This window comes from Salmo salar, chromosome 08 (assembly GCF_965601325.2).
Source record: "Salmo salar chromosome 08, fSalSal1, whole genome shotgun sequence".
NCBI lineage: Eukaryota > Metazoa > Chordata > Actinopteri > Salmoniformes > Salmonidae > Salmo > Salmo salar.
Window position 1 is genome coordinate 16,957,706 of NC_138298.1, and position 72,089 is coordinate 17,029,794.

The following is a 72,089-nucleotide window of genomic DNA, read 5'->3' on the forward strand; positions in this document are numbered from 1 at the left end:
AAGGAAAACTCAGCTCCATCATTCACTGAAACAGATGGCTCATTCATTACATTATTTTGCTAACTACTTGAATGATTTTTTTCATTGGCAAGATTAGCAAACTTAGGCATGACATGCCAGCAACAAACGCCGACGCTACACATCCAAGTATAACTGACCAAATTATGAAAGACAAGCATTGTAATTTTGAATTCCCTAAAGTGAGTGTGAAAGGGGTGAAAATATTGTTTTCTATCAACAATGACAAGCCCCCGGGGTATGACAACTTGAAGATAAAATGACTGACAATAATAATGGATGATATTGCCACTCCTATTTGCCATGTCTTCAATTTAAGCCTACTAGAAAGTGTGTGCCCTCAGGTCTGGAGGGAAGCAAAAGTCATTCCGCTACCCAAGAAAAATAAAGCCCCCTTTACTGGCTCAAATAGCCGACCAATCAGCCTGTTACCAACCCTTAGTAAACTTTTGGAATTTTTGGGGGGGGCCAGATACAATGCTATTTTACAGTAAACAAATTGACAACAGACTTTCAGCACACTTATAGGGAAGGACATTCAACAAGCATAGCATTTACACAAATTACTGATGATTGGCTGTGAGAAATTTATGATAAAAATATTGTGGGAGCTGTCTTGTTAGACTTCAGTGTGGCTTTTGACATTATCGATCATAGCGGCTGGAAAAACGTATGTGTTATGGCTTTACACCTGCTATATTGTGGATAAAGAGTTATCTGTATCAGAACACAAAGGGTGCTCTTTAATGGAAGCTTCTACAACATAAACTAGGTAGAATCAGGAATTCCCTAGGGCAGCTGTTTCGGCCCCTTACTCTTCTATATTTACTAATGACATGCCACGTGTGGATACAAAAGTGGGGAGAAGTCTGTCCATAATAAAGCGCTGCTCTGCCTTAGCACTATCAACAAGGCAAGTCCACCTGGACTACTGTTCAGCCGTATGGTCAGGTGCCACAGAAGGACTTAGGAAAGTTACAATTGGCTCAGAACAGGGCAGCACGGCTGGCCCTTAAATGTACACAGAGAGCTAGCATTAGGTAACTGATGCAAGCAGTAGAATTAGATTTAAAAAAACAGATATACACCTTATGGAATAGTGAGGACTGTGAAGAGACACACACACAGGTACAGACATACGCACACGCTAGCACATACACACACATACATTGTAATATTGTTGTATGGTGGTATTATACATTTTGTATTGTAGATATGTAGCGGTGTAATAATGTTATATGATGTACTGTTTTAGCTTTTGCTTTATGTGTGATGTAAGTGCCTTAATGTGTTTGGACCCCAGGAAGTGCAGCAGCTAATGGGGATCCCTAATAAATACATATGTAGAGTTCTCTACCATGTTTGTAAAGTCTACTTTCTAACCTCTTCCTGCAGGAGGTTGGCTGGAGGCTAACAGAGGAGACTGGGCAGCCATATTGGATTCCCAGATCCAGACGGATGCAGCCAAGGGCCCAGGGGTCAACATCACTGAGCAGGTCAGGAACAGAGGCGACATAGTGGAGGTCAGTGGATGGGACAGCATCCTCAACTCTGGGCTGGGGAACAACACTGTTAACTACAACCAGAAACAGACAGTCGAACACAAAACAACAACCAAACTTAGTCTCCATGACAACAGACTGGCTGAGACCAGGGCGAGGCTTAGATTTGGTCCGCGGGGACGGGGCGGTGTCCGTAAGACAACAGACACAGACTCGGCTAGCGATGCTCCGTCCTGCTCCTATAGTTATGATTCAGAGAGACTGATGGAGCCTCAGGTTAACCCCCTAACAGATGCTGCCTTCAGCCTGCCTTCTATAGGATCTATCAACTGGAACATGGACCCTGAGACAACACAGACACTCCCTGGCCTTCATCCTCCTCACACTCTCCTAATGTTAAACCAGACCTCAGACAATGCCAGTGCCTCAACACTAAATGGCTACACAAACCTATTGACAAATGACAGTAGTAGTAGTAACACTATCAGTCGGTCCGGTGGCAAAGAGAAGCGCTTCCCGTGTTCATTCTGTGGGAAAACTTTCAGTTTTCCTAAACAGGTGGAGATCCACCAGAGGATGCACACAGCAGAGACATCATTCAGCTGCCACCTGTGCCAGGCCTGTTTTTCACACTTGTCCAGCCTAAAGAGGCACCAGAGGGTCCACACAGGGGAGAAACCCTTTGGTTGCCACCTGTGCAAGGCCAGTTTTTCACACTCATCCAACCTGAAGAGGCACCAGAGAGTCCACACAAGGGAGAAATCCTAGAGCTGCCCCAGTGTGAGAATAGGTTCTCGCACCAGCTGAAGATGCACCTGAAGATCCACACAAAAGAGCCCGTTCGCCTGTACCCACTGCGGGAAGAGGTTCTCAGAGAGGAGCTACCTCAGGATACACCAGCAGAAAATGCACACGGCCCATGTATAGTGTGTAGTGACATGTAATGTAGTACTAGTTAGTTTGTAGTCAATTCTGTTTGTTTAGGATGTAGTAGGGAACTGGATGAGGTGAATTGAGGTAAGAATGAGTATGATAAGGTAGAATAGATGATAAGGTGATGGTTGGTGTGATGGTGTCTCTAAAAATGCTTCACTGATGTAAAGTGAACCTTGTCCTGTTTGATGCTGGTGTTTTATAATGAGGAAATTATGGTGCCTTAATTCATGTTTACTTGACATGAAGATGTGTGTAATGTTGAACCTGTCACATGTTTTGTACAATTAAAGTACTGTACTTCACTGTGTGAGTGTAAGACCATTTTGTTGAAATTAAATACAACATTGACTCTGTGCTGACTGACTTGGTTATTTTTGTGTCATTGCAGGGACTGAGTTTTCCTTATCTCAGTCAAACCAAAACATTCTACTTCATTTTTTAATCAACACATGGACATTTTTTATAATAAACTCCAAGGCTACTTGAATCACGGTGTTAGAGATGGGCTTGACTTTGGTTATTTTTACTATCATGTCATGTTTCTGTGTACAGCAGAGAGTTTCTTATATAAACCTTTATGCTTTTCTGTTCAATTTGTATTTACAGTCTGCAGTCCATGAGGACCTGCTGATATCCGGTGTTACTGGCGGGAGAGACTGGACCTCTGAAGCGGCTTGTCACAAACCCTGGCCCCGGATCAGGACACTGGATCAGGAGCCGTCGCTCTTCCTTCGCGAGTCGGAACCAGGACCCAACCACGAGGGACAGAGACCCCACCACAACACAGAACACAACCAGTGGACAGGTGGACTCAACTCCCTCAGTCCTGGTGGTCATCAGAGAGACAGAGGCTCCAGTCAGGGATCCAGTCAGCAATTGAGGCACTTGTCTTCACAGTCTCAGTGCAGGGATGAAGCAGGGCCTGGGGCTGATAGAGATAGACCCTCCTGTTCCTATGATACAAACACCACAGTATCCATGATGAACAGAGCAGGTCACCCTGGGCTTCAGCCTTCACAGAGAGTGGTGGGAGACCCGCCTAGTGGGAGTCTAACAGGAAGTCTTTCTCCTTCAAGATCTCCTCTAATGCCTGGTGACTGGGTTCATAGAAAGCCTGGGTCTGGGTCTAGCCTTTCTCAGCTGCCTCATAGTTATACCACCAATACAGACAGGGTCAGGATGGGCTTTCACCATGAGAGGTACCTAGCCTATAACACTGCAGACAATCCCAACAACACCCAAACAATGGCTACAGGTCAAGGAAGGAGCTCAAAGACTAACCACCTGAGGGTGGTGGCTCCTGCTTCTACCTCCTCTGGTGTCATTGGGTCACAACGTGGGAGGCCGAGTATTAGGACAGACGCCGACAAGCCGTACGCCTGCCCCACGTGTGGGAAGCGCTTCGCTGAGGCGAACTATGTGAAGAAGCACCAGACCGTTCACACCAAGGAGAGGCCCTTCAAGTGTAAGCTGTGTTACAAGAGCTTCTCCTTCCAGAGTAACCTTATCAAACATAGGAGTGTCCACAACGGGGAGAAATCGTAGCAGTGTGGCCATTCTTTTTAGGTCAATTAGGGTAATGTCTGTACTGAGCTTGAAAGATACTGATCATGGCCTTTTCTCATTTGGATTATCTCAACTTCTGCGTCCTCTGTCTTCCGTCAGCTCTCGCCTCCTTTTGAAAAAGGTAATCGAGGAGAGCGAACGTGGATGAAAATGCGCTTGTTTTAAAATCGACTCACCTTCTCTACTTGTGCGTCATCAGGCAAGTGACGTTTAACAGGGGTGGATCCCAAAATAAATGTGTAAAGTGATAAAAACAAATTTAGTTGTGTGAGACAAGTAGCGTACAGATCTGGGATAACTATAGTTTTAACTATGCTTTGTGGAAAGTAACTATTTGTCAGAGGAAAAAAGTTACTTTGGAGATGACTACAATTATTTGAATATAGATCCCAAAAAATCACTACTTTTTAAAACTATTTTGAATACAGATCTCAGAAAGCAACTCCTTTAAAAAAATATTTAATACAGATCTCAGGAAGTGACTACTTTTCTGAAACTGTTGGATTGGCTGTCTTCGACTAATGGCAAGGTTGTACAGTGCCTAATTAGAAAGTATTCACACCCCTTGACTTTTTCCACATGTGTTGTGTTACAGCCTGAATTTAAAATTGATTTAATTGAGATTTTGTGTCACTGGCCTACATGTCAAAGTGGATTTTATTTTTTACATTTTTACATATTAAAAATGAAAAGCTGAAATTTCTTGTCAATAGGTGTTCAACCCATTTTGTTATGGAAAGCCTAAATAAGTAGAGTAGTAAAAGTTTGGATTGTACCCTTTTTCCATTTTTGCCTAAAATGACACCCAAATCGAACTGCCTGTAGCTCATAACCTGAAGCAAGGACATGCATATTCTTGATACCATTTGAAAGGAAACACTTTGAAGTTTTGTGGAAATGTGAAATTAATGTAGGAGAATATAACATATATCTGGTAAAAGATAATACAAAGAAAATAAACAGGTGTTTTTTTGTATTTTTTTTGTACCATCTTTGAAATGCAAGAGAAAGGCCATAATGTATTATTCCAGCCCAGGTGCAATTTTGATTTTGGCCACTAGATGGCAGCAGTGTATGTGCAAAGTTTTACACTGATCTAATGAACCATTGCATTTCTGTTCAAAATGTTGTATCAAGTCTGCCCAAATGTGCCTAATTTATTAATACATAACTGTGCACTCTCCTCAAACAATAGCATGGTATTCTTTCACTGTAATAGCTACTGTAAATTGGACAGTGCAGTTAGATTAACAAGAATTTAAGCTTTCTGTCCATATCAGATATGTCTATGTCCTGGGAAAATGTCTTGTTATACTAATCACATTAGTGCACATTAGCTCAACTGTCCCACGGGGGGGGTCCTGTAGAGTTAACAAGTCAGAATAAGTTGCATGCAGTATTAGTGTAACATTATTTTTCAATTACTACCTCGTCTCTGTACCCCACACATACAATTATCTGTAAGGTTTCTCAGTCGAGCACTGAGTTTTAAACACTGATTCAACCACAAAGACCAGAGTTTTTCCAATGCCACGCAAAAAAGTGCACCAATTGTTAGATCAAAAATAAATACACATTTTACTGACATTGAAAATCCCTTGAGCATGGTGAAGTTATTAATTCCACTTTGGATGGTGTGTCAATACACCCAGTTGCCGGAGAGGAAGGAAACCACTCAGGGATTTCACCATGAGTCCAATGGTGACTTTAATACAGTTGCAGAATTGAATGGCTGTGATAGGAGAAAATTGTGGATGGAGCAAAAACATTGTAGTTACTACACAATACTAACCTAAATGACAGAGTGAAAAGAAGGAATGCAGCCTGTTTGCAATAAGGCATTAAAGTATAACTGTATCTGGAACTGCATGTTGAAGTTAGAATGAATAGAGCACACACAATCTCCTATACTATTCCAATATACTTGAGTCATTTGATCTACACAATACCTTTCTATCTGAACATTCCGTAAATGTCCATTCTCCTAAATGTCCATTGCCCTTGATCAGGGCTGCCCAACCCTCTTCCTGGAGATTTACTGTCCTGTGAGTTTTCAGTCAAACCTTAATTTAACACACCTGATTCTACTAATTAGCTGATCAACAAGACCTTAACTAGCTGAATCTGATATGCTAAATTAGGGTTGGACTGAAAACCTACAGGACAGTAGATCTCCAGGAAGAGGGTAGGGCAGCCCTGTCCTAGGTGTACATAATCGAGTCATACCAATGATATTTTGTACAGATAAGTATAAATACATTGACGCTCAACTACTGTATGACTCTTTCAACATGCCACTGAAATGTTCAAAAGCTGCAATACATTTTATGATACCTGAAAATACTGCAGAGTAATTCAAACCCATTTGCAAACATTGCAAACGGCAAGTTGAATGCTTCGCAAAAACAACTTCGAACCTCTACGTCCATCTGAAGGTAAGTGTTCTTGTTTCAAGCACAATATACCATCTTTAAATAGATAGTTTACTCAGAATACAAACTAAAATGATTTTCCACCTTCCTTCGCTGTAGTTGATTCAAGAAGGCAGTTTTGGCATAACTAGTTTACTTTCAATGCTAAATATACATATTTTGTTACTGTTAGCATTCTCAGTAATACTCAACATTAAACTGTCATTGTGCCTGTGTAATAAAACAAATTACTTTTGGAGCAACATTTTATTAGAATGTTCCATAATACTTTTGTAAATGGATTTGAATTGCATGGCAGTGAGCTTTGAGTTTTTAGCTACTGTGCCTGAGGAATGGTGACTTCCTTATTCCACTTATGTAATAGCTCCATTATTATGCTATTATAAAGCAATTTCCAAAGGCCTATGTAACAATGTTGCTATTGTAATACCTTACTACACATGTATAAGAACATGATGTCAAGTGTTACTGTATTACCTTATGTCTCACTCATTATGAAAACATATTTGTTAGTCATTTTGAAGTTGCAAAAGTAGTCTACTGTAATGTTGAGGTGATTCCATGTCCCTTGTATTTAGCTATAGGCTATATTAAGATTCATATCTGAGAGTCCTCTAAACCATGTGCTTATGATCATATATTTAGACTAATTCAACTAATTGTTGTAGATTTTTTCTTTTCAAATGATTTTCCTACATTCAAATACCTCCAAATATGATTTGGTTTTCTGAGAGGTATTCAAAATACTTAAAAATATTATTTGGTTTTCTGAGACCTGTATTTGAATGTCAAACAACATAGTTGCCTTTTAGTTGAAACTCTATATAAACTGTATTTGACTACTTCGAATTGGTATTTTCAAATAAACCACAAAATACAACTACTTTCTGCCGATGACTGGTAGCATATTGTTTTTAAACGTGCATTCTTTTCCCCCGACAAAAAAAGTGAATGCAATACACATGACTATCCTCAATGAAAGGTAGCTATCGACGAGGGGAAGACACTGCAGTTCAATTACTAACGTATTGACGTCTCCTCGACCACGTCGGTTTCCCGGTGTTGTGCCGAATATCTCCCCCCTGACAGAATCCCCCCGCGTGAACGCGCACACACTCAAATCTTCTTTGCTGCGACATGCTTTTTGCTAGTTGAGATTTCTGCTCTTCACTCCGTTGTCAGTTTAGCCTACATTTCACCGATCTTAGTAGCAGAAGGCATTTTTCAAGGCAGCTGTCAATGATCACGTTAGGCTTTTATGGCGGTTTGATTGCGGGGGATGCACTAGTAATGTCTGCAAGTTTACGGTTTACCTGTTTGTTTCAAGCGTATTAGTCTATAAATAAATCTCTTTGCCAAAATTCCTCATCTCTCCAATGTCTTATTCGACTAGTGGTTGTTCTGAAATGTTTATTGCTTGCCTACATTTTACTCCCTCCTCTGTTTAATATAACACAAAAAAATGTATTATTCATTTCGGTTGCGTGAAGTTTATTCTACAGAAAGTATTTGACTCTGATTGCCACAGAAAGTATTTGACTCTAGCCACAAAATTAAGGAAATTAGAAGGGGGGGGGGGGGGGGGGATTTCGTCAGCCTTCTAATTTCCTTAATTTTGTGGCTAGAGTCAAATACTTTTTGTAGTACACATCAGACTCAAATACTTATTATAGATCAAACTTCACGTCAGGATAGGCAACCGAAATTAATAATGAATGTATGTGTGTTATATGAAACATCAAATGTTGGCAATAAACATTGCAATAAACATTTCAGAACTATTGCTGAAATATCCTTACACTTTCAAAAATACTAGTGGAATAAGACACGGGAGAGATGACTAATTTTGGCAAAGAGATTTATTTATAGACTAATACAAATCAGTAGCGGATTTAGGTACGGGCGACACCTTGCCCGGGGTGGTGCTGGCGGGCGCGGGCACTGAAGGGGGGGGTTCGCCCAGGGCACCATACAAGCTAGAACCGCCACATACATTTGAAACAAATAGCCAAACCGAAAACTGCAGACAAAAATGCTTTCTGCTGCTAAGATCAGTGAAATGTAGGCTAAACTGACAACGAAGTGAAGAGGAGAAATCTTAACTAGCAAGCAAGTCGCAGCAATGAAGAACGCAAGGGGGGGGGGTTCTTGCAGGGGGGGATTTTCGGCACAACACCGGCCTTCGCAGATTCTGCCATTATACTCCTGAAGTAGCAACCTTTTCTATTTGGAGTGCCAATTTATTTTACAATTTCTGCCAGTTATGATTTTCATATAAACATTTTCGTGGAACAGTTTCATTTAATTTACAATGATTTGGCGATACAAAGAGTATTATAAGTGGTTAATCTACATTCTATCTAAATTAAAATTATACAAATATAAAAGTAACTTTTATTGCCATCGCCAATAATAACCTACATAAAGCCAACACAAAAACATTGCAGCCTGCAAGTAAAACATATCCTGATAAGAATAAATATCCTATAAATCAAACTGGCTAAGCATGGCCTGTCTGCAACGATCTTGAAACATTGTATCAACTATCAATTGGGTCGCCCCAAAACTCGTGCCAGCAAACTTGAAACATTGTATAAAATATTCTGGTCTGAGTTTGCTATGCCAGTGAGTTCGGAACAGACACAGCTATTTGTGCAAGGGATAAGAAGTAATCAGGTATTTTATGACGTTTCCACTAGATCAGAGCATTACATTTTTCCCTTTGATGCCGAGCGGTTATCGAAAGGGAGAGAGATGGAAATATTGTGCAAATACTTTGAGGAACTATTGACATTCTCATCTAATTTTTAAAACAGACTTTGTTTACTTGCTGTTTGAGGTGTTGAAGGTGTTACTTTGAGAAGCTCCAAAGCTTATTAGTGGTGGTGAGTTAAGACAATCAGAAATACTGTCAGACATCCCCAAATGGGCACATTCATAGGCCAATATTTGTGCACAGGCCAGGTAGACTAGTGCTACTTCTATATGCGTAATCAGGTGCGCATCCTTACTTAAAACCTCTTCAGGATTATCCCCTTTTTTTCAATTTTCGCCTAAAATGACATACCCAAATCTAACTGCCTGAAGCAAGGATATGCATATTCTTGGTACCATTTGAAAGGAAACACTTTGAAGTTTATGGAAATGTAAAAGGAATGTAGTAGAATATAACACAATAGATCTGGTAAAAGATAATACAAAGAAAAAAACAACTGTAATTTTGTATTTTTTTGTACCATCATCTTTGAAATGCAAGAGAAAGGCCATAATGTATTATTCCAGCCCAGGTGCAATTTAGATTTTGGCCACTAGATGGCATCAGTGTATTTGCAAAGTTTTAGACTGATCCAATGGACCATTGCATTTCTGTTCAAAATGTTGTATCAAGACTGCCCAAATGTGCCTAATTTGTTTATTAATAACTTTCCTGTTCAAAATTGTGCACTCTCCTCAAACAATAGCATGGTATTCTTTCACTGTAATAGCTAATGTAAATTGGACAGTGCAGTTAGATTAACAAGAATTTAAGCTTTCTGACAATATCAAATATGTCTATGTCCTGGGAAATTTTCTTGTTACTTACAATCTCATGCTAATTGCATTAGCCTACGTTAGCTCAACCGTCCCGTGGAAGGTACAACGATCCCAAAGAAGTTTTAACACTGACAGGAGCGTTTCAAACAAAAGATGATGAATAAATTGACAACTAGTAAATGGAATGAAATAAACAAACAAAAACTTGTATCTCACAGGTGTAGCATAGGTTGTGAGTTCTGCAAAAACTCTGACAATGACAACGGTAAATTACTGTAATAATAATATATTGAATGCATTAACAGAAATGACCATAACCATAAACATTGCAGATTAGAAATTATGAGCATTAACGGTAAATGTAAGCTACTACTAGTCATACTACTGGTGATGTACGCCAGGACAGCGGAGTCAATCACCACCTTCCGGAGACACCTGAAACCCCACCTCTTTAAGGAATACCTAGGATAGGATAAAGTATTGTAAAGTGGTTGTTCCACTGGATATCATAAGGTGAATGCACCAATTTGTAAGTCGCTCTGGATAAGAGCGTCTGCTAAATGACTTAAATGTAATGTAAATGTAAAAATGTATGTAATGGGGGATTGATAGTCAGCAAACAATGCGCACAATGAATACGAAACAATGAATACCCACGAAATGGTGGGAGAGAGCGCATTCTGTAGAGAGACGTGCCTTGTTCATCTGAGCCACAATCACAATATTCTTTTACTGTGGCATCCCCGCAGCCTCCTCAATGAATTAGTCCACTGAGACATGTGCAAATCACACAGGTGTGTCGTGAGCCATGAAACAAAATGTTTTATTTGCGACTGCTCGACAAAAAAAAATTTTTCAATACAGTCCCTTTTTGTCATATAGTAGGCTATTCAATATAACGCACCCAGACCTTAAGAAAGTTGCACAGTATACTCTTAATCTTGTAATAAATCAAATCTAGTGATACATAACTTGACATTTCTTCCATCCATTGTGATATTGTGGGAGCATAACCAACCTTCCAATTAATGGCCATGCTTTTCTTAGCCACTATAAATGCTAGGTTACACAGTTTCTTCTGATAACAGTCTCTAGTATCTACATTTCCAAGCAAACAAAAACAGGGAGAAGGGAGAATCTGTAGACGTGCTGAGAAAAAAGAACATATCCTTTGCCAGAATTCAGCCAGCCTTCACAAGATCATAGCATATGCAAATGTATCCCCTTTTCTTTTTTTACACTTCCAGCAGTGGAACTACGTTTTTGAGAGCATATTTTCAGTTTCACTGGTATAGGATGTTCTATGGATGGTCTTAAACTGCAGTAATTTGTCTGAGATTATATGAACATGACTTGGCATTCAGACATACACTACATGACCAAAAGTATGTGGAAACCTGCTTGCTGAATATCTGATTCCAAAATCATGGGCATTAATATGGAGTTGGTCACCCCTTCACTGCTATAACAGCATCCACTCTTCTGGGAAGGCTTTCCGCTAGATGTTGGAACATTGCTGCAGGGACTTGCTTCCATTCAGCCACAAGAGCATTAGTGAGGTTGGGCGATTAGGCTTGGCTCGCAGTCGGCTATCAAATCAAATCAAATGTTATTGGTCACATACACATGGTTAGCAGATGTTAATGCGAATGTAGCGAAATGCTTGTGTAGTGCAGTAATATCTAACAAGTAATCTAACAGTTCCACAACAACTACTTTTAAACACAAATCTAATTAAAGGGATGGAATAACAATATGTACAAATAAATATATGGATGAGTGATGACCGAGCGGCATTAGCAAGATGGCATAGAATACAGTAATGCAAGATATGTAAACATTATTAAAGTGGCGTTATTAAAGTGACTAGTGATCCATTCATTAAAGTGGCCAATGATTTCGAGTATGTATGTAGGCAGCAGCCTCTCTGTGTCAGTGATGGCTGTTGAGATAGAAGCTGTTTTTCAGTCTCTCTGTCCCAGCTTTGATGCGGACGTCCTGACCTCGCCTTCTGGATAGTAGTGGGGTGAACAGGCAGTGGCTCGGACGGTTGTTGTCCTTGATGATCTTTTTGGCAGTCCTGTAACATTGGGTGCTGTAGGTGTCCTGGAGGGCAGGTAGTTGGCTCCCGGTGATGCATTGTGCAGACCGCACCACCCTCTGGAGAGCCCTGCGGTTGTGGGCGGTGCAGTTGCCGTACCAGGTGGTGATACAGCCCGACAGGATGCTCTCAATTGTGCATCTGTGAAAGTTTGTGAGGGTTTTAGGTGACAAGACAAATTTCTTCAGCCTCCTGAGGTTGAAGAGGCGCTGTTGCGCCTTCTTCACCACGCTGTCTGTGGGGGTTGACCATTTCAGTTTGTCTGTGATGTGTACGCAGAAGAACTTAACTTTCCACCTTCTCCACTGCTGTGCCGTCGATGTGAATATGCTGTTGCTTCCTCTGCTATTTCCTGAAGTCCACGATCATCTCCTTTGTTTTGTTGACGTTGAGTGAGAGGTTATTTTCCTGACACCACACTCCGAGTGCCCTCACCTCCCCCTCCTTGTAGGCTGTCTCATCGTTGTAGGTAATCAAGCCCACTACTGTTGTGTTGTTCGCAAACTTGATGATTGAGTTGGAGGCGTGTATGGCCACGCAGTCATGGGTGAACAGGGAGTACAGGAGGGGGCTGAGCATTCAACCTCGTGGGGCCCCAGTGTTGAGGATCAGTGAAGTGGAGATGTTGTTTCCTACCTTCCACCTGGGGGTGGCCCGTCATAAAGTCCAGGTCCGAATTGCACATGGCGGGGTTGAGACCCAGGGCCTCAAGCGTAATGATGAGCTTGGAGGGTGCTATGGTGTTGAATGCTGAGCTGTAGTCAACGAACAGCATTCTTACATAGGTATTCCTCTTGTCCAGATGGGATATGGCAGTGTGCAGTGTGATGGCGATTGCATAGTCTGTGGACCTATTGGGGCGGTATGCAATTTGAAGTGGGTCCTGGGTGGCAGGTAAGGTGGAGGTGATATGATCCTTGACTAGTCTCTCAAAGCACTTCATGATGACAGAAGTGAGTGCTACGGGGTGATAGTAATTTAGTTCAGTTATATTTGCCTTCTTGGGTACAGGAACAATGGTGACCATCTTGAAGCATGTGGGGACAGAAGACTGGGATAGGTCGAGATTGAATATGTCGGTAAACACACCAGCCAGCTGATCTGCGCATGCTCTGAGGATTCGGCTAGGGATGCCGTCTGAGCCTTGCGAGGGTTAACACGTTTAAATGTCTTACTCACGTCGGCCACAGAGAAGGAGAGGGAATTGCGACTACACTTTGTCCCTATACTGACATTTCGCTTGTTTGATTGCCATGCGGAGGGAATATCTACACTGTTTATATTTGGCCATATTCCTAGTCATCTTTCCATGGTTAAATGCAGTTGTTCTCGCTTTCAGTTTTGCACGAATGCCACCATCTATCTACGGTTTCTGGTTAGGGTATGTTTAATTAGTCACAGTGGGTACAGCATCTCCAATACACTTCCTTATAAACTCACTCACCAAATCAGCATATAAATCGATGTTATTCTCTGAGGCTGCCTGGAATATTTCCCAGTCCAGGTGATCAAAACAATCTTAAAATGATTGGACAGATCAGCGTTGAATAGTTCTAGTCACGGGTACATCCTGTTTGAGTTTCTGCGGAAAGGACGGTAAGAGCAAAATGGAGTCATGGTCAGGTTTGCCGAAGGGAGGGCGGGGGAGGAGGGCCTTGTATGCATTGCAGAAGTTAGAGTAGTAGTGATCCAGTGTATTGCCCGCACAAGTGCTACAATCATTATGCTAATAGAATTTAGGTAGCCTTATTCTCAAATATGCTTTGTTAAAATCCCCAGCTACAATAAATGCAGCCTCAGGATATATGGTTTCCAGTTTGCATCGAGTCCAGTGAAGTTCCTTGAGGGCCGTTGTGGTATCGGCTTGAGGAGGGATATACACGGCTGTGATAATATCCGACGAGAATTCTCTTAGGCGATAATATGGTCGGCTTTTGATTGTAATGAATTCTAGGTCAGGTGAATAAAAGGACTTGAGATCATATCATATCAAATCAAAGATTATTTGTCACGTGCGCCGAATACAACAGGTGTAGGCCTTACAGTGAAATGCTTACTTACAGGCTCTAACCAATAGTGCAAAAAAGGTATTAGGTGAACAATAGGTAAGTAAAGAAATAAAAACAACAGTAAAAAGACAGTGAAAAACAGTAGCGAGGCTATATACAGTAGCGAGGCTGTAAAAGTAGCGAGGCTACATACAGACACCGGTTAGTCAGGCTGATTGAGGTAGTATGTACATGTAGATATGGTTAACGTGACTATGCATATATGATGAACAGAGAGTAGCAGTAGCGTAAAGAGGGGTTGGTTGGTGGCGGGACACAATGCAGATAGCCCGGTTAGCCAATGTGCGGGAGCACTGGTTGGTCGTGCCATTTGAGGTAGTATGTACATATGTACATGAATGTATAGTTAAAGTGACTATGCATAAATGATAAACAGAGCGTAGCAGCAGCGTAAAAGAGGGGTTGGGGGGGCACACAATGCAAATAGTCCGGGTAGCCATTTCATTACTGTTCAGGTGTCTTATGGCTTGGGGGTAAAAACTGTTGAGAAGCTTTTTTGTCCTAGACTTGGCACTCTGGTACCACTTGCCATGCGGTAGTAGAGAGAACAGTCTATGGCTGGGGTCTCTGACAATTTTTAGGGCCTTCCTCTGACACCGCCTGGTGTAGAGGTCCTGGATGGCAGGCAGTTTAGCCCCGGTGATGTACTGGGCCATACGCACTACCCTCTGTTGCAGGGGCGGAAATCCCGGAGGGGACGGGGGGACACGACCCCCCCATCCTGGGAAAAATATGATTTGTCCCCCCCAATATATCACTGAAACATAACTATGTAATTTAAGTAATATTAATAATACGCAATGAAAGCAATTGTGCTGATTATAGACACTTAATAGCGAGTTTTTAAGTATCAAAAGATTGCGACCCCCCCACCCTTTGCCTCACAATGGTTTGATCCACTGCCAGTTCCTTAGCTTGCTAGGTAACAGAGAGGTTGTATCTACTGTCTGAAAGGCACTCAATGCACGTAACTGACGTGAGGTTAATCCAGTCAATCGCGCACACACACACTAGCTGAATATGCAGAGCTAGTGCGCAAATATGAACTATTAAGCTAGCTAGTACCTATTCCATTTATGTGGTGTCGTCAAAGATGGAATCTTTGCTATCGTCAATTTATTCCAAGATCAGCATGCAGATGATGTAAGTTAGTGCTTCAAAGTCCCTGTGATAAGGTTAGCGATAAACTGAAATCCAAACTGAACAGAACTACACTCTCTTCTACCATTGTCTTAAATATATTTAATGGTCTCGTTGCAAAAGCTAAATTGTCGCAAGGGAACTTTTATTTATTTATTTTATTTCACCTTTATTTAACCCGGGTAGCAAAGATTATAGCTAACACCACTGAAACTGAATTGGTGCTCGTTAGCTTTGCAAATTCAGCTATTGTTGGAAGCCAGCCAATACGAAACAAACTATTAAAATTACAAAAGGTTGCAGCATATGTTGTGTAAATGGTGAACTCATACAGCTGTCAACTCTTGTCATTTTAATCCGTTTCACATTTGCTAGCTACCTTTTAGATCGAAGCCCAAATAGAATGATTGAAGATGATAGAAGCCCATCTCCTACTGTAAATAACCTACACACTGTGTGTGTAGCCAGCCAGCCAGCCAGGTAGAAAAATGGCAGAAAAATAAAAGACGGACATCAGAGTATTTTTCAATACACCAAAACGCATAGTAAGAACCCTAGTAGCCTAATATCTCAAAGACTAGTTGATAAAATGTTCATAAGAAATAAATGAAATTCTAATGGAAATGTTTCACAATGATGTCATTAAGCAGAGCAGGCAACAGATGGCACACAGACAGCAGAGTTGGGGACAGATATGCAGGGACAGACTGGCAGAGACAGGGAGTCTCAGGTAAGTTTGTTGAGTCTTTGTTTGGCAACATTATGAAAGGTTCTCAATTTTTTGGACTTGTAAAATAGGAACATAATTGGAAAATGCCATGGATACCCCCACTCTCAACTTAAACTGGTGACTGAACTAAGATTTGTTAAAGGCAATGGTATTGCTGTTGTGATTAGTTGTGTAGTTTTGGGTACCGATAGTTAGGAGTACGGCAAACACCTGATTTCTTTGGTTCCTCAATATACATTTACCATATTACAATGTAGGCTATGTGTTACAGCACTACTTTTTGTGTCCCCCTCAGGAATTGCTCTTGAGAAAATTTCATGTAATTGTCCCCTCCAAAGTTGATATTAGATTTACGCCCCTGCTCTGTTGTGCCTTGCGGTCTGAGACCGAGCAATTGCCATACCAGGAAGTGATGCAACCAGTCAGGATGCTCTCGATGTTGCAGCTGTAGAACCTTTTGAGGATCTCAGGACCCATGCCAAATCTTTTTAGTTTCCTGAGGGGGAATATGCTTTGTCGTGCCCTCTTCATGACTGTCTTGGTGTGTTTTGACCATTCTAGTTTGTTGGTGATGTGGACACCAAGGAACTTGAAGCTCTCAACCTGCTCCACTACAGCCCCGTCGATGAGAATGGGGGCGTACTCGGTCCTCCTTTTCCTGTAGTCCACAATCATCTCCTTAGTCTTGGTTACGTTGAGGGAAAGGTTGTTATTCTGGCACCACCCGGCCAGGTCTCTGATCTCCTCCCTATAGGCTGTCTGATCCTGTATGTTGTTACACCATGAGTCGTTAATCATAAAGCATACTCCCCGCCCTTCTTTATTTCGTTAGAGATGTTTATTTCTGTCGGTGCGACACATAAAGAATCCCGGTGGTTGTACCAACTCCGACAACAGATCCCGAGTTCCATGTTTCCATGAAACAGAGAATGCTACAATCCTGGATGTCTCTCTGGAAAACAACCCGTGCCCTAATTTCGTCTACCTTGTTATCTAGAGACTGGACACTGGCGAGTAATATACTCAGAAGCGGTGGGTGGTGTGCACGCCTTCGAAGTCTGACCAGGAGGTTGCTCCGTCTACCTCTCCTGCGGCGACGTTGTTTTGTGTTGGCCTCTGGAATCAGATCCAATGTCCTGGGTGGTGGTGCGAACAAAGGATCCACTTTGGGAAAGTCGTATTCCTGGTCGTAATGTTGGTAAGTTGATGTTGCTCTGATATCCAATAGTTCTTCCCAGCTGTATGTAATAACACTTAAGATTTTCTGGCTAACAATGTAAGAAATAATACAGAAAAAATGAAATACTGCATAGTTTCCAAAGGACTAGAAGCGAAGCGACCATCTCTGTCGGTGCCATTACAAAGGTGTTCGATGGGGTTGAGGTCAAGGCTCTAACAAACCATTTCTGTATGGACCTTGCTTTGTGCACGGGAGCATTGTCATGCTGAAACAGGAAAGGGCCTTCCCCAAACTGTTGCCACAAAGTTGGAAGCACAGAATCGTTGAGAATCATTGTCATTGTATGCTGTAACATTAAGATTTCCCTTCACTGGAACTAAGGGACCTAGCCCGAACCTTGAAAAACAGCCCCAGACCAATATTCCTTCTCCACCAAACCTTATAGTTGGCACTATGCATTCGAGCAGGTAGTGTTCTCCTGGCATCCACCAAACCCAGATTTGTTCGTCCAGACTGCCAGATGGTGAAGTGTGATTCATCACTCCAGAGAACACGTTTCTACTGCTCCAGAGTCCAATGGCGGTAAGCTTTATACCACTCCAGCCGACGCTTGGCTTGTGTGCGGCTGCTCAGCCATGGAAACCCAATTCATTAAGCTTCCGACCAACAGTTCTTGTACTGAAGTTGCTTCCAGACGCAGTTTGGAACTCGGCAGTGAGTGTTGCAATTGTTACAGGCTATGCGCATCAGCACTCTGCGGCCCCTTTCTGTGAGCTTGTCTGACCTACCACTTCGCAGCTGAGCCGTCGTTACTCCTAGATGTTTCCACTTCACAATAACAGCACTTGCAGTTGATCAAGGCAGCTTTAGCAGGGCAGAAATTTGATGAACTGATTTGTTGGAAAGGTGGCATCCTATGATGGTGCCACGTTGCAAGTCACTGAGCTCTTCTGGAAGGCTGCCTATGTTTGTCTATGGAAATCGCATGGCTGTACGCTTGATTTTATACATCTTTCAGCAACGGGTGTGGCTAAAATAGCCGAATCCACTAATTTAAAGGGGTGTCCACATACGTTTGTATACAGTTGAAGTCGGCAGTTTACATACACTTAGGTTGGAGTCATTAAAACTCATTTTTCAACCACTCCACAAATTTCTTCTTGACAAACTATAGTTTTGGCGAGTCGGTTAGGACATCTACTTTATGCATGACACAGGTCATTTTTCCAACAATTGTTTACAGACAGATTATTTCACTTATAATTCACTGTATCACAATTCAAGTGGGTCAGACGTTTACGTACACTAAGTTGACTGCCTTTAAACAGCTTGGAAAATTCCAGAAAATGATGCCATGGCTTTAGAAGCTCCTATTTAGACTAATTGACATAATTTGAGTCAATTGGAGGTGTACCTGTGGATGTATTTCAAGGCCTACCTTCAAACTCAGTGCCTCTTTGCTTGACATCATGGAAAAATCAAAAGAAATCAGCCAAGACCTCAGAAAAAAAATTGTATACCTCAACAAGTCTGGTTCATCCTTGGGAGCAATTTCCAAACGTCTGAAGGTACCACGTTCATCTGTACAAACAATAGTACGCAAGGATAAACACCATGGGACCACGCAACCGTCATACCGCTCAGGAAGGAGACGCGTTTTGTCTCCTAGAGATGAACGTACTTTGGTGCGAAAAGTGCAAATCAATCCCAGAACAACAGCAAAGGGCCTTGTGAAGATGCTGGAGGATACAGGTACAAAGTATCTATATCCACAGTAAAACGAGTCCTATATCGACATAACCGTGAAAGGTTGCTCAGCAAGGAAGAAGCCACTGCTCCAAAATCGCAGTAGAAATGCCAGACTACGGTTTGCAACTGCACATGGGGATAAAGATCGTGCTTTTTGTAGAAATGTCCTCTGGTCTGATGAAACAAAAATAGAACTGTTTGGCCATAATGACCATTGTTATGTTTGGAGGAAAAAGGGGGAGGCTTGCAACCCGAAGAACACCATCCCAACCGTGAAGCACGGGGGTGGCAGCATCATGTTGTGGGGGTGCTTTGCTGCAGGAGGGACTGGTGCACTTCACAAAATAGATGGCATTATGAGGCAGGGAAATTATGTGGATATATTGAAGCAACATCTCAAGACATCAGTCAGGAAGTTAAAGGTTGGTCGCAAATGGGTCTTCCAAATGACCCCAAGCATACTTCCAAAGTTGTGACAAAATGGCTTAAGGACAACAAAGTCAATGTATTGGAGTGGCCATCACAAAGCCCTGACCTCAATCCCATAGAAAATTTGTGGGCAGAACTGAAAAAGCGTGTGCGAGCAAGGAGGCCTACAAACCTGAATCAGTTACATCAGCTCTGTCAGGACGAATGGGCCAAAATTCACCCAACTTATTGTGGGAAGCTACCCAAAATGTTTGACCCAAGTTAAACAATTTAAAGGCAATGCTACCAAATACTAATTGAGTGTATGTAAACTTCTGACCCACTGGGAATGTGATGAAAGAAATACAATCTGAAATAAATAACTCTCTAATATTATTCTAACATTTCACATTCTTAAAATAAAGTGGTGATCCTAACTGACTTTAGACAAGGAATTTTAACTAAGATTAAATGTCAGGAATTGTGAAAAACTGAGTTTAAATGTATTTAGCTAAGGTGTATGTAAACTTCCGACTTCATCTGTATATAGTCCATTAATCAATATCATGTTGTGTACTGACTGTGCACTATGAAAGTGTAGTCTGTAGAGCTGTTTATACTGTGTCAGTGAGGAAGAGTGGGAAATTAGCTAGAGAAACTGACAGATCAATAACATTACATTACTGAGTAATATCAAAACTCACATTGCGGTGTCAAAAAACGTCTCCAATCATTTGGCCGCTGGGTTCATCGTTTGATTCAGGTCTCGTGTGATTGAGGCAAAAATAATACCTAAAGTTAGTGAGCAAGCTAGCTAACCATAGCCACTTTTTGGCTAGCTCTAATGGGGCATCAACTGGTGAAAACTTGGCAAGTTAATTTACTTCTGTTGAAATGGGACAAAAATCCTACGAAACATTTCCATACACTCAACAGCTGTTAGATACTGCTATCTGACATTTATTTAGAGAATAGAGCTGGGGGGGGGGGGGGGGGGGAAGACGTTCGGAACTGCAGTCAGGTAGAGACCCTGGTGAGGACGATGAGCACGCAGATAGATGAGCTTCCCTGAGACTGTTTGTGCAGAAATTCTTCGGTTGTGCAAACCCACAATTTCATCAGCTGTCCGGGTGGCTTGTCTCAGACCATCCCGCAGGTGAAGAAGTCCAATATGGAGGTCCTGGGCTGGTGTGGTTACACGTGGTCTGCGATTTGTGAGGCCGGTTGGATGTACTGCCAAATTCTCTAAAACAACGTTGGTAGAGAAATTAACATGAAATTCTCTGGCAACAGCTCTGGTGAACATTTCTGCAGTCAGCATGCCAATTTTTTATGTATTTATTTATTTATTTATTTATTTATTTCACCTTTATTTAACCAGGTAGGCAAGTTGAGAACAAGTTCTCATTTACAATTGCGACCTGGCCAAGATAAAGCAAAGCAGTTCGACAACATACAAAAACACAGAGTTACACATGGAGTAAAACAACATACAATCAATGATGCAGTAGAAAAAAATAAGACTATATACAATGTGAGCAAATGATGTGAGATAAGGGAGGTAAAGGCAAAAACATTTTTTTTTTAAATTGCACACTCCCTTAAAACTTGAGACATCTGTGGCATTGTGTTGTGTGACAAAACTGCACATTTTTACAGTGGTCTTTTATTGTCCCCAGAACAAGGTGCACCTGTGTAATGATCATACTGTTTAATCAGCGTCAAATTTGTGGGAGTGGAGTTGCTGGTCAAAGATAAGTCAAAATAAACAAAAATAAAAAGTATGTTTGAATGACACTGAGGGCCAATGCTGTTACATCCAATGCATGTTTGCCTGAGGCTGATGCCGTGCAGGTGCTTGTATATTGTCTACATATGCATATACACACGCTCTCATTCAAATGCACACGTGTAAACACATGTCAATAGTGCCACACATGCACTCAAACATATACAGTTTTGTTGTCGATGATGCCTTTTGTTTTTGCATTGTTGTTGTCTGTTTTCCTTTGTTTTTCCTTTTTTCTCTCTTTTTGTTCATTTTGTTGGTTGTTGGTGTATTGGGGGACGGTGGCTTGGAGTGGGGAATCGAGGGAGAGGTATTTTATTATAATATTTTTTTTCGGGGGGGGGCGTCTCGGATGGTTGAGGGGCAGCTCTCTGGGAACTGTGGGGGAATCTTGGAGGGTTGGCGGTCTGGCGGTTGGGAGCTTGAGTCGGTAGGTCGCCAGGTTCAGCTCTGCGTTTTGACTTGGTGAGAGACCTGTCGACGTGCCCTTGGGCAGGGTGTTGACCCTGGTTGCTTCTGTGGGTCGCTCTGGATGAGGGTCTGTTAGATGACTGAATGTTATGTAAATGTTGAGTGGCTTCATTGCAGGTAGATTGTATGTTGTAATATTCAAAAATAATAATTTACAAATAAATTGGGCACAACATTTGAGAGATCTGTTTTTTTTGTGCATATGGAACATTTTAGGGATATTTTATTTCAGCTCATGAAACATGGGACAAACACTTTACATGTTGCGTTTGTATTTTTGTTCAGTATATAAATAGTATATCAAGAAGTTATGCAAAGTGTTACCTTACATCTTTGCCACTTTAGTTTCAAGTGTACCATTGAGTATTGACAGTACCTAACCTAACCACCTCTTTTCCCCCAATCACGCTCTCAGGTGAAGGACATTTCACTGGAGGCCACAGGAGCTAAATGTGCCCGTTTATTTCAGAAAGGCTTCCCTCAGCTATTCAATTGCTTACATGTACACCCTTATTTATCTCCCATACCAATTATAACCTCCTCTTTCTCGTCAGTCTGCAGATGCAGAGGCTGCAGGTCCTGGAGGATCGTCTCTGGTCAAGTAGGAGAGGACTGAATGGACAACAGTAGTGTCGAAAAGGAAAATTGTCTAAAATTGAAGTGGAGGATACGTGTATGTCGGTTAATTAATAGTTTATTTTCTTGGGATGCATTTGTTGAGTAAGGATGCATATGTGGGAGACCTGTTTGAGGTGTCAAATTGTGAAGTATGCGCTGGGAAAAGTGGAGTCTCAGAGTGACCAGGAGCAGTCTTATTTTGATTGATTGTATTTCTGAAGAAAAGAAGAAGATTGCAGTGGGCCTCAAAAGAATATACGGACAAGAGAAGTATTGTACTTTGAACTCTCAGAGGTGATGACGAATGTTCAGGTTGAATATCTGAAGAGAATTCCTGGTTTGGTTGGTGCCCGGCATTTGACCCACTGGGTGAATGTAGAAAAAGAAGAAAGTCTGTCGGTCCTGTTGTTTTTTGTTAAAGAGAACCTACCTACACATGTCAAGCTTGGTTATGTAAGATACGCTGTAAGAGATTTTGTCCCCAAATCATTGCAGTGAAAAAAAATGAAAGGATTTGGCCATGTTTCAAGTGTGTGCAGACGGACGGAGTATACTGAAGAATTGCGTGTAGAAAGACGACAGTGTTGCAATTGTGGTTGGGATCCGAATCCCCAGTTCCTGCAGTGCCCTGTAAGGGTGAAGGAGATTGAGGTGGCAAAAGTTAGAGCGATCAACAGAATTTCCTATGCGGAGGTGATTTATTAAAAGAGTTGAGCAAACAAGTGACGCTAGTGAAGATATGGTAGTGAATTGATTGAATCAGATGACTCATTCATTGCAAAACCCATTGATATATTGCCAACTACTTTAATCTTTTTTTAATTGGCAAGATTAGCAAATTTAGGCATGACATACCAGCAACAAACACAAGTCCAAGTATATCTGACCAAATTATGAAAGACAAGCATTGTAATTTTGAATTATGTGAAGTGAGTGTGGAAGAGTTGAAAAAATTGTTGTCTATCAACAATGACAAGCCACTGTGGTCTGACAACTTGGATGGAAAATTACTGAGGATAATAGTGGATGATATTTCCACTCCTATTTGCCATATCTTCAATTTAAGCCTACTAGGAAGTGTGTACCCTCAGACCTGGAGGGAATCGTCATTCCGCTACCTAAGAATAATAAAGCCCCCTTTTACTGGCTCAAATAGCCGACCAATCATCCTGTTAGCATCCCAAAGTAAACTTTTGGAGAAAATAATTGTTTGACCAGGTACAATGCTATTTTACAGTAAACCGACTTTCAGCACACTTATAGGGAAGGAAATTCAAAAAGCACAACACTTACACAAATGACTGATGACTGGGTGAGAGAAATTGATTATAAAAGATTGTGGGGGCTGTTTCGTTAGACTTCACTTTTTAACCGCACTATCAACAAGGCAGGTCCTGGAGACCCTAGTTTTGTCACACCTGGACTACCGTTTATTCGTCTGGTCTGGTGCCACAAAGGGGGACTTAAGAAAATTGCAATTGACTCAGAACAGAGCAGCACGTCTGGCCCCTGGATGTACACACAGAGCTAACATTAGTAATATGCATGTAAATCTCTCCTGGCTCAAAGTGGAGGAGAGATTGACTTCATCCCTACATGTATTTGTGAGAGGTATTGACATGTTGACTGCACCGAGCTACTACATAGAACCCAGTGGCGGTCGGTGCCGTTTATGATGAGGGAGGACAATTTTCATGAGCATGGCCTTATTTCTATTACAGCATATTGGATGACTGTCTTTTAAAATTGTTATTATTTATTTTTTTTAACACCCTTTTTTCTCCCCAATTTCGTGGTATCCAATTGGTAGTAGTTACAGTCTTGTCTCATCGCTGCAACTCCCATACGGACTCGGGAGAGGCGAAGGTCAAGAGCCATGCGTCCTCTGAAACACAACCCAACCAAGCCGCACTGCTTCTTGACACAATGCCCATCCAACCCGGAAGCCAGCCGCACCAATGTGTCGGAGGAAACACCGTACACCTGGCGACCTGGTCAGCGAGCACTGCATCCGGACCGCCACAGGAGTCGCTAGTGCGCGATGAGACAAGGATATCCCTGCCGGCCAAACCCTCCCTAACCCAGATGATGCTGGGCCAATTGTGCGTCGCCCCATGGGCCTCCCGGTCGCGGCCGGCTGCGACAGAGCCTGGGCTCGAACCCAGAGTCTCTAGTGTCACAGAGACCACTGCGCCACCCGGGAGGCCCGGATGACTGTCATTCATATTCCATACACCCAGTTCAAAGTACAGTGGTTCCTCCTTTAAAAGTTGCGTCATACTGTGGCATATCCTTGCAGGCTGCTGCAGCCATATTGTATTCCTTTTCACATCTATGCACTCTCCTCCTCTTACCTTTTCCCTTCGTTTGTGGACTTCGATGCACAACACATCAGCTGTACTGTATGTGACCAGGCAAAACAACCTTTCCAAACTATATCATAACCGCTACACACAGCCTACATCGTTGTCACCATATTAGCTAAAGTAACGTCATCGTCAACAAGCTAATGCAGTAAGGTTAAAGTGTATAGTCAGTAAGCAGTTTAGTCAACTAAAATAATTTGTTCTAAACTATTCAACTATTGTTTTTCTCTCTCTTTGAGTCAACTACTCACCACATTTTATGCAGTGCTAGCTAGTTGGAGCTTATGCTTTCAGTAAAAGATTAATACTCTGATCCTTTGATTGGGTGGACAACATGTCAGTTCATGCTGCAAGAGCTCTGATAGGTTATAAGTGTAAGTCTATGGAAGGGGGTGAGAACCATGAGCCTCCTAGGTTTTGTATAGCAGTCAATGTACCCAGAGGAGGATGGAAGATAGCTGTCGTCGGGCTACACCATGGTGCTACCCTACAGAGTGCTGTTGAGGCTAGTGTAGACCTTCATTTCAAAACAGTGTGTTTTAATCAATAACTTGGTGACATGAATATACACTGCTCAAAAAAATAAAGGGAACACTAAAATAACACATCCTAGATCTGAATGAATGAAATAATCTTATTAAATACTTTTTTCTTTACATAGTTGAATGTGCTGACAACAAAATCACACAAAAATAATCAATGGAAATCCAATTTATCAACCCATGGAGGTCTGGATTTGGAGTCACACTCAAAATTAAAGTGGAAAACCACACTACAGGCTGATCCAACTTTCATGTAATGTCCTTAAAACAAGTCAAAATGAGGCTCAGTAGTGTGTGTGGCCTCCACGTGCCTGTATGACCTCCCTACAACGCCTGGGCATGCTCCTGATGAGGTGGCGGATGGTCTCCTGAGGGATCTCCTCCCAGACCTGGACTAAAGCACCCGCCAACTCCTGGACAGTCTGTGGTGCAACGTGGCGCTGGTGGATGGAGCGAGACGTGATGTCCCAGATGTGCTCAATTGGATTCAGGTCTGGGGAACGGGCGGGCCAGTCCATAGCATCAATGCCTTCCTCTTGCAGGAACTGCTGACACACTCCAGCCACATGAGGTCTAGCATTGTCTTGCATTAGGAGGAACCCAGGGCCAACCGCACCAGCATATGGTTTCACAAGGGGTCTGAGGATCTCATCTCGGTACCTAATGGCAGTCAGGCTACCTCTGGTGAGCACATGGAGGACTGTGCGGCTCCCCAAAGTAATGCTACCCCACACCATGACTGACCCACCGCCAAACCGGTCATGCTGGAGGATGTTGCAGGCAGCAGAACGTTCTCCACGGCGTCTCCAGACTCTGTCATGTCTGTCACATGTGCTCAGTGTGAACCTGCTTTCATCTGTGAAGAGCACAGGGCGCCAGTGGCGAATTTGCCAATCTTGGTGTTCTCTGGCAAATGCCAAACGTCCTGCACGGTGTTGGGCTGTAAGCACAACCCCCACCTGTGGACGTTGGGCCCTCATACCACCCTCATGGAGTCTGTTTCTGACCGTTTGAGCAGACACATGCACATTTGTGGCCTGCTGGAGGTCATTTTGCAGGGCTCTGGCGGTGCTCCTCCTGCTCCTCCTTGCACAAAGGCGGAGGTAGCGGTCCTGCTGCTGGGTTGTTGCTCTCCTACGGCCTCCTCCACGTCTCCTGATGTACTGGGCTGTCTCCTGGTAGCGCCTCCATGCTCTGGACACTACGCTGACAGACACAGCAAACCTTCTTGCCACAGCTCGCATTGATGTGCCATCCTGGATGAGCTGCACTACCTGAGCCACTTGTGTGGGTTGTAGACTCCGTCTCATGCTACCACTAGAGTGAAAGCACCTCCAGCATTCAAAAGTGACCAAAACATCAGCCAGGAAGCATAGGAACTGAGAAGTGGTCTGTGGTCGCCACCTGCAGAACCACTCCTTTATTGGGGGTGTCTTGCTAATTGCCTATAATTTCCACCTGTTGTCTATTCCATTTGCACAACAGCATGTGAAATTTATTGTCAATCAGTGTTGCTTCCTAAGTGGACAGTTTGATTTCACAGAAGAGTGATTGACTTGGAGTTACATTGTGTTGTTACCTTTATTTTTTTGAGCAGTGTATTTAGTATAGTTTTATCTAAAAAGGATAACTTTTTAAATGTTTTTCAACTTTTATGAAATTCACAAGGAAGTATGGTCCTCCCCTTCCTCCTCTGAGGAGCCTACATTGATAGAGCCATGACTACATGGAACTCTATTCCACATCAAGTAACTCATGCAAGCAGTAAAATTTGATTTTAAAAACAGATAAACATACACCTTATGGAATAGTGGGGACTGTGAAGCAACACAAACAGGCACACATGCATGCATACCCACGTACACATGGATTTTGTGTTGTAGATATGTGGTAGTAGAGTAGGGGCCTGAGGGCACACACTTAATGTGTTATGAAATCTGTTGTGAATGTATGGGGATCCATAATAAATACAAATGCAAAATGCACCACAGCCCATAGTAAATGTTTACTGGCTGTCAAAATATACCCTGTGTTAAAAATCGGATTTTTTTTTCATCATTGCTACATTTCTAAACTGTACGCTCAAGTGTCAAAGAAATTAGATTTTTTTTTATTCTGCTGCAAAATAGTTTTTGGAAATGAAGGATTTTACATCTGACGACTTGTGCTGGTGCAAGAACGGTTCTTCTGCATGTTCTGTAACAAAGGCTTCACCGCCCACCATCCCAGGCTCCCCTTGAGCGTGTGTAGGGATCAGATATGTTTTATTTGAACAGAAAAGTAGTTTGATTTAGTTTAGGTTATTCATTTTTGGAGGTTTGTATGAATATACCCGTTTCCATCCCGCCCAGTAGTTGGCAGCATGCACACTAAATTCTGCGAACTCAATATACCATGGATTAAGAAAATCACACGAAGAAGAGGTAAGCGGATGTGGACAGTGACCAATAACATTTTCCACTTTGGCGTATTGTAATTTGTATTGTTGTTATTTAGACGTTTAGGAACACACTGGAACTCGACATATCACTACTTTAACTGCACAGCATCACTTAATCTACTTCCCAAATTCGTGTTTGAGAAAGGACTTGGTTGATAGATTTGATCTAGTAAGGCTAGCCTCGATGCTAACGTTAGCTAACAATGGCTAACTGTATGGTTTTTCACACTCAAATAGCCTCCATCATGGAGGTTCTAGCGAATGCAGCCGTGGCAGATATCTGTAAACTCGTAGACGATGACTATGCAGTGTTTCGTTTGGAAATAACTCAAAGCCAGAAAGAAAACAGGGTATTACGGAGGAAACTACAGCTACTGGAACTGAAGGTGTCACGGGAGCGCGCAGAGAGGACCATGCGAGAGCGCGTTCTACCCAGTCGTCCCAAAAGTGTCAACATTCTTGACCGATACAGAGGAATGGCAAGAGGTACATTTAGCTCCGTTCCCCACTGCACATGTGTTCAGATTCTAACTATGTGTACATGACCAATAAAATGTGATTTTATGTGTTACCCAGGATTGGGTCTTGATCAGTTTTTGGATAGTATGCAATAATTCCTCTGATTACTTAGCTATCTTGCGCAAAGAGCCAATGTCATATTCTAACCAGATTCTTGGTTACTGCATTTCCTATTATTTAGTAATTGAAAACAATGTGATGCATGGAACATAATACATTTATCAATAAATAGTATATCAATAAGTTATGCTTAGTGTTACCTTACATCCTTGCCAATTCTACACAGTGTCAAAACTGTCAATAGTGTACAATATAGCGTTGACCATTGACAGTAGCTAACCTAACCGCCTCTTTTCCCCCAATCACTCTCAGGTGAAGGACATCTCACTGGAGGCCACAGGAGCTTTGTGAAGCCAGCAGGACACAATACATGGAGAGATGACCAACCAATCACTGTTGATGAGGGGAGTGGAACCTCAACCCAGCACATTATCATGATAGAGGTTAGTGTAATAGTGTTGCATAAAAACATTAGTTACTTTGTTGCCCCTTTATTTCAGAAAGGCTCCCCTCAGCTATTCACTTGCTTACATGTACATCCTCATTTATCTGCCATAGAGGAGCTTGTGAGACTTCCCTATGGTATTGTTATCCAATTCAACTCATGTACCAATAATAACCTCTGCTCTTCTTGTCTCAGTCTGAAGATGCAGAGGCTGTAGGTCCTGGGGTCAAGCAGGAGATGACCAAAGGAGAGCACCCACGACACAGCAGAGACAACCAGACTGGAGCGCCCCCTGTAGCCACAGAGGATCTCAACACTGCCACCACTCCCCACGCCAGGACCCAACACAGCATCACGGAGGTCAGTGGAATGCCGAACGCCGTCCTCAAGTCAGAGACCTACACAGAGACTTTAACTGTAACACACAGGCTCTTACACACAGGATCTGACCACAGATCAGACCCAGAGAGACTGGGGCTGGGGAAACTGGGCTGTCCTCTTGCTCCTGGCTCAGCGTATTTACTTTGACCCGTTAGAGACCAGCAATGATCTGTGTTGTTCTTACACTACGGAGATGGACCCTGGCAGCATGCCCTTGGCTTTAGAGACATAGTAGACACAGTAGTAGTGTATACTTTGAAGGGTGCCTAGATAAGGAAAGGGAGAGTCTGGTCGTAGAGGAAGTGACTGGGAAAGTCGAGGGCACGTTCCTCCCACACTGAATGCAGATAGTCACAGAGGAGATGGACACTCATAGGGCAGAGATTTCTTAGATTACAGCTTAGAGACAAATCTCGCGACCCACTCCCCTTTACACGAGCTTAGGGATCGCGATCCAGTGTCCGTGTCAATGGGGCCTTCCGATTCACACGGCCGCATCCTTTTCGATCGGTTATTGAACTCAAACCACAGGGCTTGAGACCACTCACAGGGAGGGGGAGCAACATCAGGCAATAGTCAAGAGAAACGGTTCCTCTGCATGTTCTGTAACAAAGGCTTCAGCTGCCTCCAGAAGGTAGAGATCCACCAGAGGTTCCACACAGGGGAGAAATGCTTCAGCGGTACCTATTGTCAGATGCGCTTCGCCCAGGCTGGCCACATGAAGAGGCACCAGAGTGTCCACACAGGGGAGAAACCCTACAGCTGCCCCCAATGTCACATGTGCTTCCCCGAGAGTGGCAACCTGAAGATGCACCGGAAGGTCCACACAGGGGGAATCATTCAAGTGCCACCTATGCCTGGTCAGTTTCACCCATTCGTCCAGCCTGAAGAGGCACCAGAGGGTTCACACAGGGAAGAAATCATACAGCTGAGAAGAGGTTCTCCCCCAGCACCTTCTCAAGATACACCTGGAGAGAGGCCATTCACCTGTATGCACTGTGGGAAGAGGAGCTACCTCAGGATACACCAGCAGAAAAAACATTCCACTCAATAACATAGAAAGTAACCATTAAACTCAATAGCTTTCAACGTTTATATCAAATCCTACATTAAAGACAAAAAATGAATTCATTATTGTCAATAGAAAAGATCTACAGATGCATTTGGAATAACGAGAGTAACAGATTTCATTGTTGAATATTCCTGGGTAGAATGTTGAATCCAGACATTGTGTGATACACTGAGTGTACAAAACATTAAGAACACCTTACTAATATTGATTTACACCCCCTTTGCCCTCAGAACAGCCTCAATTCATCGGCATGGACTCTACAAGGGTCATGTGTTCCACAGGGATGCTGACCCATGTTAACGCCAATGCTTCCCACAGTTGTCAAGTTTGCTGGATGGGTGTTGGACCATTCTTGATACACGTGAGAAACTATTGAGTGTGAAAAACCCACCTGCGTTGCAGTTCTTGACACACTCAAAAAGGTGCACCTGGTACCTTCTACCATGCCCCGTTCAAAGGCACTTAAACTATTCTTCTCTGGCCCATTCAACCTCTGAATGGCACACGTACAAAATCCTTCTTTAACCTCTCTTCCCCTTCATCTACACAGTGGATTTAACAAGTGACATCAATAAGGGATCTTAGCTTTCACCTGGTCAGTCTGTCATGGAAAGAGCAGGTGTCCCTGTTTTGTATATAAGCCTAAAAAGTCTTACATATTGTGTTTATACTGTGTATATGTTGTTCACAAATGCCTATTTCATTACTTCCATTCAACTCCATTGTTTTTTCCCCAAGACACTTGTAATGAGAAAATGAATGCAGTTTATCAAGTTCATGCAGATTTTTTGTTGAGACGTGTATGTGGTTTTCATATGGTGTATTTAAAAACATAATTTTAATTCTAAGACTTTCATTGAGACCCTCTTTAGAATACATCACCTGATCTCACCCTATTCTGAATACACAGAGAACGCTTTATAACAATTAGACTTAATAAATATACCTATGCTCTAACAAACACCTACTGTAACATAGTTTAGTCAGGTTTGTCTGACTTTTGACTTATCATAGCTGACTCATATTTACCAACAACATATTTATGTCCATCATGATGGGCTTAACAACAATGAAGTCATTCTGTAACTACAGTATAGGTAAACACTTCATGTTGAAAGTGTGTTTATTATCTGTGTGTACGTACCTGACGGAGTGTATGTCTGTGTAATCTGTATCACCTGTCTCTTCCAGGAGGAGGAGGGTCCAGAGGTGCTGCTGGTGAAGGAGGAGGGGTGTGAGGAGGGTCTGGGTAACACTGAGGGGACCATGGTCATGGAGGACAACCAGACTACACCTCCTTCTGAACCCACAGAGGAACTAGCTGAGCAGCACAGGACCACACACAGTCTCACTGAGGTGAGCCCACTATGAACTACTGTCTGAATGGTATTAGGTCAGGGTCCACAAAGCCTCTCAGAGTAGGAGTACTGATCTAGGATCAGTTTGCATTTTAGATCATATTGAATAAGACTATTTAGACAGGTGGGAACCTGATCCTCGATCAGCACTCCTACTCTGATACTCTTTGTGGATACGGGCCCAGGTCTTGATTAATTTTGTCTTAAGTGTGGGACCATGCCTTTTGAATTATCAAACCATTTAAGTGTTAAATAATCAAATTAACTAACATGTTTGTATAGTACTCATAGCAGTCCCTCATTGGCCAATCAGAAGATGCTCCATAGCAGGGTGCTCATATCAGATGTTTTGATCCAACATCCTCTCACTCTGTATCTCTTACAGTCAGTAGACATGGAGGATGGGAAGCCTGATCTGCTGCTGGTCAAAGAGGAGACAATAGAAGATGAACCAGAGAGCATTGATCTGCTGAGTGGACTAAAGATGGGGGAGCAAAGTAAAGGAGAAATACATATAGCCTTCATACAGTAATAGATCTTCAATGGGAATAGTGATGCACCTGATTTATTTTCGTATGAAACAATATGAGTACTTCATTTATAAATTAACATCAATACAATTTGTATGAAATACAAATAAACAATATGATGCAACATAAGTCATAAGCTAGGTTTCCATCCAATTGGTGAAAGATTTTAATTAGAATATTATCAAATCTGCATTTTCCCACCAGTGTGTTTCCAACAAAACTGACTTGAGGATAAAAAGCAGTGCGTATTGACGTAGTGCACATAATAGGTACTTATCCCACTTTAGTTTTCATGTACTGAAATTATATATTTTTTTAAAATGCGTTTTCATCACATTTTGAACTCTACTGATAGTTTTGTCACAAAAACTGTTGCGTTATACGCAAATATGCCCACTCTGGTCTTGAGGAGTGCGTTCTAGCCAACAGCTCGCAGATACAGTGCTGGTAAGCCAGCCTACATGATGAGATTATTATGGATAAGAGCGAGATTTTTATTTGTCAAATGGCAGCCAAGCATTGATCATGACACCATAATAATTGAAAGGAGCGTCAAGCTGAACACTGTGCACTTTCACCACCCTGTGAAGTCCATCGTAACTTACTTGTATCTGTAATAAACTGGATGCTTTCCCAAGTGGTAGTGGGAGGACCACAAAACGTCACGTGACTCCCTGTTTATATCAATATTTTAGTATAATTCATTTTACAGACAAAAAGATCCCACCATGTCTAGCATATTTTGTTTTGTCAAATTTTGGAAAGTTTAACGTCAAATTTGCTGTTTCCGTCAGGCCATTTTTTTATCGTACATTTACTTTACTCGCATAAGCTGTTGGATGGAATCCTGGCTATAGACATCACCAGGCCATGTCTATGATATTTTTCTGTTGTCATGTTTAAGTCTGGATTGTAACATTTGCCTATAGGTGTTTGGTTGGAAGCTAACAGAGGCGACTGGGCTGCCATCTTAGATTCCCAGACCCAGAGTGGTGCAGCCATGGGCCCAGGGGATGACATCACTGAGCAGGCCAAGACCAGAGGCAACATTGTGGAAGTCAGTGGATGGGACAGCGTCCTCAACTCTGGGCTGGGGAACAACACTGTTAAGCACAACCAGAAACAGACTGTTGAACACAAAACAACAACCGAGCAAAGTCTCCATGACAACAGACTTGCTGAGACCAGGGCGAGGCATAGATTTGGTCTGCAGGGACTGGGAGGTGTCCATATGCGGCGGGAGAGAACAGACACAGACTCGGCTAGCGATGCTCCGTCCTGCTCCTATAGTTGTGATTCAGAGAGACTGACGCCTCAGGTTAACCCCCTAACAGGTGCTGCCTTCAGCATACCTTCTATAGGATCTATCGACTGGAACATGGACCCAGCGACAACACAGACAGTCCCTGGCCTTCATCCTCCTCACACTCTCCTAATGTTAAACCAGACCTCAGACAATGCCAGTGCCTCAACACTAAATGGCTACACAAGCCCATTGACAAATGACAGTAGTAGTGATGCTATCAGCAGGTCCGGTGGCAAAAATAAGTGCTTCCCGTGTTCATTCTGTGGGAAAGCCTTCAGTTTCCCTAAACAGATGGAGATCCACCAGAGGATGCACACAGGGGAGAAACCTTTCGGCTGCCATCTGTGTGAGAAAAGGTTCTCCCACCAGCACCACCTGAAGAGGCACCTGAAGGTCCACACGGGAGAGAGGCCATTCGCCTGTACCCACTGCGGGAAGAGGTTCTCAGAGAGGAGCAATCTCAGGATACACCAGCAGAAAATGCACTCGGCCCATGTATAGAGTATAGTGACATGTAATGTAGTACTAGGTAGTTTGTTTGTAGTTCATTCTGTTGGTTTTGGATGTATTTATTTATTTTACTAGGCAAGTCAGTTAGGAACAAATGTAGTAGGGAACTGGATGAGGTGAACTGAGGAAAGAATTAGTATGATGAGGCAGAGTAGATATGGTGATGGTGTCTATAAAAATGCTTCACTGATGAAAAGTGACAACAATGACCATTTAGTTTGATACTGGTGTTTTATAGTGCCTTAATTCATGTTTACTTGACATAAAGACGTGTGTAATGTAATGTTGAACTTTTTACGAAGTATTCTAAAATATATTTTTATCAAAGTGAGGGTACCAGATTTACAGAAAAGGTAAAGTGTTACCATAGTGAGAAGTTATTCTACTTGTCATATATTGTTTTGTACAGTAAGTGCGGTACTTCATGTTATGTGAGTGTATGACCATTTTGTTGAAATAAACATTGGACTCTGTGCTGATTGACTTGGTTATTTTTGTATCATTGCAGGGACTGAACTTCCCTTCTCAGTCGAACCAAAACATACTTCATTCTTGAATCAACACAAATGGAATTGTTTTTATAATACACGCCAATCGCTCCATATTGTTAGGTACTTGAATCACAGTGTTAGAAATGGGCTTGACCATGATTGACATTGTATTATGTCATGTTTCTTATATAAACATTTATGCTATTCTGTACAATTTGTGTTTTACAGTCTGCAGTCCATGAGGACCTGCTGATATCCGATGTTGCTGGCAGGAGAGACTGGACCTGTGAAGCGGCTGGTCACAAACCTGGCCCAGGATCACGACCCTGGATCAGGAGCCGTCGCTCTTTCTTCCCGAGTCAGAACCAGGACCCAACCGCAAGGGACAGAGACTCCACCACCACACTGAACAACCTCAGTCCTGGTGGTCATCAGAGAGATGAAGGCTCCAGTCAGGGATCAACTCTGCAGCCTAAAAACATTGTTTTTATGGGCAGAGGCAACTCATTCCATTCTGAGGCTCAAGTATACAAGAAAGTACCTTTCCCAGCATTACTCCTGAACCTGTATAAGCACACATCAGCAACACCTGATCTGGTGCTGTGATTATGTGCATCCCTAAAATGGGAAAGTAATCAGTTAGATATCTGGGCGCAGAACCATAAATACTCCTATAAACCAAACCTAGTCTCATCTGGGACACCCTAGCCTCAACAGGCAGCCAGTTTAGTTCCAGAAAGCAGCTCCTGCCTATGTGAGTACATGGACTCACCTTCAATACTACTCTCATCAGCTTATTCTGGGCTATCTGGAGCTTTAGATAAGTTTAGATAAGCCCCCAAACCAGGAAGTACTAGCGTAGTCAAAATGGCATTGAATGTGGGCAGTGGCTAGCACTTACATGGAGTCCTTATCAAGCAGCTTGGACTTTTTAGCCAAAAACTTAGTCCTGGCATTAACCTTCCCTAGCACTTTATTGGCCATCCTCTCACCTCCCAAACTTCCATCAAGGATGCGTCCCAGGTAGTCACCCCCCACTCTGATTTCAGAGAACCTACTCAATTTAGGTCTGGATCCAAAAATAATTGCCTCAGTTTTCCCTAAGTGCAGAGAGAGCTTATTATCTCCAAGCCATTTGCTAATGTTAGTAAGCTCTGTGCTAAGTATGCTCTCCAACATAGTTTTACTTTTGTGAGACTCCAGAAGTGTAGAGTCATTCGCATAAAGGAAAATAATCTTTCATATCGTTAATATACAGTAGAGGCCCAAGCACGCTCCCCTGCGGAACGCCACAACTCATTCGTTTTGCCTGAGACAGTGAACCATTAACCTCTACTACTTGCTCCCTACCTGATAAATAGGACTTTACCCAGCCTAGAGGGATACTGCTTAACCCTAGTGCTTCCATTTCGGAGATTAGGAGACAGTGGTTAACTGTATCGGTGGCCTTTTGTAGGTCAAGCAGTACCATTCCACAGAGACTTCCCTCATCAATCTCTTTCCTGATGAAGTCAGTCAAGTAAAGTAGACATGAATCAGTGGAGTATGTTTTTCTAAAACCTGACTGAAAATCATACATTAGACTATGTTGACATATTCATAAATTTGCTCATCTACAACTCTCTCCAGGATCTTTTGATGTTACACTGAGGATAGATACAGGCCTATAATTCCCAGGTTCAGACTTTATCCCCTTCTTATACAGAGGTATACTTTTAGCTTGTTTCATATCCCTGGGAAAGATGCCTTGTTCAAGAAAGAGATTAACGATATGCCTAATACAAGGGCCAATTTGCTCAGCAGAATCTATAAGAAACCTTGCAGGAATATTATCCAGGCCTGTGGCTTTGGAGCATTTAAGCTCTGCCAGCATACTGACTATTTTGGCTGTTGCTACCTTTGCAAACAAAAAGAGTTTGGCTGAACCCCAAACTCTGCATAATAATTCTTGACTTGGTTGTTTCCATACTAGCCAGAACTGCTAGCCAGCTTGCCAGTCAGGATGGGCGTTCAACACAAGAGGTGCCTAGCCTATAACACAGCACACAATCCCAACAACACCCAAACAATGGCAAGAGTTCAAGGAGGGAGCTCAAAGACTAACCAGCTGAGGGTGGTGGCTCCTGCTTCTACCTCCTCTGGTGTCATTGGGTCACGACGTGGGAGGCCGAGCATTAGGACAGACACAGACTGCTGCACGTGTTGAAGCGGTTCGTTAGGGCAAACTATTTGAAGGAACACCAGACCGTTCACAACAAGAAGAGGCTCTTCAAGTGCAAACTATGAGCTTCACCTTCTTGACTAACCTTATCAGACATAAGAGTGTCCAGAATGGGCAAAATAGGAGCAGTGTGGCTTGAGATGTGCACAGGGGCTATCTGGGAACCATTCTGTAGCTGACAAATTTAATCCTATAAAACCGTTTTTCCAGGTTTCCTTTTTTCAGGTTCTCTCTCGAAATCACACTTTTTGAAATAGAAAAACAACATTTGATGTTAAGTCCACCTGAGGTCTGGGAAAAATAGAAGATATTTATATTTATTTGGGTGTAGTTACCCTTTAATGCAAGTGTGCACCAGCAAGAGACTATCTTTTGGTTGTGATGTTTCTGTAGCGCTCATGTGATTGCAGAGTTTGCTAAACAAATGGCCACTGGATTGATGCAAATAATCAAGCCAGGTAGTGATAGGCTACATTGTAGTTAACATTTAAATTAGAAGATTTTTGGTAAAGGCTTTCCATCTCCATCAGAAGAAGGTTATCATTAGCATCATTGCTAACCGCTACACAAAGTGTAGACATAGGCACACACACGGGCATTCCTGTTTCAGGAAGTTGTAGGAAAATACGAATTACTGATGCATTTTTTTCATGTCTTATGAACTTTTTAAATATCGTTGAATTACGTTTTAATGTATGGATTATGTGATTCCGTCCGATTTTATAGGGCTCTACATATCATGTGAAGTGTCTTGGTAAGAAGATAACTAACACATACCCCTCATTAATCATTGAACTTTTTTTTCAACAGGCTTGTCTAAATACCTGTTTTTAGAGACAGTAAACCTAGGCTAGAACAAGGACAGTTTAATGTTTACCTTACGGAGGATTAAATAAAGTAATTATATTTTCTACTGTATTCTTGCTGACACACTGTTCTATCTAAAGAGGTCTGGGTTGCGCTTGGAAGATAGTGATCATTAATAGGATAGTTCATGTAATAAACAGTACCGTAATTCAACGAACAGCGCGCATTCGTATTCCATTTAACCACAGCATTTTTAGCTATGACGCCAACCAATAAGATGCCTTCTCTTTAGTGCGAAGTTACGCTAACGTAACCAGGCTTAGTGAACGGATGTGCAGTAACGAGGAACAAATTCCACGTTAGCGTTTTTGTTATTTAGACGTTTATTGACACTGTGGAACTCAAAATATGACACATTTAACCGCGCAGTAGCAGCACATACTTGCCTCAGGAAGTCTTTAATTCGCGTTGGAGACGGAACTTGGTTGATAGTTGATATCTAGCTAGCTAGCTGCTAACAACAATGGCGGACTGTATGGTTTTTCACACTCAAATAGCCTCCATCATGGAGATGCTAGCGAATGCAGCCGTGGCAGAGATCTGTAAACTCGTAGACGACGACTATGCAGTGTTTCGTTTGGAAATAACTCAAAGCCAGAAAGAAAACAGGGGATTGCGGAGGAAACTACAGCTATTGGAACTGAAGGTGGCACGGGAGCGCGCAGAAAGGACAATTAGAGAGCGCGTCCTCGCCAGTCGTCCCAGTAGTGTCAAGATCCTCGACCGCTACAGAGGAATGGCAAGAGGTACATTTAGCATTAAGCTGAGGCTGCGGGGAGTGTCGCCTCTGCACATGTGTTAAGATTTGTTACCCAGAATTGGGTATTGGTCAGTTTTGGGATAGTTTTGTAAAGAAACAGGCAGGGAGTGCAGCACTAACCTTTAACCTTCAGGTCCACTGCCCCGCGGAAATCGATAGTGCTTAAAAAAAAACATGCTCAAGTGGCAGAGTGAGTAGATATCCGCAATTTTAAACCAGGGTCCGCCACACAACTCCCTCACAGGGCGCCTTTCTTGGAGTATGCAGCATTGCTAGTTATTGTTTATGACCCTCTCATGATAAATTACTTTTAGTAAGGTTTTAACTGGTTTTAGTATAGACAGCATGAATTGACTGTCTGGACTCAGCCATGGTACACAGACACACACACCTCTAATCTCCATGTCTCTCTCTGCCACCCCACTGCTCTGTGTGGTTTAATGGAATGTATGCGTGAAGGGCATGGGGCTTGTCACTGTGCATTGATGACATGACACCTGGGTCCTGCTGGTTATTATATGGGATGTCTTCCTTACTCTGAACTGTCACTGTCTGCAGGGTGGGCAAGTGGGGGGATGTGGTATAATGTACAGTACCAGCCAAAAGTTTGGACACACCTACTCATTCCATGGTTCTTCTTTATTTTTTCTATTTTCTACATTTTAGAATAATAGTGAAGACATCAAAACTATAAAATAACACATGGAATCATGTAGTAACCAAAAAAAGTGTTAAACAAATAAAAATATATTTTAGATTCTTAAAAGTAGCCACCCTTTGACAGCTTCGCACACTCTTGGCATTCTCTCAATTAGCTTCACCTGGAATGCTTTTCCAACAGTCTTGAAGGAGTTCCCACATGCTGAGCACTTGTTGGCTACTTTTCCTTCACTCTGCGGTCCAACTCATCCAAACCATCTCAATTGGGTTGAGGTCAGGTGTTTGTGGAGGCCAGGTCATCTGATGCAGCACTCCATCACTCCTTCTTGGTCAAATAGCCCTTACACAGGCTGGAGGTGTGTTCGGTCATTGTCCTGGTGAAAAACAAATGATAGTCCCACTAAGCGTAAACTAGATAGAATGGCGTATCGCTGCAGAATGCTGTGGTAGCCATGCTGGTTAAGTGTGCCTTGAATTCTAAATAAATCACACCATCACCCACACCATCACACCTTCTCCATGCTTCTCGGTGGGAACCACACATGCGGAGATAATCCGTTTACCTACTCTGCATCTCACAAAGACATGGCGTTTGGACCTGAAAATCTCAAATTTGGACCAAAGGACAGATTTCCAATGGTCTAATGTCCATTGCTTGTGTTTCTTGGCCCAAGCAAGTCTCTTCTTATTATTGCTATCCTTTAGAAGTGGTTTCTTTGCAGCAATTCGACCATGAAGGCCTGATTCACGAATTCTCTTCTAAACCGCTATGTTGAGATGTGTCTGTTACTTGAACACAGTAAAGCATTTATTTGGGCTGCAATTTCTGAGGCTGGTAACTCTAATGAACTTATCCTCTGCAGCAGAGGTAACTCTGTGTCTTCCTTTCCTGTGGCGGTCCTCATGAGAGCCAGTTTCATTGTAGTGTTTGATGGTTTTTGCAACTGCACTTGAAACTTTAAAAGTTATTGAAATATTCCGGATTGACTGACCTTCATGTCTTGGTGGACCAAGTAATGGTGGACTGTCGTTACTTTTACCAAGTAGGGCTATCTTCTGTATACCACTCCTACCTTGTCACAACACAACTGATTGGCTCAAACGCATTAAGAAGAAAATAAATTCCACAAATAAACTTAAGGCACACCTGTTAATTGAAATGCATTCCAGGTGACTACCTCCTGAAGCTGGTTGAGAGAATGCCAAGAGTGTGCGAAGCTGTTATCAAGGTGAAGGGTGGCTACTTTGAAGAATCTCTAAAATAAAATTTATTTTGATTTGTTTAACACTTTCTTGGTTACTACATGATTCCATATGTGTTATTTCATAGTTTTGATATCTTCACTATTATTCTACAATGTAGAAAATAGTAAAAATAAAGAGAAACCCTTGAATGAGTAGGTGTGTCCAAACTTTTGACTGGTACTGTAGGCAAGAGGAATAGTGGTGCACATGTTCGCCGGCCAAGTACACGCGCTGTTGTGGATGCAATGTCCAACTCAGATCACTTCTGACACCAGTGTAATGAAACAGGCAGGGAGTGCGGTGTGAACTATCAACCTTCTGGCCCGTAGCCCTGCGGAAATCGACTGTGCCCCAAAAGCATGGTCAAGTGGCAGTCTGTCCACGCTTATAAGTCCAGGGTAGCTACAGTATGCAACAATACTTCCCCTGATTACTGAGCTATCTTGCACAATTTATTTTACCTTTACTTTACCAGGCAGGTCAGTTAAGAACAACTTCTTGCACAAAGAAACAATATCATATTCTATCCAAATTCTTGATTTACTGAATTTCCTATTTTCATACTCAATTAAAATAATGTGATGAATGGAACAATAAATAGTATATCAAGAAGTTATGAGAAGTGTTACCTTACATCCTTGCCAATTGTAGACATTGTACAATATAACCTAACCATCCCCTTTCCCTCAATCACTCTCTTAGGTGAAGGACATCTCGCTGGAGGCCACAGGAGCTTTGTGAAGCCAGCGGGACACAATACATGGAGAGATGACCAACCAATCATTGTTGATGAGGGAAGTGGAACCTCAACCCAGCACGTTATTGTGATAGAGGTTTGTGTCACAGTAAAACATTAAAAGTGACAGTACATCAGATGTGGCCCATTTTATTTCAGGAAGGTTTTCTTCAGCTTTTAATTTGCTTACATTTACATCCTTATTTATCTGCCATAGGGGAGCTTGTGAGACTTCCCTACGGCATTGTTATCAAATTCAACTCGTACCGATAATAACCTCTCTTCTTGTTTTAGTCTGCAGATGCAGAGGCTGCAGGTCCTGGGGTCAAGCTGGAGAGGTCTGAAGGAGAGGAGGACCCACAGCACAGCAGAGACATCCAGTCTGGAGCAGTGGCTGGAGTGGCGCACCCTGTAGTCACGGAAGACCTCGCTGCAGCGCCCCAGACCAGGACCGGACGCAGCATCACGGAGGTCAGTGGAACGCTGAACGCCGTCCTCAAGTCGGAGACTTTAACTGTAACACAAAGGCTCTTACACACAGGATCTGACAACAGGTCAGACCCAGAGAGACTGGGGCAGGAAAGGCTGGGCTGTCCTCCTCCTCCCGACTCAGAGTATTTACTTTATGGTAACCCGAGTTTGAGGAAGGTTCATTCCTATCAGGACTCAGATGACACGTTAGAGACTGGCAATGATCCGTCTTCTTCTTACATTACAGAGATGGGTTTAGAGAGACAGACTGATCTATCTAGAGGGGACTGGAACCGGTACAGTAGTAGTGTATACTCTGAAGGTTGTCTAGATAAGCAAGGGGAGGTTATAGATGAGGTAACTGTGAAAGTGGAGGGCGACGCTCCTCTGACATGGAATGTAGACGAGACTCACTTAGTAGAAGGACACTCACAAGGCAGATATTTCTTAGATTACAGGGAAAGCTTAGAGACAAATCCAAATGTCATGACCCCCTTCCCTTTACAGGCGGTCAGGAATCGCAACCCAGTGTCCACGTCGATGGGGCCTTCTGATTCACACAGCAGTGTCCTTTTCGATCAGGTTTTGAACTCAAACGACAGGGCTAGAGCCCAGGCTCAGGAAGGGGGAGACACATCATGCAGTACTAAAGAGAAACGGTTCCTCTGCATGTTCTCTAATAAAGGCTTCAGCTGCCCCCAGAAGGTGGAGATCCACAAGAGGGTTCACACAGGGGTGAAATATTTCAGCTGTACCCAGTGTCATATGCGCTTTGCACAGTCCGGCAACCTGAAGAGGCACCAGAGGGTCCACACAGGGGAGAAACCATTCAGCTGTACCCAGTGTCAAATGCGCTTTGCACAGGCAGGCCACCTGAAGAGGCACCAGAGGGTCCACACAGGGGAGAAACCCTACAGCTGCCCCCAGTGTGAGAAGAGGTTCTCCCACCAACACCATCTGAAGATGCACCTGAATGTCCACACGGGAGAGAGGCCATTCAGAGAGGAGATACCTCAGGATACACCAGCAGAAAAACCATTCCACTCTAACATAGAAAGTAATCATTCCACTCAATAGCTTCTGATGTTTAGATCAAATCCTGCATTAAAGAGAAAGATACATGTTCATTGTCAGCATAAAAATATCCACAGATGCATTTGGAATAACGAGAGTAACAGATTTCAGTGTTGAATATTCCTGCGTAGAATATTGCATCCAGGCATTGTGTGATTTATAAGGCATATAGAAGCATAAAAAGTCTTACATATTGTGTTTTACTCTGTAGGCAATATGATGTTCACAAATGCCTATTTCATTACTTCAATTTAACTACTTTCCAAAGACATTTTTTATGAGAAAATGAATGCAGTTTATCACATTATCATGCCGATTGAGCCGTGTCTGTGTGTTTTTCATATGGTGTATTTAAAACTTGTTTGTTTAAATAATAAACACAAAATGGGACTTTTCATTCTAAGACTTTCATTAAGACTCTCTTTAGTATATATTACATCTGATCTTACACTATTCTGCATACACCGACAGCGATTTATAACCAATATACTCTTAGGGCCTACTAAATATACCTACACATACCCACACGCTAACAAACACCTACTGTACACATCAAAATAGTTTAGTCAGGTTTGTCTGATGATGACTTTTGCCTTATCATAGCTAACTTGTTTTTACCCACATCATATTTATGTCCACCATGATAGTTAGAGAATTACTTAATTGTGAAAACCATCTAAAATATGATGGGGTCATTGCTGCGAGCTGGCAGCCTTCTGTGAGCCGGATGGCACCGCAATCATTTCTCCTTCTTCCTCCAAGGCACTCCGAATCAGAATCACTTTTATTTGCCAAATATAAACTCCGCATAAAAGAAACGTCCCTTTTTCAGGACCCTGTCTTTCAAAGATATTTCGTAAAAATCCAAATAACTTCACAGATCTTCATTGTAAAGGGTTTAATACTGTTTCCCATGCATGTTCAATGAACCATAATCAATTAATGAACATGCACCAGTGGAACGGTCATTAAGACACATACAGCTTACAGACGGTAGGCAATTAAGGTCACAGTTATGAAAACTTAGGACACTAAAGAGGCCTTTCTACTGACTCTGAAAAACACCAAAAGAAAGATGCCCAGGGTCCCTGCTCATCTGCGTGAACGTTCCTTAGGCATGCTGCAAAGAGGCATGAGGACTGCAGATGTGGCCAGGGAAATAAATTGCAATGTCCGTACTGTGAGACGCCTAAGACGGCGCTACAGGGAGACCGGACGGACAGCTGATCGTCCTCGCAGTGGCAGACCACGTGTAACAACACCTGCACAGGATCGGTACATCCGAACATCACACCTGCAGGACAGGTACAGGATGGCAACAACAACTGCCCGAGTTACACCAGGAACGCACAATCCCTCATCAGTGCTCAGACTGTCCACAATAGGCTAAGAGAGGCTGGACTGAGGGCTTGTAAGTCTGTTATAAGGCAGGTCCTCACCAGACATCACCGGCAACAACGTCGCCTATGGGCACAAACCCACGGTTGCTGGACCAGACAGGACTGGCAAAAAGTGCTCTTCACTGACGAGTCGCGGTTTTGTCTCACCAGGGGTGATGGTCGGATTCGCGTTTATCGTCGAAGGAATGAGCGTTACTCCGAGGCCTGTACTCTGGAGCAGGATCGATTTGGAGGTGGAGGGTCTGTCATGGTCTGGGGTGGTGTCACAGCATCATCAGACTGAGCTTGTTGTCATTGCAGGCAATTTTAACGCTGTGCGTTAACAGGGAAGACATCCTCCTCCCTCATGTGGTACCCTTCCTACAGGCTCATCCTGACATGACCCTCCAGCATGACAATGCCACCAGCCATACTGCTTGTTCTGTGTGTGATTTCCTGCAAGATAGGAATGTCAGTGTTCTGCCATGGCCAGCGAAGAGTCCGGATCTCAATCCCATTGAGCACGTCTGGGACCTGTTTGATCTGAGCGTGAGGGCTTCCCGGAAATGTCCGGGAACTTGCAGGTGTCTTAGTGGAAGAGTGGGGTAACATCTCACAGAAAGAACTGGCAAATCTGGTGCAGTCCATGAGGAGGAGATGCACTGCACTACTTAATGCAGCTGGTGGCCACACCAGATACTGACTGTTACTTTTGATTTTGACCCCCCCTTTGTTCAGGGACACATTATTCCATTTCTGTTAGTCACATGTCTGTGGAACTTGTTCAGTTTATGTCTCAGTTGTTGAATCTTTTTATGTTCATACAAATATTTACACATGTTAAGTTTGCTGAAAATAAACGCAGTGAGAGGACGTTTATTTTTTTGCTGAGTTTATTTGCATGTACATGAATTACAGAAGCCCTGAAGCCCAAGGCAAAACATTCCGACTTAGTATCTTGTTCAAACAACTTAGTATCTCGTTCAAACTACTTAGAATCTTGTTCAAACGACTTAGTATCGCAATTGAATGTCTTAAGTTAAGAAAGTAGTTCAAAAGAGATACTAATTCATTCAAACGAGAGAATTGTTATTTTGTCTAATTAGGCCTTAATCTGTTATGCAGCTTGTCAGACCATGTAATGGTTGCTGCAACCATTCATTCACTGATTCCATTAATTGATATGATTGACAGTTATTTGATAGCCTAAAGCAAGGCTGCTTTTGAATGCCAGATAATGTAAGTGGGCGAGTGTGGAGCGAGGAGCAGAGCGTAATGGAGATTTTTGTTATTTTTGTCGGCGCTGTTTCTGCACACGACTACACTGTCTGTAAGACTGTAGTACTCAGGCAACTGATTGATCAGACGTTCTATAAGCGACTCACTACAAACCCCACAAAACAGCTTTTGGCTGTAATCGAACAGACTGGCATCAAGGGCATGCACAATGGTGATATCACCAAAATAGAATAACAGATTATTGGTGTGTAAAAACAGCTCCACACCGGTAATCTGCAGTCCCTAAAATATTGTTTAATTATCTAAATCCCCAAATGGACAGGACAAATCTTCTTTGCGATATCAGACCTGGTTTAGCAGAAGCTCTCAGACTAGTGGTTAGAGCTTTGGACTAGTAACCGAAAGGTTGCAAGATCGAATCCCAGAGCTGACAAGGTAAAAATCTGTCGTTCTGCCCCTGAACAAGGCAGTTAACCCACTGTTCCTAGGCCGTCATTGAAAATAAAAACGTGTTCTTAAATGACTATCCTAGTAAAATAAAGGTTAAAAAAAATGCCCTGATTGATAAATATGCTGCTATGTATTGTGACACTTTTGTTTACCGAAGACACAGACATTTTTTTTAACTTCTTCCCGCAAATAAAAACGACTCCACTCAATATTATTGTCCAAATAAATTGTGTACCTAAGATTAAATTTTTTCTCCCGGTAGTTGGTTTTGACTATAGTTTGAAGTATTTGAAATAGCCGAATAGAAAGGTAATAATAGTTTATTATAATAATAATAATAATAAACTGCTACTACTGCATGAGGCTATAAAACTGCATGCCAATGGAAGGATTTATTTTGCAACCCGTCCAACAAATCCCTCCAATCCGTAAGGTTCTCACATATCATCAAATTAATAGGTATTTGTCATCGGGCTATTGAAAATCGGATAGCTTCCTTATGTTTCAGTAAACCATTAGCCAACACTTAAACGATTAAACAAAGTTTCATCATGAAATTTTACTCTCTCTTCATTTTATTTTGCTGATTAAATGTATTTTTTCCTGTTATTGTTAACTGTAGGCTATAACAAGTTGAACATTTTAATTGAAGGCCTATCACAAACCTTTTTTGTAGGTTGATTCTGGTAGGCTAATAAAAACATATTGTTCACAGCATAAACCAGCCTATTATCTCTGATGTTCATTAATTTATTGGTGATGGATACTTTAACTGTTTGTTTAGGCTACTGTTAACATAGGCTACTTCTCTGCCAGAGCCTGTGAGATAACTAGTCCTACCGGTAAGTGCGATCTAAGTAATTCCCTTATGATATCACGTTACCTCCTCAATCATAGGTGGCGCGTATATAAGGCTAGACGAAGATAAGCTTTAAATTAGTTAACGTTTGGTTAAAAGCATTTGATTTTGCAATGGCAAAGGCCTACATTATTTTGGATTTGTGTGCCATGAGGTCAAAGGAATTGTCCGTAGAGCCCCGAGACAGGATTGCGTCGAGGCACAGATCTGGGGAAGGGTAACAAAAAATGTCTGCAGCATTGAAGGTCCCCAAGAACACAGTGCCCTCCATCATTCTTAAATGGAAGAAGTTTGGAACCACCAAGACTCTTCCTTGAGCTGGCCGCCCTGCCAAACTGAGCAATCGGGGGAGAAGGGCTTTGGTCAGGGAGGTTCCTCTGTGGAGATAGGAGAATCTTCCAGAAGGACAACCAACTCTGCAGCACTCCACTAATCAGGCCTTTATGGTAGACTGGCCAGACTGAAGCCACTACTGAGTAAAAGGCACATGAAATCCCGCTTGAAGTTTGCCAAAAGGCACCTAAAGACTCTCAGACCATGAGAAACAAGATTCTCTGGTCTGATGAAACCAAGATTCAACTCTTTGGCCTGAATGCCAAGCGTCACATCTGGAGGAAATCTGGCACCATCCCTACGGTGATGCATGGTGGTGGCAGCATCATGATGTGGGTATGTTTTCAGCAGCAGGGACTGGGAGACTAGTCAGAATCGAGGGAAAGATGAACGAAGCAAAGTACAGAGAGATCCTTGCTGAAAACCTGCTCCAGAGCGCTCAGGACCTCAGACTGGGGTGAAGGTTCACCTTCCAACAGGACAACGACCCTAAGCAGACAGCCAAGACAATGCAGGAGTGGCTTCGGGACAAGATTCTGAATGTCCTTTAGTGGCCCAGCCAGAGCCCGGACTTGAACCCGATCGAACATCTCTGGAAAGACCCGAAAATAGCTGTGCAGCGACGATCCCCATCCAACCTGACAGAGCTTGAGAGGATTTGCAGAGAAGAATGGGAGAAACCATTTTTGCTTTGTCATTATGGGGTATTGTGGGTAGAGTGATGAAGAAAAAAACTGGTTTAATCAATTTTAGAATAAGGCTGTAATGTAACGACGTGAAAAAAAGTCAAGGGGTTTGAATACTTTCCAAATGCACTGTGCCATCCACACACTGGATGTATTTTTCAAATTCTATTCTCCTTTGTCTTTGTCTATATTATGGCTATATTCAGTCTAATATTCCTTTATGTAGTTAAGCTCTTACATTTTGTCTTTATAAAAATAATAATATTTCATTTGTAGAGCGCATTTCCCACTCTCAATGCACATGTGAAGCTTGTTGGGGCTTATTTCTGTGCTCAAATCATTTCACAGTTGCAGTTTGAGCTTATTTATTCCCTTTTATTTATGAAAATAAGCCGATACTGGCTTTTATCATTTACGATTTATTTCTGATATTTTAGATTAATTAAATTGATTTATATTATGGTGTTTGAAAATACATGAAATACATTGTGCTGCCACAATACACAGAATATACAGACAGACAAACAATCGGAATATACGGAAAAGATAGACATGCATTCAGAAAGTTTTCATACCCCTTGACTTATTCCACACTTTGTTGTGCTACAGACAGAATTCAAAATGGATTTAATATATGTTTTTTCTTAACCATCGACACACAATTCCCCATAATGACAAAGTCAAAACATGTTTTTAGAATTTTAGCAAATGCATTGAAAATGAAATGCAGATCTCTCATTTACATAAGTATTCACACCCCCAAGTCAATACATGTTAGCAGCACCTTTGGCAGTGATCACAGCTGTGAGTCTTTCTTAGTAAGTCTCTAAGAGATTTCCAAACCTGGATTGTGCAACATTTGCCCATGATTCTTTTCAAAATTCTTCAACAATCATGTTAAACACAATTATGTGACTCCTGAACTTATTTAGGCTTGCCATAATGAAGGAGTTGAATAATTATTGACTAAAGACGTTTCAGCTTTTCATTTTGTATTAATTTGTACAAATTTTGAAATACATATTTCCAGTTTGACATTATTGGGTATTGTGTGTAGGTCAGTGACAAATACATATACATTTTAAATTCAGGCTGTAACACAATTTATATATTTTTTTTAAGTTAAGTGGTGTGAATACTTTCTGAAGGCACCGTATAGACAGAATTTACTCAACCCACATACAGTATGTACATACCAGGCAAAAAAAACTACAGAGTACACTATAAACAGTCTAAACTACAGAATACACTATATGCCACGACACCTCAGTGGGGCTCGACGGCAGAACCGGCATCCTGGAACTACCCCCTCGATCCACCACTCATCTCTGCCCCCTTACTGCCTACTTGGCGCTGACACCGCTCATTCCACTTCAGGCAGATCCAACAGGATGTTCACTTCTGCCTGCTTGCTTACGTCAGCCACTAGCTTCTTCCTTGCCACTCCTCCAATGCTTACTAGCCCCAGGGCTCTCCAGAGTGATTGGCCTGCGAAGCCCCTGCAGCCGACCTCAACCAGGTTCTCCATCCATTCTGCTGACTCTCAAGGATGAGGGACTGGTATTTGAGCTACCACTCATGTAACAACTCCATCCTCTCCTCCCAGGGCACTGTGAGCATGATGAGGACCACCTGCTTGGTGCCTCTAGACGAGAGAATGATAACCATCGGTCAGACCTGCTTTGCAGTAGGAGAGCACATACTCGAGATAGGCTGGTCATCCACATATTGTGCAGCTGGGCATTTTGCCAACCCCCACATGTGTTGGTTTGTTGGTGTGGGCAAAACATCGTACACAGAGCAAGCCAGAAACTTAATCTGCTCCCCTTTCATGTTCTAGATGTGTTGCCAGGTGAATGCCCTGTCTCGCATACTCTCTCGACGTGTCCAGCTGCCCTGTTTTTTCATGGCTACAGCTCTGACATGCCTGCGTTCGCACGTGGGGCGCACTGATTGGTGTCACCTCATTAGTCAGTATGTATTCCACCCGTGCTGGCTTGTTCATCTCGTTAGTCGTAAGGTGTTTCCCCTGTGCTGTCCTAGGTAATATTTAAGAGTGGCTGGCCCAGTGCTCAAGTTGTCTTGAGAGACATGGAAAGTTAACACCTTTAGTTGGCTCTCCCTATTTGATTTCTAGACAAACAATCCTTTATCTGATCTTCCCTGTTTTGCTCCACTTTTTGCCTTGCTTCCTGTCTTTAAGTTTGGTGTGGGTTTTTGTTTTGTTTGCCTCTTCTTGGGAAAATTTTGTGAACCCCTCCTAAAATCCCACCTGTTTCGTTTTGGTTGTGTTCAGTGACTCTTTGTTAGTTCCCCCTTCTGTTTGAGCAACATTATTTGTTTTTCTTGCTGGGGAACGTAACAACCTGTTTAAAGGTCTTACTCGCATTGGTTACGGAGAGCGTAATCACTGTCATCTAGAACAGCTGGTGCGCTCATGCATGGTTCAGTGTTGCTTCCCTCAAAGTGAGCAATTCAGGAATTGTGAAAAACTGAGTTTAAATGTATTTGGCTTAGGTGTATGTAAACTTCCGACTTCAACTGTACGTACATATCCCCAACAGAAGCCATTGATTACAGGCAACATCTGCACTGAGCTAAAGGCTAGAGTTGATACATTTAAACTCAGTTTTTCACAACTCCTGACATTGAATCCTAGTAAAAATTCCCTGTTTTAGGTCAGTTAGAATCACCACTTTATTTTAAGAAAGTGAAATGTCAGAATAATAGTAGAGAAAATAATTTATTTCAGCTTTTATTTATTTCATCACATTCCCAGTGGGTCAGAAGTTTACATACACTCAATTAGTATTTGGTAGCATTGCCTTTAAATTGTTTAACCTGGGTCAAACGTTTCGGGTAGCCTTCCACAAGCTTCCCACAATACGTTGGGTGAATTTTGGCCCATTCCTCCTGACAGAGCTGGTGTAACTGAGTCAGGTTTGTAGGCCTCCTTGCTCGCACACGCTTTTTCAGTTCTGCCCACAAATTTTCTATAGGATTGAGGCCATCTATTTTGTGAGGTGCACCAGTCCCTCCTGCAGCAAAGCACCCCCACAACATGATGCTGCTACCCACATGCTTCACGGTTGGGATGGTGTTCTTCGGCTTGCAAGCCTCCCCCTTTTATCTCCAAACATAACAATGGTCATTATGGCCAAACAGTTTTATTTTTGTTTCATCAGACCAGAGGACATTTCTCCAAAAAGTACGATCTTTGTCCCCATGTGCAGTTGCAAACCGTAGTCTGGCTTTTAATGGCGGTTTTGGAGCAGTGGCTTCTTCCTTGCTGAGCGGCCTTTCAGGTTATGTCGATATAGGACTCGTTTTACTGTGGATATAGATACTTTTGTACCCGTTTCCTCCAGCATCTTTACAAGGTCCTTTGCTGTTGTTCTGGGATTGATTTTCACTTTTCGCACCAAAAGTACGTTCATCTCTAGGAAACAGAACGTGTCTCTTTCCTGAGCGTACACAAGTATAGTACACAAGTATATGGCTGCGTGGTCCCATGGTGTTTATACTTGTGTACTATTGTTTGTACAGATGAACGTGGTACCTTCAGGCGTTTGGACATTGCTCCCAAAGATGAACCAGACTTGTGGAGGTCTACAATATTTTTTGAGTTTGAAGGTAGGCCTTGAAATACATCCACAGGTTCACCACCAATTAACTCAAATGATGTCAATTAGCCTATCAGAAGCTTCTAGAGCCATGACATCATTTTCTGGAATTTTCCAAGCTGTTTAAAGGCACAGTCAATTTAGTGTATGTAAACTTCTGACCCACTGGAATTGTGATACAGTGAATTATAAGTTAAATAATCTGTCTATAAACAATTGTTGGATACGTTACTTGTGTCATGCACAAAGTTGATGTCCTAACCGACTTGCCAAAACTCTAGTTTGTTAACAAGAAATTTGTGGAGTGGTTGAAAAACTTGTTTTAATGACTCCAACCTAAGTGTACGTAAACTTCCGACTTCAACTGTACGTACGTACGGTCACTGTGGGGACGACTTCGTCGATGCACTTATTAATGAACCTCGTGACTGATGTGGTAAACTCCTAAATGCCATCGGATGAGTCCCGGAACATATTCCAGTCTGTGCTAGCAAAACAGTCCTGTAGCTTAGCATCCACTGGTACTTTCTGTTTGAGTTTTTGCTTGTAAGCAGGAATCAGGACGATAGAGTTGTAGTCAGATTTGCCAAATGGAGAGGTGAGGGAGAGCTTTGTATGCATCTCTGTTTGCGGAGTAAAGGTGATGTAGAGTTTTTTAGCCTCTAGTTGCATTGGTGACATGCTAGTAGAAATTAGGTAAGACGGATTTCAGTTTTCCTGCATTAAAATCACCAGCCACTAGGAGTGGTGCGTCTTGATGAACATTTTCTTGTTTGCTTATGGCCCTATACAGCTCATTGAGTGTGGCCTTAGTGCTAGCATCGGTTTGTGGTGGTAAATAGACAGCGATGAAAACTCTCTTGGTTAATAGTATGGTCTACAGCTTATCATAAGGTATTCTAACTCAGGCAAGCAGAACATCGAGATTTCCTTAATATTAGACATTGCGCACCAGCTGTTGTTAGCAAAGAAACACACCACCCCCCTTGAGCTTATCCGACGCTGCCATTCTGTCCTGCTGATGCATGGAAAAAACAGCTAGATGTATTTTATCATTTTCCTTATTCAGCCAAGTTTCCGAGAAACATAGGATATTACAGTTCTTCAGGTCCTGTTGATTGTGATTGTACATTCACCAATAGAACAGAGGGTAGAGGCAGTTTATTTATTCGCCACCGTACTTTCCTCAGGGTTCCTGCACGTTTGCCTCTATATCGCCGTCTCTTTCTTTCCGATTGTTGGGGATTAGGGCCTGGTCTGGGGTGAGCAAATTGAAGAATCCGATGGCGAAAACATTATGTAATATTCTTTTTTATATCAGTGCAAAAAATCACAACAAATATCAGAATTGGTCAGGAGCCCGTAAAACATCCGCTATACATTCCATCGCTATTCCTAATTTGTTTCTCATCCTAGCTGTCCCACGATGGAGCAGAAGATTCTTGGGACCACCAGCCATCTCCTGAGGAAGTGGTTAATTTTCCTGTCTAGTGCCTTCACTGTTGAAAGAGCTACTTCATAGACAAGCAGTGGCCAGAGGAGTTTAGGAAGTACCCAGTGTTGGTAGCCCTATGCTTAAACTTTCCTGTTAGGCCGCTCTTCTCCAGAGATGTCATCCACGTGTCGGCTTGAAAGAACATCTATTTCACACAATCTTTGTCATTGAGATCGGCCCTGTACCACTTTCCCAGGCTCTTTAAAGGCTTCTATCTGATGGTGGGAATGGTCTCCTCTCTGATTTTGAATTGTCGCTTTTTCAGGACTAGGATTCTTGACTTTGCAGACTTGAACTCCATTCTGGCCCATTTGATGAGCTCTTCCAGATCCTCCAAAATCAGCCTTCTGGAACTGACTTCATTTTCAGATCGTCCAAGAATGCTCTGATTGGTGCCTGCTGGACGCCGCTTGCCGGTGCTGCATCCTGTCTGAGCTTCTCTGCTGATTTAACGAGGAGGTTCATCGCTGCAGAAAACAAAATTATTGAGAGTGCACCCGACCACAATACCTACCTCCAGCCTTTCCACTTGTGAAGCGCATCTTGAAGTAGCATTGGAGGAGCTTCTGGATGCTTGCAGGTACATGAGTGTGGTTTGCACCAGCTTGTGGGGTATGGTTCTGTAGGCATTGGTTAGGTCCAGCCACAGGACTGCCAGCCTTCTTGGTTCCGCTTTGCATCCTCAATCTTTGAGATGAAGATTGTGCGTTCAAGGCAGCCGGACAGCTGGAACTCTGCCCTTTGTATGGATGTGTCGATGTAGTTTTCCAACATGAATGTTGTCAACCTCTTCACCTGGATTCCGAAGAAGATTTTACCTTCCACACTGAGGAGGGAGATGGTTCGGAATTGCTTGATGTTTGTGGAGTTATCTTCTTTTGGAATGAAACAGCCCTCAGCAACTTGCCAGCTTTCTGCAAGATAATTTTTCCTCCATGCCACTTTCAGCATCCTTGTACGGAATAGCATTAGGCCTTGGTGCCGATCTTTCCCTGGCCTTCTTGAGAAAGTAATCTCCTGCCAGCTGGGTTCCGACACCTCGAAGGGGATGGTGGCTTCATTGGTTTGATGAGTTTTGCCATCTCTTCCAGCTCCTTTTCATGCCTGGGGTCGCTTTGGACTCCACGAAGGTGCTCCTCCACCTCTTCCTTCGTTGCTTTGAGCTCTCCTGATCTTTTGTCCACCAGGGGTTTTGATAGATACTGGAAGGGTAAAGTCTGTCCTCTTCTTCATCCGCCTCCTTCTGTCCCTGCGATGGTATTCAGCTCGGCACAAGGTCTTAATACGCTCCCTCAGATTGTCTCAGATGTCCTTCAATGCTGGTTTCGCTCCCTCCCTTGCTTGGTGAAAAGCCTTCTTCAGCCTCCGCAGGTCACGTCTTAGGGTTGTTATGTTTTTCAGATGTCGGTTTTCTCTTGTCTTGATGTTTTTTTCCAAAGCTGTCAGCCCTATGCTCCAGATGATAGTTGACATGGCTCAGATTTTCTTCCCTACATCTCCAACACTTGATCCACGTCTCGGTCGAACATGTCCCATTCCTTCTTTGCTGATGCAGCAGGCCATTTTAAGAACGATCTGGACTTAATGTTCGTGTACTCTGATAATCTCCACCTGGCACAGCCAGAAAAGGACTGGCCACCCCTCGGAGCCTAGTTCCTCTCTAGGGTTCTTCCAAGGGAGTTTTTCCTAGCTATTGTGCTTCGGCATCTGCATTGCTTGGGGTTTTAGGCTGGGTATCTGTATAGCACTTTGTGACAACTGCTGATGTAAAAAGGGCTTCATAAAATAAATGTTATTGATTGATTGATTTCACAGGCTTATTCCTTGTCTCTCTTGTGTTGTTCTGTACATATTGTATTATATGTTGTGTGCCTTCCCTCTCCTGTTGGTTCTCTGATGGGGGAAAAATCAGTACAGTTACATATTGGGATATTATTTTGGGCAATATATCGTATCGTTTTGACTATCACAATATTATTTTTGCTCTGGTTGGCTGTACCTGCACCAAAACTCCAGTATGTTTCCTTCATAGCTTGTTCTCCATCTTTTTTTAAATGGGGAGCCAATTTGTTTTTCTCATGGTTCTCTCTGTTTGGAACATCAAATCGCAATATCGTATCGTGACATCTCTGGCAATTCCCAGCCCTAGTTTATTATCTGTGTGCCCGTACCTGAGGGAGTATACAGTATGTCTGTGTAATTTGTATCACCTGTTTCTTCCAGGAGGAAGAGGGTCCAGAGGTGCTTCTGGTGAAGGACGAGGGCTGTGAGGAGGGTCTGGGGAACCCTGAGGGGACCATGGTCATAGAGGACAACCAGACTACACCTCCTGAACCCACAGAGGAACCAGCTGAGCAGCACAGGACCACACACAGTCTCACTGAGGTGAGTCCAATGTGAACTACTGTCTGAATGGTATTAGGCCAGGCCGTATTCCACAAAGCCTCTCAGAGTAGGAGTGCTGATCTAGGATCAGGTTAGCCTTTTAGATCATAATGAATAAGATCATATGGAAAGATCCTAGATCAGCATTCCTACTCTGAGACTCTTTGTGGATACAGGCCCATGTGTTGATTCATTTTGTCTTATGTGTGGGACTATGCATTTGAATTATCAAACCATTTTAATGAGTGTCAAGTAATCAAATCAACTAATACATTTGCATAGTGTCAAATTAACTAACATGTGTATATAATACTCATAGCAATCCCTCATTGCCCAATCAGAAGATGCTCCATAGCAAGGCGCTCATCAGATTTCTTGATCCAACATCCTCTCACTCTGTATCTCTTACAGTCAGTAGACATGGAGGATGGGAAGCCTGATCTGCTGCTGGTCAAAGAGGAGACAATAGAAGATGGACCAGAGAGCATTGACCTGCTGAGTGGACTAAAGATGGGGGAGCAAGGTAAGAGAGAAATACATATAGCCTACATACAGTGCCTATAAAAGTATTCATACGACTTGACTTATTCCACATTGTGTTGTGTTACAGCCTGAATTCTAAATATTTTTTCTCACCCATCTATGTAATGACAAAGTGAAAACATGTTTTTAGACATTTTAGCAAATTTATTCACACCCCAGAGTCAATACATGTTAGAATCACCTTTGGCAGCGATTACAGCTGGGATGGCAGGTAGCCTAGTGGTTAGAGCTTTGGGCCAGTAACACTTAACTGCCCTGTTCAGGGGCAGAACGACAGATTTTTACCTTGTCAGCTCAGGGATTCAATCCAGTAACGCTCTAACCACTAGGCTATCTGCCGCCCCAGCTGTAATCGCTGCCAAAGGTGATTCTAACATGTATTGACTCAGGGGTGTGAATAAACTTGCTAAAATGTCTAAAAACATGTTTTCACTTTGTCATTATGGGGTATTGTGTGTAGATGGGTGAGAAAAAATGTTTTGAATTCAGGCTGTAACACAACACCATTTCAGTTTAATCGTCACTTGTGCCAGATACAACGTGTGTACCTATTACAGTGAATTGCTGTCATGATAATAGAACATTAGATCAATAATAACACAAGGATAACCCTGATAAAAAAGTTTCAAGACAAAGTTTCATACTTCGTGTTGTCAAGAAGGATGAAACTACATGAGTTTTCATAGCCTACTGTTATATTACACCAAGATAAAACCCAGTTGGTCAGATCATAATCAGTTTTCTCTGGATGATGCAAAGTACACATTGAGCAGTCTTGCTTCGCATTGAAGACTGGAAAAAAAGAGGACCACATTTTTATGCATTGTTGACACATTTAAAGACGCTTTCTGGAACCCATAGTTCTAAAGGTTGTGCTTCAAAGAATGCAAGTATGCTAGACATTTATAGAATAAATGCTACCTAGTTTAATGTTTCTGTGACAAACGGTGAATTAGTTATTGATTTAAAATGCTTTAAAATGGCATTTGATAGATTTTGATGTATTTCTATCAAGTCAAAACTGGAATTTGTCATCAAAACAAAGGTTGTAAAAGTATGCTACACATTTATAGAATAAATCATACCTAGTTTGATGATTCTGTCATAATCAGTGAAAACCAGTGAAACTGTTTCAGATGCAAAGTGTTAGCCATCCTGATCAGCTTACTTTAGCTAGCAGTAAAACGAACGTAACCGTCAAAAGGCGGCAGATGACGTGTGACGTCCACAGGCAGGAGCGAGCTCTGTCTATACTCCTGCCTATCCCATTACTTCTTTCATGCCAATACGCATTTATTATTTGAGTGCAATGAAAAGTAATGGGACATATTGACACATGAAAGGCAGCGAAGCTCTCTGCCTGCCTTTTGGCGTCCGTTAGCTGGCAGTATAAGGTAGAAAAAACACACGTGCAAGTCATGTCAATGCCTTGCATTGAGTTTTGGAGTTTTGAAGGGCTGGAAAAAGGGATACATCGAGGCTGCCTTTCTCCCTGGCCTGCTTGCACATTTTGTACCAGATAACTACGCACTTCCCAAATGAAGATGACAAGACACTGCCTACCCTGAATGCATGTCACTGCTACATACAGTAATATTTTTTCTTCATTCATAAAATTAAATCAATGCATCTTATTTTTACATACAAAACACACACGTTATAATGTATGAACTTGACCAGGTAATTGACCAAATAAACTCGATGTATAGAGTTTTCTGACATATTTTTGAAGTCTATTTTCTAACCTGCAGGTTGTTGGCTGGAGGATAACAGAGGAAACTGGGCGGCCATCATGGATTCCCAGACCGGTGCAGCCAAGGGCCCAGTGGACAACAGCACCAAGCAGGCCAGGACCAGAGGTGACATAGTGGAGGTCAGTGGATGGGACAGCGTCCTCAACTCTGGGCTGGGGAACAACATTGTTAATCAGAAACAGACAGTTGAACACAAAACAACATCTGAAGTTAGTCTCCATGACAACAGACTGGCTGAGACCAGGGCGAGGCGTGGATTTGGTCTCTATGGATGTGGAGGTGTCCGTATACGGCTGGAGAGAACAGACACAGACTCGGCTGGCGATGCTCTGTCCTGCTCCTATAGTTGTGATTCAGAGAGACTGATGGAGCCTCAGGTTAACCCCCTAACAGGTGCTGCCTTCAGCCTGCCTTCTATAGGATCTATCAACTGGAACATGGACCCTGTGACAACACAGACACTCCCTGGCCTTCGTCCTCCTCACACTCTCCTAATGTTAAACCAGACCTCAGACAATGCCAGTGTGTCACCACCAAATGGCAACACAAGCCCATTGACAAATGACAGTAGTAGAGACAGAATCAGTAAAGGTGGCAGTGCCAAAGAGAAGCGCTTCCCGTGTTCATTCTGTGGGAAAGCCTTCAGTTTCCCCAATCAGGTGGAGATCCACCAGAGGATGCACACGGGGGAGAAACCATTCGGCTGCCACTTGTGCGGGGACAGCGTCTCCTATTTGTCTAGCCTGAAGAGGCACCAGAAAGTCCACACATGGGAGAAACCATACAGCTGCCTCCAGTGTCAGAAAGGTTCTCCCACCAGCACCGCTTGAAGATACACCTGAAGATCCACACGGGAGAGAGGCCGTTTGCCTGTACGCACTGCGGGAAGAGATTTTCAGAGAGGAGCTACCTCAGGATACACCAGCAGAAAATGCACACTGCCCATGTATAGAGTATTGTTACATGTAATGTAGCTAGTTTGTTTGTAGTTAATTATGTTGGTTGTGGATGTATAAGGAACTGGATGAGGTGAACTGAGGAAAGAATGAGTATGATGAGGCAGAGTAGATGATATGGTTGGTGTGATGGTGTCTGTAAAAATGCTTCACTGATGAAAAGGTTGATATTGGTATGTTATTGTGAAATAATGATAGTGCCTTAATTGATATTTACTTGTCATGAAGTAGTGAAGATATGTGTAATGTGATGTTGAACCTTTTCCAAAGTCTTCTAAAATTAATTTGATCAAAGCGAGTCTACCAGATTTAAGGAAGAGGTCATGAGAAAAGTGATTCTACTTGTCACATGTATTGTTTTGCGTAATAAAATAAACTGTACTTCATGTTTGGTGAGTATATGCCCATGTTGTTGAAATTAAATACAACCTGACTCTGTGGTGACTGACTTAATTTTGTATCATTGCAGGGACTGATTTTCCCTCATCTCAGTTGAACCAAAACATTATACTTAATTCTTAGATAAACTATACAGTGCATTCGGAAAGTATTTAGACCCCTGCCCTTTTCCACATTTTGTGATGTTACAGTCTTATTCTAAAATGTATCAAATATTTTGTTTTTCCTCAATCTACACACAATACCCTATAATGACAAAGCAAAAACAGGTTTTTAGAAATTTTTGCTAATTTATTAAATATAAAAAACAGAAATACCTTATTTACATAAGTATTCAGACCCTTTGCTATGAGACTCGAAATTGAGCTCAGCTGCATCCTGTTTCCATTGATCGTCCTTGAGATGTTTCTACAATTTGATTGGAGACCACCTGTGGTAAATTCAGTTGATTGGACATGATTTGGAAAGGCACACACCTGTCTCTATAAGGTCCCACAGTTGACAGTGCATGTCAGAGCAAAAACCATGCCATGAGGTTGAAGGAATTGTCCGTAGAGCTCAGAGACAGGATTGTGTTGAGGCACAGATCCTGGGAAAGGTACCAAAACATTTTCTTAAATGGAAGAAGTTTGGAACCACCAAGCCTCTTCCTAGAGCTGGCCGCCCGGCCAAACTGGGCAATCGGGGGATAAGGGCCTTGGTCAGGGAGGTGACCAATAACTCGATGGTCACTGACAGAGCTCCAGAGTTCCTCTGTGGAGATGGGAGAACCTTCCAGAAGGACAACCATCTCTGCAGCACTCCACCAATCAGGCCTTTATGGTAGAGTGGCCAGACGGAAGCTACTCCTCATTAAAAGGCATATGACAGCCCACTTGGAGTTTGCCAAGAGGCACCCAAAGGACTCTTGGATAAAACCAAGATTGAACTATTTGGCCTGACTGCTAAGCATCACGTCTGGAGGAAACCTGGCACCATCCCTACGGTGATGCATGGTGGTGGCAGCATCATGCTGTGGGGATGTTTTTCAGCAGCAGGGACTGGGAGACTAGTCAGGATCGAGGGAAATATGAATGGAGCAGAGTACAGAGAGATCCTTGATGAAAATCTGCTCCAGAGCGCTCAGGACTTCAGACTGGGGCGAAGGTTCACTTTCCAACCGGACAACGACCCTAAGCACACAGCCAAGACAACACAGGAATGGATTCGGGACAAGTCTCTGAATGTCCTTGAGTGGCCCATCCAGAGCCCAGACTTGAACCCCATCGAACATCTCTGGAGAGACCTGAAAATGACTGCAGTGACACTCCTCATCCAACCTGACAGAGCTTTAGAGGATCTGCAGAGAAGAATGGGAGAAACTCCCCAAATACAGGTGTGCCAAGCTTGTAGCGTCATACCCAAGAAGACTCGAGGCTTATAATCTCTGCCGATTGTGCTTCAACAAAGTACTGAGTAAAGGGTCTGAGTACTAATGTAAATGTGATATTTCAGTTTTTTAATTTTTAATACATTTGCAAAAAAATGTAAAACTATTTTTTCTTTGTCATTATGGGGTATTGAGTGTAGATTGAAGAGGGAAAAAACGATATAATCCATTTTAGAATAAGGCTGTAACGTAACAAAATGTCAAAGTCAAGGTGTTTCGGAATGCATTGTATATAGAAACGTACACTACTGTTCAAAAGTCTGGGATCACTTCGAAATGTCCTTGTTTTTGAAAGAAAAGCAAATTATTTGTCCCTTAAAATAACATCAAATTGATCATAAACACAGTGTAGACCTTGTTAATGTTGTAAATGACTATTGTAGCTGGAAACTGCAGATTTTGTATGGAATATCTACATAGGTGTACAGAGGCCCATTATCAGCAACCATCACTCCTGTGTTTCAATGGCACGTTGTGTTAGCTAATCCAAGTTTATCATTTTAAAAGGCTAATTGATCATTAGAAAACACTTTTACAATTATTTTAGCACAGCTGAAAACTGTTGTTCTGATTAAAGAAGCAATAAAACTGGCATTCTTTTGACTAGTTGAGTATCTGGAGCATCAGCATTTGTGGGTTCGATTACAGGCTCAACATGGCCAGAAACAAAGAACTTTCTTCTGAAACTCGTCAGTCTATTCTTGTTCTGAGAAATGAAGGCTATTCCATGCGAGAAATTGCCAAGAAACTGAAGATCTCGTACAACACTGTGTACTACTCCCTTCACAGAACAGTGCAAACAGGCTCTAACCAGAATAGAAAGAGGAGTGGGAGGCCCCGGTGCACAACTGAGCAAAAGGACAAGTACATTAGAGTGTCTAGTTTGAGAAACGGACGCCTCACAAGTCCTCAACTGGCATCTTCATTAAATAGTACCCGCAAAACACCAGTCTCAACGTCAACAGTGAAGAGGCGACTCCGGGATGCTGATAAACTTGGATTAGCTAACACAACGTGCCATTGGAACACAGGAGTGATGGTTGCTGATAATGGGCCTCTGTACGCTTATGTACAGTTGAAGTTCTTGTTAACAAACTATAGTTTTGGCAAGTCGGTTAAGACATCTACTTTGCTGGAGGAAACAGATGCTGGAGGAAAAAGTATCTATATCCACAGAAAAACGAGTCCTATATCGACATAACCTGAAAGGCCGCTCAGCAAGGAAGAAGCCACTGCTCCAAAACCGGCATAAAAAAGCCAGACCACGGTTTGCAACTGCACATGGGGACAAATATCGTACATTTTGGAGAAATGTCCTCTGGTCTGATGAAACAAAATTAGAACTGTTTGGCCATAATGACCATCGTTATGCTTGGAGGAAAAAGGGGATGCTTGCAAGCCGAAGAGCACCATCCCAACCGTGAAGCACGGGGGTAGCAGCATCATGTTGTGGGGGTGCTTTGCTGCAGGAGGGACTGGTGCACTTCACAAAATAGATGGCATCATGAGGCAGGAAAATTGTGGATATATTGAAGCAACATCTCAAGACATTAATCACAAAGTTAAAGCTTGGTCGCAAATGGGTCTTCCAAATGGACGATGACCCCAAGCATACTTCCAAAGTTGTGGCAAAATGGCTTAAGGACAACAAAGTCAAGGTATTGGAGTGGCCATCACAAAGCCCTGACCTCAATCCTATAGAAAATTTGTGGGCAGAACTGAAAAGGCGTGTGCGAGCAAGGAGGCCTACAAACCTGACTCAGTTACACCAGCTCTGTCAGGAGGAATGGGCCAAAATTCACCCAACTTATTGTGGGAAGCTTGTGGAAGGCTACCCGAAACATTTGACACCAAGTTAAACAATTTAAAGGCAATGCTACCAAATACTAATTGAGTGTATGTAAACTTCTGACCCACTGGGAATGTGATGAAATAAATAAAAGCTGAAATAAATCATTCTCTCTACTATTATTCTGACATTTCACATTCTTAAAATAAAGTGGTGATCCTAACTGCCCTAAGACAGGGAATTTTTACTAGGATTAAATGTCAGGAATTGTGAAAAACTGAGTTTAAATGTATTTGTCTAAGGTGTATGTAAACTTCCAACTTCAACTGTAGATATTCCATTAAAAAAACAGCCGTTTCCAGCTACAGTAGTCATTTACATGAACAATGTGTCTACTGTATTTCAGATCAATTTGATGTTATTTTAATGGACAAAGAAATTTGCTTTTCAAGGACATTTCTAAGTGACCCCAAACTTTTGAACGGTGGCGTATGTGGACACCCCTTCAAATTAGTGGATTTGGCTATTTCAGCCACACCCGTTGCTTATAGGTGAATTAAATCGAGCACACAGTCATGCAATCTCCATAGCTAAACATTGGCAGCAGAATGGCCTTACTGACGAGCTCAGTGACTTTCAACGTGGCATCGTCATAGGATGCCACCTTTCCAACAAGTCAGTTCATCAAATGTCTGCCATGCTATGTCTGCCCTGGTAGCCCACACAAGCTCACAGAACAGGACCTCCCGAGTTCCAAACTGCCTATGGAAGCAACACCAGCATGAAATGGGTTTCCATGGCCAAACAGCCGCACACAAGCCTAAGATCACCATGCGCAATGCCAGTGTCGGCTGGAGTGGTGTAAAGCTCATCGCAATTGGACTCTGGATCAGTGGAAACGCGTCCTCTGGAATGATGAATCAAGCTTCACCATCTGGCAGTCCGACGGACAAATCTGGGTTTGGCGGGTGCCAGGAGAATTCTAACTGCCCCAATGCATGCTGCTGACTATAACGTTTGGTGGAGGAGGAATAATGGTCTGGGGCTGTTTTTCATGGTTCGGGCTAGGCCCCTTAGTTCCAGTGAAGGGAAATCTTAATGCTACAGCATACAATGTGACATTCTAATCTAGACTAATCTGTTTCCAACTATGTGGCAACAGTTTGGGGCCCTTTCCTGTTTCCGCATGACAATGCCCGCATACACAAAGTGAGGTCCATAAAGAAATGGTTTGTGGAAATCGGTGTGGAAGAACTTAACTGGCCTGACCTCAACCCGATCGAACACCTTTGGGATGAATTGGAACGCCGACTGTGAGCCAGGCCTAAACGCCCAACATCAGTGCCCGACCTCACTAATGTGGCTGAATGGAAGCAATGTTCCAACAGCTAGTGGAAAGCCTTCCCAGAAGAGTGGAGGCTGTTATAGCATCAAAGGGGGACCAACTCCATATTAATGCCCATGATTTCGGAATGAGATGTTCGATGAGCAGGTGTCCACATACTTTTGTCCATGTAGTTTACTTAAATCACAGTGTTAAAGATGGGCTTGACTATGATTTGCATTTTATACTATCATGTCATGTTTCTGTGTGTACAGTAAAGACTTTCTTATATACATCTTTATATGCTCTTCTCTACATTTTGTGTTTACAGTCTGCAGTCCATGAAGACCTGCTGATATCCGGTGTTACTGGTGGGAGAGACTGGACCTCTGAAACAGGTGGTCACAAACCTTGGCTCCGGATCAGGACACTGGATCAGGAGCCTTCGCTCTTACTTCCCGAATCAGAACCAGGACCCAACCACGAGGAACAGAGACTCCACCACCACACAGAACACAACCAGTGGACAGGTGGACTGAACCACCTTAGTCCTGGTGGTCATCAGAGTGACAGAGGCTCCTGTCAGGGATCCAGTCTGCAGCCCAGACCCTTCTCTTTACAGTCTCAGTGCAGGGATGAAGCAGGGCCTGGGGCTGATAGAGATAGACCCTCCTGTTCCTACGATACAAACACCACAGTATCCATGATGAACAGAGCAGGTTACCCTGGGCTTCAGCCTTCACAGAGAGTGATGGGAGACCCCCCTGGTGGTAGTCTATCAGCAAGTCTGTCTTCTCCTTCTGAGTCTCGTCTAATGCCTGGTGACTGGGTTCATAGAAAGCCTGGACCTGGGTCTAGCCTTCCTCAGTTACCTCATAGTTACCCCACCAATACAGACAGGGTCAGGATGGGCGTTCACCACGAGAGGTACCTAGCCTATAACACAGCAGACAATCCCAACAACACCCAAACAATGGCTAGAGGTCAAGGAGGGAGCTCAAATACTCCTGTTTCTACCTTCTCTGGTGTCATTGGGTCACAACGTGGGAGGCCGAGCGTTAGGACCGACGCCAACAAGCCATACGCCTGCCCCACGTGTGGGAAGTGCTTCGCTGAAGCGTACTATGTGAAGATGCACCAGACTGTTCATACCAAGGAGAGGCCCTTCAAGTGCAAACTATGTTACAAGAGCTTCTCTTTCCTGAGTAACCTTATCAGACATAGGAGTGTCCACAATGGGGAGAAATCGTAGCAGTGTGGCTTGAGATGTACGCAGGGGATATCTGGGAACCATTCTTTAGCTGACATATTATAGTAAGAGGGTAATCAACCACATACCCTTCATTAACTTTTCATTTGAAACAGGCTTGTAAATACCTTGTTTTTAGAGAAACCGTAAACCTGGGCTAGAACTAGAACAGTTGAATATTTACCTTACTGAGGTGATGTAGTCATATTCTTTTCTATTCTGTTCTTGCTAACACCGCTCTTTCTTTCTCTCTGCTTGAAAGATACTGATCATAGGAGATCTGATGTGTAATGTCATAAGAAGTATTTCAAAAAACAGCGAGCATACCTTTTTCATTTAACCACACTCTTTGAGGTATGACGCAAACCAATAAGATCGGTAGGTGGAAACGGGAAGAGATGACTCTGACACAATGTCGGAAACGGATGTTTTGTTTGAAACTGCTGGCGAGTGAAGATGACAGTGAGAACGAGTGGGTTTCACTGGCGAAAAAGAAAGGAAACAAGAGAAGTAAAATTGTGATGTAAAATAGGAAACTGGTTTTTGGTCGAGGTGAAGGTTTTGGACCAATGGAACCTGGGAGATCCGTTTGAAGTCTCGATAAATGTCATGGATGCGTTGGGTGAAGTGGCGTCAGTGAGTCAGAAGAAGTGGGCTTATTTAGATTTTTTTGTGTGTGTCGAGACATGATCAGGTGTCTCGATCAATGAGAGAAGACTTGAAATAGACAAGATGGCGGCGTACACATTGTTGGATTACTTCATGGAGCAAAAAAAGTATTTTAATAACATAGCTTTTTCATCTGATTTCAAATGGACCCCTTGCAACTGGACACAGACATTTTATGGGACTCCTGTTTACACGAATCGAGGACGAAGACAATGATCTGTGCTACACCAAACAGTACCTATCCTGTAACACCCATTAATGGATACCAAAAGTCTTCGGATAAATCACATCTGGTGTAACAATCTGTAGCTAAGGTAGTACAAGGAATCCTGTACCCTGAACCTGTGTAGGGATTTGATTTGGATTGGACTGTGAGTGACTGAAGAAGTGGGATAGTGGGATTGATCTCTATTTGTATTTAGTGTATTGTCGTTTCTCTCCCCCCTCTTTCCCGCAATGGATTCTAGAGGGTCCACACGGGGAAAACCCTAAAGCTGCCGCCAGCACCACCTTCAGATGCACCTGACACGGGAGAGAGGCTGTAAGCCTGTACGCACTGCAGGAAGAGGTTCTCAGAGAGGAGATACCTCAGGATACACCAGCAGAAAAACCATCCCACTCTATAACATAGAAAGTAACCATTCCACTTGAGAGCTTCTGACGTTTAGATCAAACTCTGCATTAAAGACATTGATTAATTCTCATTGTTGTCAGCAGAAAATATAATTTGGTATAACGAGAGTAACAGATTTCAGTGTTGAATATTCCTGGGTAGGATGTTGCATCCAGACATAAAGAATCTTTTATATTGTGTTTGTACTGTGTTGGCTAAATGATGTTCACAAATGAATTTTTATTACTTCCATTCAACTACTTAATTTTTTCCAAAAGACACTTTTAATGAGAAAATGAATGCAGTTTATCAAGTTCATGCAGTTGTTTTGTTTAGACGTGTGTGTGGTTCTATTGCTAATACTCGTTTCAATGTGTCACTATGGGATTTGCTCGGGGGCGGATTATTTGTTTGAAGTATCCAATCACACAGCATTTGTTGGAGACAGAGAAGTCGAGTAGCGCCCACTGGTCAACAAGGATTATCCCTCATCTTGGTAGCCCCTCGATGGCCAGGGAAACTCTGGTTAGCGGAGATCAGTCTCCTGCTTTACATCGAGGTCTGGCAACTACTGTTACGCAGGGATCTTTTGACCCAGGCGAACTGAGAGATTTCCCACCCTCACCCAGAAACCATGGCCCTCTGGGCCTGGCCTGTGAGAGGGTACATCTGAATGTGACAGGCTTGCTTCTCTGAGTCATTGAGGCTATCCAGAGTGCAAGAGCCCCTTCTACACGTTCATTGTATGGAAACAAGTGATATGTTTTTGATGAATTGGTGAGACCAAAAACTGATTATTCCTTACCAATGCTCTGTATCCGAGGTTTTATGCTTCTCGCAGGACTTTTTGGACATAGACCTTGACAGTGGAGAACGCCTTCCCTATCTAGCCACTATCTCGGGCCTGTCATATAGGCTTCGACAACAACACAGTAGGGAACACCCTCTGTTATGTTGTTTCATGAAGGAAGCGCGTCGCTTATGCCCAGTCTCCAAGCCTTCAGCCCCGTCTTGGGGTCTGTCTATTGTGCTTGAGGTGATTTCACAGCAACCTTTTGAGCCGCTTGAAAACTTAGTTGAAAAATCTCTCCTTCAAGATGGCTTTGCTGATTGCCCTTACATCCGGAAAGCAAGAGAGTGAGCTGCACGCACTGCCAGTCCACCATTCGTGCCTACAGTTTGCCCCGGGGTTATCCAAGGTAACATTGTTACCCAACCCTGCCTTTATGCCGAAGGTCAGCAGCAATTACAATTGTCTCGCCCTAGAGCTTATGGCTTTCCACCCGCCACCCTTCACTTATATGGAAGAAGAGCGTCTCCACCGTTTATGTCCAGTACGTGCTTTATGCATCTACTTAGATAGAACGAGAGCATGGTATAAGAGTGACCAACTCTTCGTGTCTTGGGCATCCCCCCTGTAAGTGCTGATCTAGAATCAGATTTGCCTTTTAAATCATAATGAATAAGACTATTTAGACAGGCGGGGACCTGATCCTCGATCAGCACTCCTACTTTGACTCTTTGTGGATACAGGCCAGGGTCTTCAATCATTTTAAGTGTGGGACCACGCCTTTGAATTATCAAACCTTTCAAGTGTCAAGTAATCAAATCGACTTACATGTTTGCATTGTATCAAATGAACTAAGACGTTTTGTATAGTATCAAATCAACTAACATGAGGTTCTCAGAGGGGAGCTACCTCAGGACACACCAGCAGAAAACGCACACGGCCCATGTATAGAGTGATATGTAGTACTAGTTCGTTTATTTGTAGTTCATTCTGGTGGATTTGGATATTGTAGGGAACTGGATGAGGTGAACTGGTGAAAGAATGAGTATGATGAGACAGAGTAGATGATATGGTGATGGTTGGTGTGATGGTGTCTCTAAAAATGATTCACTAATGAAGAGTGACAACTATGTCCCTTTTGGTTGAGACTGGTGTTTTATAGTGAGATAATGATAGTGCCTTAATTCATGTTTACTTGACATGAAGTAGTGAAGCTGTGTGTAATGTTGAACCTTTTCCAAAGTATTAAAAAATGTATTCTATCAAAGCGAGGGTACCAGATTTACATAAAATATCGTGTTACCATAGTGTCACGTATCGGTTTGTGCAATAAAAGTACTGTACTTCATGTTATGTGATTGTATGACCATTTTGTCGAAATTAAATACAAAATTTACTCTGGTTATTTTTTTTATCATTGCAGGGACTGAGTTTCCCTTATCTCAGTCTAAACAAAACATTATACTTCATTCTTGAAACGACACATGGAAAAAATATATAATAATAAACTCAACTGACTGTGGTTAACATTTTATAATATCATGTTTCTGTGAGTACAGCAAAGACTTATCTAGTCCATGAGGATCTGCTGATATCTGGTGTTGCTCACCACAGTCTCAGTGCAGGGTTGGAGCAAGGAATGGGGCTGAAAGAGATAATCCCTCGTGTTCCTATGATACAAACGCCACAGTGTCCATGATGAACAGAGCAGGTCACCCTGGGCTTCAGCATTCACATAGAGTGGTGGGAGATCCCCCTGGTGGGAGTCTATCAGCAGGTCTGTCTTCTCCTTCAGGGTCTTGTCTAATGCCTGGTGACTGGGTTCATAGAAGGCCTGGTCCTGGGTCTAGCCTTCCTCAGTTACCTCAGGTTTACCCCACCAATACAGACAGGGTCAGGATGGGTGTTCACCACGAGAGGTGCCTAGCCTATAACACAGCACACAATCCCAACAACACCCAAACAATGGCTAGAGGTCAAGGAGGGAGCTCCTGCTTCTACCTCCTCAGGTGTCATTGGGTCACAACGTGGGAGGCCGAGCATTACGACGAACTCCGACAAGCCGTATGCCTGCCCACGTGTGGGAAGCGCTTTGCTAAGGCGAAATATGTGAAGCGGCACCAGACCGTCCCCACCAAGAAGAAGCCCTTCAAGTGCTTCTCCTTTCTGAGTATCCCTATGAGACATAGGAGTGTCCACAATGGGCACTGGGTAGTAGGTAGTAGGTAGGAGTTGCCCTTAATTAGATATTTTGTCATCCTCCCCTCTATCAACTTTCATCATGTCTATTATGTGTATTGTTATGAATCTCCCATGGCTGTTGCAAACATTGTCACTCAATAATTGACTTACTCAGCCACACAAGTCACACACTCAAAGTTGGCTGTATTTATACTGATGTACACTCACATATTTATGTGGACAGTGAAGCTAAAACTTTTAATTTGGTCCTATACTCAAGCATTTTGGATTTGCGATCAATGTTTCATTAGGCGACAGTACAGAATGACACCTTTTATTTGAGGGTATTTTCATACATCTGTTGTACTGTCTAGAAATTAATCACTTTATGTATCTAGTCCTCCCATTTGAAGGTGTCATACAGTGCATTCGGAAAGTATCTTTGTCTATGGAGATTGCATGGCTGTGTGCTCGATTGTATACACCTGAAAGCAACGGGTGTGGCTGAAATAGCCAAATCCACTAATTTGAAAGGATGTCCACATTCATTTGCATATAAAGTGCATTCAGACCCCTTGACTTTTTCCAAATTTTGTTACTGTGTGCTTAGCCTTATTCTAAAGTGGATTATATCGTTTTTTCCCTCATCAATCTACACACAATACCCCATAATGACAAAGAGAAAACAGGGTTTTAGAAATGTTTGCAAATTTATTACAAATAAAAAACTGAAATATCACATTTACATAAGAATTCAAATCCTTTACTCAGTACTTTGTTGAAGCACATTTGGCAGTGATTACAGCCTCAAGTCTTCTTGGGTATGACGCTACAAGCTTGGCACACCTGTATTTGTGGAGTTTCTCCCATTCTTCTCTGCCGATCCTCCTCTCAAGCTCTGTCAAGTTGGATGGGGAGTGTCACTGCACTGCTATTTTCAGGTCTCTCCAGAGATGTTCAAGCGGGTTCAAGTTCGGGCTCTGGCTGGGCCACTCAAGGACATTCAGAGGCTTGACCCAAAGCCACTCCTGCGTTGTCTTGGCTGTGTGCTTAGGGTTGTTGTCCTGTTGGAAGGTGAACCTTAGCCATAGTCTGTCCTGAATGCTCTGGAGCAGGTTTTCATCAAGGATCTCTTTGTACTTTGCTCCGTTCATCTTTCCCTTGATCCTGACTAGTCTCCCAGTCCCTGCCGATGAAAAACATCCTCACAGCATGATGCTGCCACCGCCATGCTTCACTGTAGGGATGGTGCCAGGTTTCCTCCTGTCACTCTCTGACCTAGGAGAGCTGTGTTTTCTCTGTTTAATTAGGTCAGGGTGTGATAGGTGGGTGGGCATTCTATGTTTTGTTTTCTATGTTTTGGCCGGGTATGGTTTCCAATCAGAGGCAGCTGTCTATCGTTGTCTCTGATTGGAAGCCATACTTAGGCAGCCTGTTTTTCCCTGTGTTTTTGTGGGATCTTGTTTTTGTGCATCTGTGTGTGAGCAGCTCCAGAACGTCACGTTTGTTTCAGTTTCACCTGTTTATTTGTTTTGTTCAAGTTCACAAATAAAATATGTGGAACTACCGGCACGCTGCGCCTTGGCTAATTTATGACAGGGAATTCGAAGACAGCACTCGTGACAGAAGATCCCACCAAAAGAAAGCCAAGCAGCGTGCGCTCACCAGGAAGACGAGCGGGACCAAGCAGTGTGGTGCAGAGGACTGGACCTGGGAAGAGAACCTGGATGGGGCAGGACCTTGGACTAGGCCGGGAGAGAATCCCCGCCTGCCGGAGGAGATAGAGGCAGCGAAGGCGGTACGGCGATACTGGGAAGAACGGCTAAGGGAGCTACAGGAGCCCGAGAGGCAGCGGCAAAAACATTTTTTTGGGGGGGCACATGGGTAGATTGGCTAAGGCGGCTCTAAGACCTGAGCCAACTCCCTGTGCTTACTGTGAGGAGCGAGTGACTGTACAAGCACCGTGTTATGCGGTGGTGCGCACAGTGTTGCCCATGCGCACTCACAGCCCGGTGCACTCGGTGCAAGCTCCTCACCGTTGTCGTGCTAAGGTTGGCACTCAGCCAGCTTGGAGTATGCCCGCTCAGCATTCCTGCCCTCCAGTGCGCCTCCAGAGCCCAGTACGTCCTGTGTCTGCTCCGCGCACTCTCCTTCCAGTGCGCCACCATAGCCCAGTACGTCCTGTGCCTGCTCCTCGCACTCCTCATCCAGTGCGCCTCCAGAGCCCAGTGCGTCCGGTGCCTGCTCCGCGCACTCTTCCTCCAGTGCGCCTCCATAGCCCAGTACGTCCTGTGCCTGCTCCGCGCACTCTCCCTCCAGCACGCCTCCATAGCCCAGTACGACCGGTGCCTGCTTTGAGCACTCTGTCCTCAGTGCGTCTCCCCAGTCCGGTGAGACCTGTTCCAGCTCCACGAATAAAGCCTCCAGTGATAATCGATGGTCCGAAGCCTGTAGAGATGATCCATGGCGCGAAGCCTCTAGTGATGATCCATGGCCCGGAGCCTGTAGGGATGTTCCATGGCACGAAGCCTCCAGAGGTAATCCATGGCCCGGAGCCTGTAGAGATAATCCACGGCGAGAAGCCTGTAGGGATTATCCATGGTCCGGAGCCTCCAGTGATGATCCATGGCGCGGAACCTGTAGAGATGATCCATGGCATGGAGCCTGCAGCAACGGTCCCTAGTCCGGAACCTATAATGACGCTTCCCAGTCCGGAGCCTCCGGCGACGCTCCTCAGTCCGGAGCCTCCAGCGACACTCCTCAGTACGGAGCCTCCAGCGACGCTCATCAGTACGGAGCCTCCAGCGACGCTCCCCAGTCTGGAGCTTCCAGCGACGCTCCCCAGTCTGGAGCTTCCAGCGACGCTCCCCAGTCCGGAGCCTCCAGCGACGCTCCCCAGTCCGGAGCCTCCAGCGACGCTCCTCAGTCCGGAGCCTCCAGCGACACTCCTCAGCCCGGAGCCTCCAGTGATGCTCCTCAGTCCGGAACTTCCAGCGGCGGCTTGCAGCCCAGAACCTCCAGCGGCAGCCTGCAGCCCAGAACCTCCAGCGGCGGCCTGCAGCCCAGAACCTTCAATGGCGGTCTGCAGCCCAGAGTCTTCAACGGCGGTCTGCAGCCCAGAGTCTTCAATGGCGGTCTGCAGCCCAGAGTCTTCAACTGCGGTCTGCAGCCCAGAGTCTTCACCGGCGGCCTTCAACCCAGAGTCTTCAGCGGCGGTTGGCGTTCCAGAGCTTCAGGCGATGATCCACGGTCTGGTTGCTCCGGACACACTGAAGCGGGGGGATCAGTGGGCGGGAGGGGGGCTACGCCCGGAACCAGAGCCGCCGCCAATTATAGATGCCCACCCGGACCCTCCCCAATAGGTTCAGGTTTGCGGCCGGGAGTACGCACCTTTGGGGGGGGGGGTACTGTCACGCTCTGACCTGGGAGAGCTGTGTTTTCTCTGTTTAGTTAGGTCAGGGTGTGATAGGTGGGTGGGCATTCTATGTTTTGTTTTCTATGTTTTGGCCGGGTATGGTTTCCAATCAGAGGCAGCTATCTATCGTTGTCTCTGATTGGAAGCCATACTTAGGCAGCCTGTTTTTCCCTGTGTTTTTGTGGGATCTTGTTTTTTGTCACGTCCTGACCAGTAAAGGGTTATTTGTTAT

At 43.2% G+C, this 72,089-nt stretch overlaps 2 protein-coding genes, 1 long non-coding RNA gene and 1 pseudogene across 5 annotated transcripts in view; 3 read left to right on the forward strand and 1 right to left on the reverse strand.

Annotated features, from left to right (window-relative positions):
- LOC106610097 (uncharacterized) overlaps window positions 1-4,998 on the forward strand; it is a 12,907-nt gene extending 7,909 nt beyond the window's left edge. The window contains exons 6-7 of one of the 2 annotated variants that reach the window (XM_014209284.3): window positions 1,414-1,541; window positions 3,063-4,998. In XM_014209284.3, the coding sequence (XP_014064759.2) occupies window positions 1,414-1,541; window positions 3,063-4,001 (1,067 nt within the window). In that variant the 3' untranslated portion in view covers window positions 4,002-4,998. The remainder of the gene's footprint in view (window positions 1-1,413; window positions 1,542-3,062) is intronic. The other variant, XM_045723146.2, reaches the window with a different exon arrangement.
- A 5,797-nt stretch (window positions 4,999-10,795) lies between these two features.
- Window positions 10,796-13,711, reverse strand: LOC106610158 (uncharacterized). The gene is made up of 2 exons (XR_001329860.3): window positions 13,534-13,711; window positions 10,796-11,577 (listed from the first exon to the last, which is right to left on the reverse strand). It is a non-coding gene; the product is annotated as an uncharacterized LOC106610158 (long non-coding RNA).
- Window positions 13,712-27,568: 13,857 nt separating this feature from the next.
- LOC106610140 (uncharacterized) lies at window positions 27,569-34,251 on the forward strand. Its single transcript, XM_014209314.3, has 6 exons — window positions 27,569-28,077; window positions 28,483-28,613; window positions 28,811-28,975; window positions 31,260-31,424; window positions 31,812-31,923; window positions 32,886-34,251. Exons 1-6 carry the CDS (start codon window positions 27,795-27,797, stop codon window positions 33,761-33,763), a joined length of 1,734 nt encoding a protein of 577 aa, XP_014064789.2. The 5' UTR covers window positions 27,569-27,794; the 3' UTR covers window positions 33,764-34,251.
- A 3,314-nt stretch (window positions 34,252-37,565) lies between these two features.
- LOC106610082 (uncharacterized) lies at window positions 37,566-58,440 on the forward strand (annotated as a pseudogene). The gene is made up of 6 exons (XR_014393070.1): window positions 37,566-38,097; window positions 40,719-40,849; window positions 41,047-41,223; window positions 54,585-54,746; window positions 55,158-55,269; window positions 57,041-58,440. The product of XR_014393070.1 is annotated as an uncharacterized LOC106610082 (transcript).
- The last annotated feature ends 13,649 nt before the right edge of the window (window positions 58,441-72,089 follow it).

Excerpts from the sequence above, each read along its gene's own strand:
- LOC106610140 (XM_014209314.3), top strand. The coding sequence starts at position 27,795 with ATGGCTAACTGTATGGTTTTTCACACTCAAATAGCCTCCATCATGGAG. Across the intron at positions 28,078-28,482 it reads ATACAGAGGAATGGCAAGAG|GTGAAGGACATCTCACTGGA; the intron begins GTACATTTAGCT and ends AATCACTCTCAG. Across the intron at positions 28,976-31,259 it reads CCCAACACAGCATCACGGAG|GAGGAGGAGGGTCCAGAGGT; the intron begins GTCAGTGGAATG and ends TGTCTCTTCCAG.